A 72,089-nucleotide genomic window follows, 5' to 3' on the forward strand; every position below is an offset into this window, starting at 1 on the left:
CTCTCTGGTTTTATATGGGGTGGATGTCTAACTCTTTGGTTTTTATATGGGGTGGATCTTTAACTTCGGTTTTAATATGGGGTGGATCTGTAGCTGTCTGGTTTTTATAAGGGGTGGATCTGTAACTATCTGGTTTTTATATGGGGTGGATCTGTAGCTCTCTGGTTTTATATGGGGTGGATCTGTAGCTTGCTGGTTTTTATAAGTGGTGGATGTGTAACACTCTGGTTTTTATAAGGGATGGATTTGTACCTTTCTGGTTTTATATGGGGTGGATCTGTAACTCTCTGGTTTTATATGGGGTGGATCTGTAACTCTCTGGTTTTATATGAGGTGGATCTGTAACTCTCTGGTTTTATATGGTGTGGATGTGTAACTCTCTGGTTTTTATAAGGGGTGGATCTGTATCTCTCTGGTTTTATATGGGGTGGATCTGTAACTCTCTGGATTTTATAAGGGGTTGATCTGTAACTCTCTGATTTTTATATGGGGTGGATCTGTATCTTTCTGGTTTTTAAAAGGGGTGGATCTGTAACTCTCTGGTTTTATATGGGGTGGATCTGTAACTCTCTGGTTTTATATGGGGTGGATCTGTAACTCTCTGGTTTTATATGGTGTGGATGTGTAACTCTCTGGTTTTTATAAGGGGTGGATCTGTATCTCTCTGTTTTTATATGGGGTGGATCTGTAACTCTCTGGTTTTATATGGTGTGGATCTGTAGCTGTCTGGTTTTATATGGGGTGGATCTGTAACTCTCTGGTTTTATATGGGGTGGATGTGTAACTCTCTGGTTTTTATAATGGGTGGATCTGCATCTCTCTGTTTTTATATGGGGTTGATCTGTACCTCTCTGGTTTTATATGGGGTGGATGTCTAACTCTTTGGTTTTTATATGGGGTGGATCTTTAACTTCGGTTTTAATATGGGGTGGATCTGTAGCTGTCTGGTTTTTATAAGGGGTGGATCTGTAACTATCTGGTTTTTATATGGGGTGGATCTGTAGCTCTCTGGTTTTATATGGGGTGGATCTGTAGCTTGCTGGTTTTTATAAGTGGTGGATGTGTAACACTCTGGTTTTTATAAGGGATGGATCTGTACCTTTCTGGTTTTATATGGGGTGGATCTGTAACTCTCTGGTTTTATATGGGGTGGATCTGTAACTCTCTGGTTTTATATGGGGTGAATCTGTAGCTGTTTGGTTTTATATGGGGTGGATCTTTTACTCTCTGGTTTTATATGTGGTGGATGTGTAACTCTCTGGTTTTAATATGGGGTGGATCTGTAGCTCTCTGGTTTTTATATGGTGTGGATGTGTAACTCTCTGGTTTTATATGGGGTGGATCTGTAACTCTCTGGTTTTATATGGTGTGGATCTGTAACTCTCTGATTTTATATGGGGTGGATCTGTAGCTGTCTGGTTTTATATGGGGTGGATTTGTAACTATCTGGTTTTTATAAGGGGTGAATCTGTAACTTTCTGGTTTTTACAGGGGTGGATCTGTATCTCTCTGGTTTTTATAAGAAGTGGATCTGTATCTCTCTGGTTTTTACAGGGGTGGATCTGTAGCTCTCTGGTTTTTATCAGGGGTGGATCTGTAGCTGTCTGGTTTTTACAATGGTGGATCTGTAGCTCTCTGTTTTATAAGGTGTGGATCTTTATCTCTCTGGTTTTTATAAGAAGTGGATCTGTATCTCTCTGATTTTTACAGGGGTGGATCTGTAGCTCTCTGGTTTTTATAAGGGGTGGATCTGTAACTCTCTGGTTTTTATAAGGGGTGAATCTGTAACTATCTAGATTTAATATGAGGTGGATCTGTAATTTTCTGGTTTTTATAAGGGGTGAATCTCTAACTATCTGGATTTAATATGAGATGGATCTATAACTCTCTGGTTTTCATAAGGGGTGGATCTGTATCTCTCTGGTTTTTATAAGGGGTGGATGTGTAACTCTCTGGTTTTTATAAGGGATGGATCTGTAACTCTCTGGTTTGAATATGGGGTGGATCTGTAACTGTCTGGTTGTTATAAGGGGGGATCTATAACTCTCTCGTTTTTATATGGGGTGGATCTGTAACTCTCTGGTTTTTATAAGGGGTGGATCTGTAACTCTCTGGTTTTATATGGGGTGGATGTGTAACTCTCTGGTTTTTATAAGGGGTGGATCTGTATCTCTCTGTTTTTATATGGGGTGGATCTGTAACTCTCTGGTTTTATATGGTGTGGATCTGTAGCTGTCTGGTTTTATATGGTGTGGATCTGTAACTCTCTGGTTTTATATGGGGTGGATGTGTAACTCTCTGGTTTTTATAAGGGGTGGATCTGCATCTCTCTGTTTTTATATGGGGTTGATCTGTACCTCTCTGGTTTTATATGGGGTGGATGTCTAACTCTCTGGTTTTTATATGGGGTGGATCTTTAACTTTGGTTTTAATATGGGGTGGATCTGTAGCTGTCTGGTTTTTATAAGGGGTGGATCTGTAACTATATGGTTTTTATATGGGGTGGATCTGTAGCTCTCTGGTTTTTATAAGGGGTGGATCTGTAGCTCTCTGGTTTTATATGGTGTGGATCTGTAACTCTCTGGTTTTATATGGGGTGGATCTGTAACTCTCTGGTTTTATATGGGGTGGATCTGTAACTGTCTGGTTGTTATAAGGGGGGATCTATAACTCTCTCGTTTTTATATGGGGTGGATCTGTAACTCTCTGGTTTTTATAAGGGGTGGATCTGTAACTCTCTGGTTTTATATAGGGTGGATGTGTAACTCTCTGTTTTTATATGGGGTGGATCTGTAGCTGTCTGGTTTTATATGGGGTGGATCTGTAGCTTGCTGGTTTTTATAAGTGGTGGATGTGTAACACTCTGGTTTTTATAAGGGATGGATCTGTACCTTTCTGGTTTTATATGGGGTGGATCTGTAACTCTCTGGTTTTATATGGGGTGGATCTGTAACTCTCTGGTTTTATATGAGGTGGATCTGTAACTCTCTGGTTTTATATGGTGTGGATGTGTAACTCTCTGGTTTTTATAAGGGGTGGATCTGTATCTCTCTGTTTTTAGATGGGGTGGATCTGTAACTCTCTGGTTTTATATGGGGTGGATCTGTAGCTGTCTGGTTTTATATGGGGTGGATCTGTTACTCTCTGGTTTTATATGGGCTGGATGTGTAACTCTCTGGTTTTAATATGGGGTGGATCTGTAGCTCTCTGGTTTTTATATGGTGTGGATGTGTAACTCTCTGGTTTTATATGGGGTGGATCTGTAACTCTCTGGTTTTATATGGTGTGGATCTGTAACTCTCTGATTTTATATGGGGTGGATCTGTAGCTGTCTTGTTTTATATGGGGTGGATTTGTAACTCTCTGGTTTTTATAAGGGGTGAATCTGTAACTCTCTGGTTTTTACAGGGGTGGATCTGTATCTCTCTGGTTTTTATAAGAAGTGGATCTGTATCTCTCTGGTTTTTACAGGGGTGGATCTGTAGCTCTCTGGTTTTTATAAGGGGTGGATCTGTAGCTGTCTGGATATAAGAAGTGGATCTGTATTTCTCTGGTTTTTACAGGGGTGGATCTGTAGCTCTCTGGTTTTTATAAGGGGTGGATCTGTAACTCTCTGGTTTTTATAAGCGGTGAATTTGTAACTATCTAGATTTAATATGAGGTGGATCTGTAATTTTCTGGTTTTTATAAGGGGTGAATCTCTAACTATCTGGATTTAATATGAGATGGATCTATAACTCTCTGGTTTTCATAAGGGGTGGATCTGTATCTCTCTGGTTTTTATAAGGGGTGGATGTGTAACTCTCTGGTTTTTATAAGGGATGGATCTGTAACTCTCTGGTTTTATATGGGGTGGATGTGTAACTCTCTGGTTTTTATAAGGGGTGGATCTGCATCTCTCTGTTTTTATATGGGGTGGATCTGTAACTCTCTGGTTTTACATGGGGTGGATCTGTAACTCTCTGGTTTTTATATGGGGTGGATCTATAACTTCGGTTTTAATATGGAGTGGATCTGTAGCTGTCTGGTTTTTATATGGGGTGGATCTGTAACTTTTTGGTTTTAATATGGGGTGGATCTGTAGCTGTCTGGTTTTATATGGTGTGTTTCTGTAACTCTTTGGTTTTATATGTGGTGGATCTGTAACTCTCTGGTTTTATATGGGGTGGATCTGTATCTCTCTGGTTTTATATGGGGTGGATCTGTAACTCTCTGGTTTTTATAAGGGGTTGATCTGTAACTCTCTGATTTTTATATGGGGTGGATCTGTATCTTTCTGGTTTTTAAAAGGGGTGGATCTGTAACTCTCTGGTTTTATATGGGGTGGATCTGTAACTCTCTGGTTTTATATGGGGTGGATCTGTAACTCTCTGGTTTTATATGGTGTGGATGTGTAACTCTCTGGTTTTTATAAGGGGTGGATCTGTATCTCTCTGTTTTTATATGGGGTGGATCTGTAACTCTCTGGTTTTATATGGTGTGGATCTGTAGCTGTCTGGTTTTATATGGGGTGGATCTGTAACTCTCTGGTTTTATATGGGGTGGATGTGTAACTCTCTGGTTTTTATAAGGGGTGGATCTGCATCTCTCTGTTTTTATATGGGGTTGATCTGTACCTCTCTGGTTTTATATGGGGTGGATGTCTAACTCTTTGGTTTTTATATGGGGTGGATCTTTAACTTCGGTTTTAATATGGGGTGGATCTGTAGCTGTCTGGTTTTTATAAGGGGTGGATCTGTATCTCTCTGTTTTTATATGGGGTGGATCTGTAGCTGTCTGGTTTTATATGGGGTGGATCTGTAGCTTGCTGGTTTTTATAAGTGGTGGATGTGTAACACTCTGGTTTTTATGAGGGATGGATCTGTACCTTTCTGGTTTTATATGGGGTGGATCTGTAACTCTCTGGTTTTATATGGGGTGGATCTGTAACTCTCTGGTTTTATATGAGGTGGATCTGTAACTCTCTGGTTTTATATGGTGTGGATGTGTAACTCTCTGGTTTTTATAAGGGGTGGATCTGTATCTCTCTGTTTTTAGATGGGGTGGATCTGTAACTCTCTGGTTTTATATGGGGTGGATCTGTAGCTGTCTGGTTTTATATGGGGTGGATCTGTTACTCTCTGGTTTTATATGGGCTGGATGTGTAACTCTCTGGTTTTAATATGGGGTGGATCTGTAGCTCTCTGGTTTTTATATGGTGTGGATGTGTAACTCTCTGGTTTTATATGGGGTGGATCTGTAACTCTCTGGTTTTATATGGTGTGGATCTGTAACTCTCTGATTTTATATGGGGTGGATCTGTAGCTGTCTGGTTTTATATGGGGTGGATTTGTAACTCTCTGGTTTTTATAAGGGGTGAATCTGTAACTCTCTGGTTTTTACAGGGGTGGATCTGTATCTCTCTGGTTTTTATAAGAAGTGGATCTGTATTTCTCTGGTTTTTACAGGGGTGGATCTGTAGCTCTCTGGTTTTTATAAGGGGTGGATCTGTAACTCTCTGGTTTTTATAAGCGGTGAATCTGTAACTATCTAGATTTAATATGAGGTGGATCTGTAATTTTCTGGTTTTTATAAGGGGTGAATCTCTAACTATCTGGATTTAATATGAGATGGATCTATAACTCTCTGGTTTTCATAAGGGGTGGATCTGTATCTCTCTGGTTTTTATAAGGGGTGGATGTGTAACTCTCTGGTTTTTATAAGGGATGGATCTGTAACTCTCTGGTTTTATATGGGGTGGATGTGTAACTCTCTGGTTTTTATAAGGGGTGGATCTGCATCTCTCTGTTTTTATATGGGGTGGATCTGTAACTCTCTGGTTTTACATGGGGTGGATCTGTAACTCTCTGGTTTTTATATGGGGTGGATCTATAACTTCGGTTTTAATATGGAGTGGATCTGTAGCTGTCTGGTTTTTATATGGGGTGGATCTGTAACTTTTTGATTTTAATATGGGGTGGATCTGTAGCTGTCTGGTTTTATATGGTGTGGATCTGTAACTCTTTGGTTTTATATGTGGTGGATCTGTAACTCTCTGGTTTTATATGGGGTGGATCTGTATCTCTCTGGTTTTATATGGGGTGGATCTGTAACTCTCTGGTTTTTATAAAGGGTTGATCTGTAACTCTCTGATTTTTATATGGGGTGGATCTGTATCTTTCTGGTTTTTAAAAGGGGTGGATCTGTAACTCTCTGGTTTTATATGGGGTGGATCTGTAACTCTCTGGTTTTATATGGGGTGGATCTGTAACTCTCTGGTTTTATATGGTGTGGATGTGTAACTCTCTGGTTTTTATAAGGGGTGGATCTGTATCTCTCTGTTTTTATATGGGGTGGATCTGTAACTCTCTGGTTTTATATGGTGTGGATCTGTAGCTGTCTGGTTTTATATGGGGTGGATCTGTAACTCTCTGGTTTTATATGGGGTGGATGTGTAACTCTCTGGTTTTTATAAGGGGTGGATCTGCATCTCTCTGTTTTTATATGGGGTGGATCTGTACCTCTCTGGTTTTATATGGGGTGGATGTCTAACTCTTTGGTTTTTATATGGGGTGGATCTTTAACTTCGGTTTTAATATGGGGTGGATCTGTAGTTCTCTGGTTTTTATAAGGGGTGGATCTTTAACTATCTGGTTTTTATATGGGGTGGATCTGTATCTCTCTGGTTTTTATAAGGGGTGGATCTGTAGCTCTCTGGTTTTATATGGGGTGGATCTGTAACTCTCTGGTTTTATATGGGGTGGATCTGTATCTCTCTGGTTTTATATGGGGTGGATCTGTAACTCTCTGGTTTTTATATGGGGTGGATCTGTAACTCTCTGGTTTTATATAGGGTGGATCTCTAACTCTCTGGTTTTATATGGGGTGGATCTGTAACTCTCTGGTTTTTATATGGGGTGGATCTGTAGCTCTCTGTTTTTATATGGGGTGGATCTGTAAATCTCTGGTTTTTATATGGGGTGGATCTGTAACTCTTTGGTTTTGATATGGGGTGGATCTGTAGCTGTCTGGTTTTTATAAGGGGCGGATCTGTAACTCTCTGGTTTTTATATGGGGTGGATCTGTAGCTCTCTGGTTTTATATGGGATGGATCTGTAACTCTCTGGTTTTTATATGGGGTGGATCAGTAACTCTCTGGTTTTATATAGGGTGGATCTGTAACTCTTTGGTTTTATATGGGGTGGATCTGTAACTCTCTGGTTTTTATATGGGGTGGATCTGTAACTCTTTGGTTTTAATATGGGGTGGATCTGTAGCTGTCTTGTTTTTATATGGTGTGGATTTGTAACTCTCTTGTTTTTATATGGAGTGGATCTGTATCTCTCTGGTTTTTATAAGGGGTGGATGTGTAACTCTCTGGTTTTATTTGTTTTAGATCTAGATCACCCCCCCCCCACCACACACACACACAATGCAGTGAAAATTTCAGGTTTCCTTCTAATCAACACAACAGGAGTATGTTTTATCCAAGATTATTGTAATCACAAAAACATCCCAACAATGAATGTCAACATCCCAACAATGAATGTGAACATCTCAACAATGAATGTGAACAAAAACATCTCAACAATAAATGTGAACATCTCAACAATGAATGTGAACATCTCAACAATGAATGTGAACATCTCAACAATGAATGAGAACATCTCAACAATGAATGTGAACATCTCAACAATGAATGTGAACAAAAACATCTCAACAATGAATGTGAACATCTCAACAATGAATGTCAATATTTCAACAATGAATGTGAACATCACAACAATGAATGTGAACATCTCAACAATGAATATGAACATCCCAACAATGAATGTCAACATCCCAACAATGAATGTGAACTTCTCAACAATGAATATGAACATCTCAACAATGAATGTCAACATCCCAACAATGAATGTCAACATCCCAACAATGAATGTGAACATCCCAACAATGAATGTCAACATCCCAACAGTGAATGTCAACATCCCAACAATGAATGTGAACATCTCAACAATGAATGTGAACATCCCAACAATGAATGTGAACATCTCAACAATGAATGTGAACATCTCAACAATGAATGTGAACATCTCAACAATGAATGTGAACAAAAACATCCCAACAATGAATGTGAACAAAAACATCTCAACAATGAATGTGAACATCTCAACAATGAATGTCAACATCTCAACAATGAATGTGAACATCTCAACAATGAATGTGAACATCCCAACAATGAATGTCAACATCCCAACAATGAATGTCAACATCCCAACAATGAATGTCAACATCCCAACAATGAATGTCAACATCCCAACAATGAATGTGAACAAAAACATCCCAACAATGAATGTCAACATCTCAACAATGAATGTGAACAAAAACATCCCAACAATGAATGTCAACATCTCAACAATGAATGTGAACATCTCAACAATGAATGTGAACATCCCAACAATGAATGTCAACATCCCAACAATGAATGTGAACATCCCAATAATGAATGTCAACATCCCAACAATGAATGTCAACATCCCAACAATGAATGTCAACATCCCAACAATGATTGTCAACATCCCAACAATGAATGTCAGCATCTCAACAATGAATGTGAACATCCGAACAATGAATGTGAACATCCCAACAATGAATGTGAACATCCGAACAATGAATGTCAAGATCCCAACAATGAATGTCAACATCTCAACAATGAATGTGAACATCCCAACAATGAATGTGAACATCTCAACAATGAATGTCAACATCCGAACAATGAATGTCAACATCCCAACAATGAATGTCAACATCCCAACAATGAATGTCAACATCCCAACAATGAATGTCAACATCCCAACAATGAATGTCAACATCCCAACAATGAATGTCAACATCCCAACAATGAATGTCAACATCCCGACAATGAATGTGAACATCCCAACAATGAATGTGAACATCTCAACAATGAATGTGAACATCCCAACAATAAATGTCAACATCCCAACAATGAATGTGAACAAAAACATCCCAACAATGAATGTCAACATCTCAACAATGAATGTGAACATCCCAACAATGAATGTCAACATCCCGACAATGAATGTGAACATCCCAACAATGAATGTGAACATCTCAACAATGAATGTGTACAAAAACATCCCAACAATGAATGTCAATATCTCAACAATGAATGTGAACATCCCAACAATAAATGTCAACATCTCAACAATGAATGTGAACAAAAACATCTCAACAATGAATGTCAACATCTCAACAATGAATGTGAACATCTCAACAATGAGTGTGAACATCTCAACAATGAATGTCAACATCCCAACAATGAATATCAACATCCCAACAATGAATGTCAACATCTCAACAATGAATGTGAACATCCCAAGAATGAATGTCAACATTCCAACAATGAATTTGAACAAAACCATCTCAATAATGAATGTGAACATCTCAATAATGAATGTGAACAAAAACATCTCAACAATGAATGTCAACATCCCAACAATGAATGAGAACAAAAACATCTCAACAATGAATTTGAACATCTCAACAATGAATGTGAACATCTCAACAATGAATGTCAACATCCCAACAATGAATGTGAACAAAAACATCTCAACAATGAATGTCAACATCTCAACAATGAATATGAACATCCCAACAATGAATGTGAACATCCCAACAATGAATGTCAACATCTCAACAATGAATGTGAACATCCCAAGAATGAATATCAACATCTCAACAATGAATGTGAACATCTCAACAATGAATGTGAACATCCCAACAATGAATGTGAACATCCCAACAATGAATGTGAACATCCCAACAATGAATGTCAACATCTCAACAATGAATGTGAACATCCCAAGAATGAATATCAACATCTCAACAATGAATGTGAACATCCCAACAATGAATATCAACATCCCAACAATGAATGTGAACATCCCAACAATGAATGTCAACATCTCAACAATGAATGTGAACATCCCAAGAATGATTGTCAACATTCCAACAATGAATTTGAACAAAACCATCTCAATAATGAATGTGAACATCTCAATAATGAATGTGAACAAAAACATCTCAACAATGAATGTCAACATCCCAACAATGAATGAGAACAAAAACATCTCAACAATGAATTTGAACATCTCAACAATGAATGTGAACATCTCAACAATGAATGTCAACATCCCAACAATGAATGTGAACAAAAACATCTCAATAATGAATGTGAACATCTCAACAATGAATGTCAACATCTCAACAATGAATGTGAACATCTCAACAATGAATGTCAACATCCCAACAATGAATGTCAACATCTCAACAATGAATGTCAACATCCCAACAATGAATGTCAACATCCCAACAATGAATGTGAACATCTCAACAATGAATGTGAACATCTCAACAATGAATGTCAACATTCCAACAATGAATGTGAACAAAAACATCTGAACAATGAATGTCAACATCTCAACAATGAATGTCAACATCTCAACAATGAATGTCAACATCTCAACAATGAACGTGAACATCCCAACAATGAATGTGAACATCCCAACAATGAATGTGAACATCTCAACAATGAATGTCAACATCCCAACAATGAATGTCAACATCCCAACAATGAATGTCAACATCTCAACAATGAATGTCAACATCCCAACAATGAATGTCAACATCCCAACAATGAATGTGAACATCTCAACAATGAATGTGAACATCTCAACAATGAATGTCAACATTCCAACAATGAATGTGAACAAAAACATCTGAACAATGAATGTCAACATCTCAACAATGAATGTCAACATCTCAACAATGAATGTCAACATCTCAACAATGAATGTGAACAAAAACATATCAACAATGAATGTGAACATCTCAACAATGAATGTGAACATCTCAACAATGAATGTCAACATCCCAACAATGAATGTGAACAAAAACATATCAACAATGAATGTGAACATCTCAACAATGAATGTGAACATCTCAACAATGAATGTGAACATCTCAACAATGAATGTCAACATCCCAACAGTGAATGTCAACATCCCAACAATGAATGTCAACATCTCAACAATGAATGTCAACATCCCAACAATGAATGTCAACATCCCAACAATGAATGTGAATATCTCAACAATGAATGTGAACATCTCAACAATGAATGTCAACATTCCAACAATGAATGTGAACAAAAACATCTCAACAATGAATGTGAACATCTCAACAATGAATGTGAACATCTCAACAATGAATGTGAACAAACACATCCCAAGAATGAATGTGAACATCCCAACAATGACCGTCAACATCCCAACAATGAATGTCAACATCTCAACAATGAATGTGAACAAAAACATCTCAACAATGAATGTCAACATCTCAACAATGAATGTGAACATCCCAACAATGAATGTGAACATCTCAACAATGAATGTCAACATCCCAACAATGAATGTGAACATCCCAACAATGAATGTCAACATCCCAACAATGAATGTGAACATCCCAACAATGAATGTGAACATCTCAACAATGAATGTGAACATCTCAACAATGAATGTGAACATCCCAACAATGAATGTCAACATCCCAACAATGAATGTGAACATCTCAACAATGAATGTGAACATCTCAACAATGAATGTCAACATTCCAACAATGAATGTGAACAAAAACATCTCAACAATGAATGTGAACATCTCAACAATGAATGTGAACATCTCAACAATGAATGTGAACAAACACATCCCAACAATGAATGTGAACATCCCAACAATGAATGTCAACATCCCAACAATGAATGTCAACATCCCAACAATGAATGTGAACAAACACATCTCAACAATGAATGTGAACATCTCAACAAATTATATATACAGTCCAACCTTGTTATCTGGAACTCGATGGGACTGAGATAAAACTTCGAGATATCCAAGGAATCGAGATATCGAGGGTAAGAATACTTTTAAAAAAATAAGTGGATGGGACTTCAAAATCACATTGACATACCCTTGGTATTCGATTGATTGATTGATTGATGTTTTCCGCCACATTCATCAATTTTCAGTTATATGGTGCCGCCCAGTTTTTATAGATGGAAGAGAGAACCCAGATACAATGTACCTAGAAAGTAAACTGGGAAACTTTCTCACTTACGGGCGCGACCGGGATTCGAACCCGCGCCGACAGAGGTGAGAGGCCGTGTGATACTGAGCGTGATGCTCTAACCACTCGGTCACGGAATCCCGTTCGAGACACCGAAGTTCAACGGTATGTTTTATTTTCATATTTGATCTGCAAGTACTCTAAAAACTCCACCAGTCAACGATATTCGTATAGCTTCATATTTATTAATACGGCTATCTATACACGCATGACCCGAAAGTCTGTAACTTTCATTTTCTTCTCATCAATTTTAAAATTTAATTAAATCAAATTGTAGATCAGCGTTTCATACTGAAATTTAAAAAAAAAGAAAAATTATGAAGTATCCTTCATTTACTATATACTGAACGTGTTTATTAAACTAAATCCTTTCTGAATTTCAGATCGTCAAACGTCATGTTGACTTTAATGCACATCATACACAAACACGTAGTAGACGAATTTAGGATATTCTTTGTTATCAGTAACATTTACCAGATATACTTGTTAGTCGTAAACAACGAAAATCAGTGGACTACACAATTAATAAAACACATGTAAAGTCAAACCAGGTACATACGGGGAGTCGGCATTATATAATCAGGGTCAGGATATAGGGCTCACGGCGGGTGTGACCGGTCAACAGGGGATGCTTACTAGCTCCTCCTAGGCACCCGATCCCACCTCTGGTGTGTCCAGGGGTCCGTGTTTGCCCAACTATCTATTTAGTATTGCTTATAGGAGTTATGAGATTGATCACTGTTCGTTATCTTCACCTTGCATAAAACACTTTAGAAAGTAATTTTGTGCACTATGTTTGTTTTGGAAATTGACAAAGAGCTATCTTTATGTGTACAAACAATAAGTTTAAAAATTTTATTTGTGAAACCAAGGATCTTCCTGGAAATTCATCTCCTGCCCCCCCCCCCCGCCCCCCCAGGACTTTGCCCTGGACCCACTGGGGGTCTCAAGGTGGCCCCAGGCTCCCTGCCGTACTTTGTCTACATTTTATATTTTTTCTTGCTTCGCGTCTGCCTACACGAATATCTTAAATAGCGCAACTTCATTTGTGTTTTTAAAATTCGTATCAAAAGGGAAATGGGGATTTAATTACAGTTTTCAGACATATCTTACTACGATTAATCCTAAATGAAATATACACAAATTCATGCGGCTTTTTATTAGCATAATCGTTAGAGGCTCTGGACCTTCATCCGTAAACCCTCTAGATCATACACTACTGAGGAGTTCTGGACCTTCATCCGTAAACCCTCTAGATCATACACTACTGGGGAGCTCTGGACCTTCATCCGTAAACCCTCTAGATCATACACTACTGGGGAGCTCTGGACCTTCATCCGTAAACCCTCTAGATCATACACTACTGGGGAGCTCTGGACCTTCATCCGTAAACCCTCTAGAGCATACACTACCGGGGAGCTCTGGACCTTCATCCGTAAACCCTCTAGATCATATACTACTGGGGAGCTCTGGACCTTCATCCGTAAACCCTCTAGATCATACACTACTGAGGAGCTCTGGACCTTCATCCGTAAACCCTCTAGATCATACATTACTGGGGAGCCGTTCTTCGCTTGCCGTGCATTATTCCTGACTGGCTCAAACTGATATGGCTGTAACACGAAATCAGTCAGTTCGTCAGAAAATAGAAATTCGTCCATGTTGTCGGAATTCACATGGGCACGAATTGTTCTCCTTTGTTAACTGACCTGTTTTTATATTCCTATGAAGCAGAATTTATTCAGAAACTTCTAGACGAGAAGAAAAAAATCTCTTGTTGTGGCCTTCAGTTCGACATTTAGATATATCGATGACGTTTTATCTATTAACAATAAAAGCTACTGACAAACAAGTGGATGGTACAGGGGTTTCAACAGTCTCGATTGAAGTCAGCATTTCGCAAATTCTATGGTCGTTATAACGATCTAGTTTGCCAGTACAACCTAGCATTGGGTCAAATGCTGTCTGACGTGTTTCATACCGATTGTTAAGCCGTTCTTGGCAGACTGATATTGACTACAGATAACTCCGTTTACCTGATCAGGATACAGGGCCCACGGCAGGTGTGACCGGTCGACAGAGGATGCTTACTCCTCCTAGGCACCTTACGCCACCTCTAGTGTGTCCAGGGGTCCGTGTTTGCCCAACTATATATTTTGTATTGCTTATGGGAGTTATGAGATTGATTACTGTTCGTTATCTTCACGTTTCATCCATATGAGAGATTCCTTTTTACAAAACGGTGTACAGTCACTCGGATGTTCTCGGTCGATTCCATCTATATGCAGAGTACCGGAGGCTACCGGAATCGGCCGTTGTTTGCCGGATGGATGTAGAGTTACACTATTTTCATTGCGTTGTTTGTGACGTATGAGAGTATGGTTTTTGCATCCTTAAAGCAATACTGGGTAGAAAACACTTTTACACCTTCTTTTAGTTCAGAAGAATTTTTAAAGTATAAATCCGAATGTAATAATTTTATCCTCTCTTGTGGCTAAACCCTACCCCAGGAGCCCCATCTACTGTATAGCAATAAACTTTCATGTAAATTTCAACTTCTCTGGCCTTGCGATTTTTGATGACCAAACTCTGTATTTGCCTTCTTTTTTTTATAAGTATGATATCCTCCTTGAACAGGGTAAGACCCTTCATTTGAGCAAACTTGAATCCCCTTCACTGAATAATGGTATGTACCAAGTTTGATTGCAATTGGTACAGTGGGCATAGAGATGAAGATGAAAACTGGAAAAATTTACGAATAGACAGACGGCAGACAGAAGGTGATCCGAGAAGTTCACCCTGAGCTAAAAACTAAGACAACGCAGTATCGCGACTTCCCATACCTGAATATTGTTGAATACAATACTCAAATAAAAGGGAACAGTCTCCATACATCGTAAGTACAGAACCAGTTTTTACACTACATAACCAGTTTTTACACTACAGAACCAGTTTTTACACACCCGCAGGGCTAGGCTGCGTTCAAGATCGTATTGAACGCACTGCATGAATTAACGCTTGTTATCCCTACGTAGAGCTAGCCTAACACATTGTTCACCCTGCTTTCAGGATCTCAGCGGCTAGCCTAGGGGCTAGGTATATGATAGCTGATTTATGCCAATTTACACATTATTATCTTTTTGTTAATTCGAGGCGTGAAGACAAAATGATATTTAGCGACTTTTCGTTCTAAAAAAACGAAAAAAAAAAAACCCCCCCGATAAATCATAATATTAGCTGCTTTTCACATCAAAATAACGAAAAGACAACACATTGTAAAATGGCACAAATCAGTCACCATACCTAGACACAAGGCTAGTCGCTACGATCTTCAACGTAGCCTAGCTAGATACCTGAGTCATGTGTCTAAAAGTACATATATGTTTTTATAAATGCTTTACTAACATAGATAAATATACACATAACACAAAGCACATCGGGTCACTGCATTGAGAACCAGTCCATTCGATTTTTGAATCTGAAAAAAAAAGAGAACAGAGAATTTAAAAGTTTTGTTTGAGTTGTAACAGGAAGGGAGAAAATGCTACAAATCTCTAGTCCTCCATTAACTGACTCATCACTGGCAATCCAACCCTTCTGACTATACTACATTCCTCCCTCCTTAAATGTATTCACACCCTAAAGACATCAACCCAGGATATTTATCCCCTGGCAGGCATTTTCACTTGTCAGTTCCAGGGGCTGGTCTACGGCACCAAATGTAACAGGAAAGGAGAACATGCAATGGACCAGACTGGGATTCGAACCCGGGCCCCCAGATTCTCCAGGCAGTTACTCCGAGCTATCCAACCACCAGTGATCGAACCCGGCTGACCGCTACACAGTTTAGCCCACCCTAAGTTCAAATTCGGAACAGACCACACGAATTTCAAATCCAGGACTCCACTGACTGATCATGATGTCCGGATCTTAAACATGACTGTAGAACATTTATTCGGATTGATACACTCATTAATAATATGGAAATTGTATTGGTTGAGAAATATGCCAGACATTTTTTTTTTCTCTTTACAAAACATAACTCATTGTAGAATTGTATGCAGTACAAACTATATACTCAGTGGCGGATTTAGGGGGAGGGGGGCGCAGTCGGCGAGTGCCCCCTCTAAAATTTTCAAATTTAAGGTAAATTGTGGTATCTTGTTTAGAAAAATGTACTAAACAAAAAAAGAAGCAATAATTTCTTCCACTCTCGGAGAAATAAATGACAAAATATTTTGATTTCTTGAATTACTTTATTGGGAGAAATAATTTTTTTTCTAAAAACCCTTAAAATTTGCGTCATTTTACTAGTTTTACCTTATTCAGAATGATAGAAAATAGTACAAATGACTTCAATAGGAAACATTTTTCAAGCCCTATCAAATCTGTAAAACCCAGGAGCTTCCGGGGGCATCGCCCCCTTGACCCCCACTAGGGCTTCGCCCTCTACCCACTGGGGGACTCAAGGCGGCCCCCAGACCCCCTGCCTCATAAAGTGCCCCCCCCCCCCCGTAGCCGCAATTTCTGGATCCACCCCTGATACTGTTATAGACGTTTGCGCTGTATAAAATATATTCTGTTGTATACAAATGATATACTGTTTAAGAGTTTATCGGAATCATTAGCGCAGCGTTTATTTCAAAGTTCAAGAGTAATTCTTAATTCTTATAAATATATCTGACATGATTTGACAGGACCGTACTATAAATACCCTGTGCCATTAGTTTTGGATCCAGAAATTTCGGAACGGAGGGATACAGCCTCATATTATGTTTCAGCAGATTTCGTTCCGTTTCAATTTCGTTTCGCATTTTACAGGTACCCAATGATTTGGACTTTCAAAACTTTCTGTGTGTTTTTGAATTTTTTTTATTTTGGATGGACTATGTAAAACTTATACGGTACCAATTTTGATGCACCAGATGCGCATTTCGACAAATAATGTCTCTTCAGTGATGCTCAACCGAAATGTTTGAAATCCGAAATAACTAGGAAGTTTTAGATCTAAATATAGCCAAAAACAGCGTGCCAAACAAGTGGACTATGTATTGATTACTTATACTGTTGACCAGAAAATACATTGTAAGTCAAAAGTAACATCTCAGATTGACATCATGTGTAAAACAATAGGAATATCTCAGACTGATATCATGTGTAAAACAATAAGAATATCTCAGATTGATATCATGTGTAAAACAATAGGAATATCTCAGATTGATATCATGTGTAAAACAATAGGAATATCTCAGATTGATATCATGTGTAAAACAATAGGAATATCTCAGATTGATATCATGTGTAAAACAATAGGAATATCTCAGATTGATATCATGTGTAAAACAATAGGAATATCGATACATTGTAAGTCAATAGGAATATCGATAATTGTAAGTCAATAGGAATATCAATAATTGTAAGTCAAAAGGAATATCAATAATTGTAAGTCAAGAGGAATATCTATACATTGTAAGTCAATAGGAATATCGATACATTGTAAGTCAATAGGAATATCGATACATTGTAAGTCAATAGGAATAACGATAGAACTTACCGTGATCAGTAGTAGTTCTTTTTATAGCCACGCCCATACATTCCGCCCCCGTACATTCCGCCCCCGTAAGATGGATATCCGCCGATTCCGCCACCATACATCCCGCCTCCGTACATTCCGCCTCCGTACATTCCGCCCCCGTACATTCCGCCCCCGGGATATCCGCCCCCGGGATATCCGCCTCCGTACATTCCGCCCCCGGGATATCCGCCGATTCCGCCACCAGACATACCGCCCCCGTAATAAGGCGTGGGATAGCCTCCCCCCATGCCTCCCATTCCGTAGCGATATCCGCCGATGGCGCCCTGAGGTCCACGTATATAGCCCGCCTGGATACCGCCATAGCGACCGCCTCCTCCGTAGAACGTGCAGGTCACACAGGAAAGCGCCAAGGCGACGCTGATGAATGAAAGAAACGTCCTCATTGTGTTTTATCTGAAGAACAAAACAACAGTGATCAATCTCATAATTCCCAGGCGCGGATCCAGAAAATTTTTCATGGGGGGGGGGGGGGGGTCGAACCTTTTCACAAAATCGAACCCGAGAAATATTCATAATATAATAACAGTCAACTCATTTTTCTTATAAATCGTTATATTGTAATTTTTTTATTATTGAAAATTCCAGGGGGGGGGGGGGGGGGGGCGTCCGGACCCCCACCCCCACCCCCACCCCCGATCCCCCCCCCTCTAGATACGCGCATGATTCCCATAAAGAATGTAAAATTAAGAGTTGGGCAAACACGGATCCCTGGATATACCAGAGGTGGAATCTGGGCTGCGTTCAAGATCGTGGCGGTTAGCCTAGCTGTTAGATATCTAGGTCTATTGATCGCACTGCATGAATTAACGCTTGATATCCCTACGTAGGGTTAGCCTAGCACATCGTTAAAGATCGTAGCCCGGGTGCCTAGGAGGAGTAAGCATTCCCTGTCGACCGGTCACACCCACCATGAGCCTTATATATTGATCAGTAGTAGCAGAAAAACTATTCTAAGTGAGCAGTGAATGAAACAGATAAATCCGGCAATGATTGTGGTGTTAAACGTATCCCCCAAGCTGTATATGTAAGTGTAAGGAACGATAACTCTGGGTAGAGGAAATCTGTATCCCTCTATCCGTATCTCCCAAACTGTATATGTAAGTGTAAGTGAATTATTTAAATCTTATTAATTTCCTTAACCCTTTCTCTACCGTGTCGGTCAATATGACCGATAGCGCGTAAAAACAAGGCTACGCAAAAGGAGTGTCTATAAATCTTTGAAACTACGGACGTAATATATATGTTTTATATATCATATTTTTGGAAATTTTCTATATTTTTTAACTATGTAAAAATCAATTGAATAAATAAAGCCATTAAATTAAAAAAAGCATTTAAAATGAAAGATGACTTCGTCTAAATATTACGCAACGCTTTGTCGCAAGGCCATTTCCCCCCTCGCTATGATTTTTTTTATTTTCCCTATGAATGCAATATTTTTTATATTTTTGAGAAGCATATATTCCCTGCTTTCAGTACATATAAAAAATATTTTTAATGCCTGGCAAAGTTATAAGAAAATAGCAATTTTTTGCACATATACGTTGTTTTACGATTTTATTTCTCAATGTTTAAACAGATCGGCGTTTTATCTATATTTATATATATATATCGTCTGTTTATGGTTTGAACTTATTGCATTGTATTTCATGCATTCGAATAGTTATTGCATCTGAACGAAACATTACACCTGTACAGGTTGAAATGCAGTGATAAATATTTTTCATGACGTTTTTATTCATATCTTTGACATTTTTTTTTTTAAATTTTAAAATTTAAGGCTATTTCCTTAAATTTCAAAGATTGTTTGCACGCTTTTTCTGATATCGAGAAATCTATTCAGTGTATTCATTTAAAGTCACCGGTATAATTCTGTCCACTAAATCGCCCTGGCTATAAATTCCAGCGTGCGTGCAATAATCAAGAAACAAGATCGTGATATGTGTTGAATCGTTTTGTTCGAAAGCGCTTTGGGATAAATGTGAAATCTTCATCTAACCCCCCCCCCCTCTCTCTCTCTCTCTCTCTCTCTCTCTCTCTCTCTCTCTCTCTCTATATATATATATATATATATATATAATGAAATGGTGAAGATAAAAAAAACTGACGAATTTCATAACTCCTATAAGGAATACAAATTCTCGTTATGCCTTTGAATTTTAACTTAGTAAGAATCAATGCTATGATATCATACATGTACTAATTTTAACTTAGTAAGAATCAATGCTATGATATCATACATGTACTAATTTTAACTTAGTAAGAATCAATGCTATGATATCATACATGTACTAATTTTAACTTAGTAAGAATCAATGTTATGATATAATACATGTACTAATTTTAACTTAGTAAGAATCAATGCTATGATATCATACATTTAACAAAGCTATAAATCGAAATATATACATTAGCAGAGGTTTCTAGTCTTAATTACAGATAATATCTACCTTGGCGTGTCTGTGTACTCCGCCGCGCTCGTGTCGATAAACGCGGCAATTCTCCCTTATATAGCTCGGATGAAATGATTCTCTTGTAAACGGTGGGAAGTTTTTTTCTAATTAATTCCTTGTTCTAATTAATCAAAGACGGTAATTTACAAGGGCCGAACAATCACACTGACCAACAGTACATGGGGTCATTCAAGGTCAACGCCAGGGTCTGCAGAACAAAGGCCGGGCCAAGATTTTTATTGGTTTATGGTATCGTCGTTTTATGGCCGTCATTATGACAGAGTACTTATTTATACACTAGTATTCCTCTAACTGTCGTATTATTTAAAATACAGATTACAAAACTGAATGGAAGAGAGACAATAGAAAATGAACGAGGAAGACGGGGAAAGAGCGAAATATAGAAAAGGAGAGAGAGAGAGAGAGAGAGAGAGAGAGAGAGAGAGAGAGAGAGAGAGAGAGATTTTACGTAGGTATATGATTGTATGTATTTTATCACAAGACTGATTGGACAATCATCACACAACCCTATAAGAGAGAGAGAGAGAGAGAGAGAGAGAGAGAGAGAGAGAGAGAGAGAGAGAGAGAGAGAGAGAGAGAGAGAGAATATGTCTGTAACTTTGGGCCCTGCTGACATTAAGGATGTAATTTTGCGGATTAATACGTGAAGCGGATATCCCGTGTGGCTTGGCCTTATCTTTTGATCTGAGTCAAACGACTGTAGAACAGTAATCAACGTTATTAAGACTGTTTATCATGTAAAAAAAAATATTTCATCAATCAATGGGGGTCTGTTAGAGAGATTACTCACCGGGGTCCACAAACTTAGAAATTGATTTAGTCGTGTGTCTTTGTGAGGGATTTTGACAGATGGAAAAAAACTGTCATTAAATGACACAATTCTGTTTGATTTCTTCATGTTTTTAATTCCGGCCTCTTTTCATGTTCTCCCATTCTCAACTTTGTTTCTTCATCCCGGTACAGTTGAAGGAAAATCGTTTACAGACCCCCCCCCCCCCCCTCCTTAAAACCACAATCTGCAGGTTTAAATAACGGGGGAAGTAGTTCCCATGATCTGTCAACTGGCAGACCACGTGTTTCCTGAAAATAAGAACACATCACCCATATGTCTATTCATGTTTGCTATTTATTTATTTTTTTGTTTACTTGTGCTGTTCATCTACTTATTTTTTTTTTTTGTTTACTTGTGCTGTTCATCAATTTATTTACCAATTTAATTTCTATTCTACTGACATTAATTTTTAGCTCTTCTGAGCCGAAGGCTCAAAGAGCTAATGCTATGGCCATTTGTGCGGTGTGCGGTGTGCGGTGTGCATAAACTTTTTAGAAAAAGGGCTGTAACTCAAGAACCCCTTGGCCAATTTTTCTCAAAATTGTCACAGGGTATCATTGGCCCAAGGGCTTTAATACATACTAAATAGACGGATGTGACCCTTTAACAAGGGGAGATAATCAGGAAAATACAAACAAAAGTAGTGGTTGCTAAAAAATCTTCTTCTCAAGAACCACTGGGCAGATTATCACCAAACTTACACATAAGGATGAGGATATGTTGTAGATTAAAAATTGTTCAAGGCATTACCCTGGGGCAAAGGGCGTGGTCTCAAGGTCACTTCAAAGTTGACCTAAATTTATATTTCCTTAAATCTGTGATATTTTAGTCATTATAAGGACTAGGATCATCAAATTTTGACAGTTAATGCATCTTGGAACCTTGTGTCAAGTTGTCTAAAAAGTCAGTTGATGGGTCTTGCATGTTCACAGTTCGCTGACCAAAAAGTAGGTCACCATGACCTACAATTGGAATTTGACAGCTATATTTCAATATTCAGATACTAATTGGCTTAAAATCACCAAACTTTGTCAGTTGATATTTCTTAGGTTCTCAAAATGTGTAAACCAAAAAGTAGGTCACATTGACCTACTTTTTTTTAATTCTTAGGATTTAACTAAAGATTTAGAATACTAAGAGGCTAAGAATAGAAATGGTGGGGTTGTACAACTTATCAGAAGAGCGATTCTAGGCCCTTGGGCCTCTTGTTTAACATCTGTATACTGTTAATCTCTGATGCTAGATATCAGATTGGAAATGAACGAAGACCAAAATCCGTAAGATTGAAATTGCGTGTTAAAAATAGGAGTAAACTGCACGTGAGTGACAAGGCCTTTCCCCAGAACTTCAGATCAAACTTTTAAAAATGGGGGACATAAAAAAAAAATAATTACTGACCCCAAAAGATGTTCACAATTTGGGGTAACTCAATGTTAATGTTTTTAAGTGACATTGTCTCTTTGAAAAAAAAATGAAAAAAGAAAATAGATACATTGATTCACAACATTAGTTCTACTTCACTACAAGAGGGTTTGAGTTAAGGATCATCAATTTAAAAAAAAAAAAAGAAGAAAAGTGACGACGAAAGAGATACAATATAAACGGTGAAATCGTGCCAGATTTAAGCTGACCTTGATTAAGCAAACCTTCCGCCACAAAATTCAGTCCTCCCCCGTCTTTTTCAACATTTTAATCGATACCCCCCCCCTTTTTTAAAAACTTTTTTATAAGTTTAAAGTAATAAATGCCTGATATATCTGGGTCAATGATATAAGTATATACAATGATATAAGTATTGATATAAGTATATACAATGATATAAGTATTGATATAAGTATATACAATGATATAAGTATTCATATAAGTATATACAATGATATAAGTATTAATATAAGTATATACAATGATGTAAGTATTGATATAAGTATATACAATGATATAAGTAATGATATAAGTATACACAATGATATAATTATTGATATAAGTATATACAATGATATAAGTATTGATATAAGTATATACAATGATATAAGTATATACAATGATATAAGTATTGATATAAATATATACAATGATATAAGTATTGATATAAGTATATACAATGATATAAGTATTGATATAAGTATATACAATGATATAAGTATATACAATGATATAAGTATTAATATAAGTATATACAATGATGTAAGTATTGATATAAGTATATACAATGATATAAGTAATGATATAAGTATACACAATGATATAAGTATTGATATAAGTATATACAATGATATAAGTATTGATATAAGTATATACAATGATATAAGTATATACAATGATATAAGTATTGATATAAATATATACAATGATATAAGTATTGATATAAGTATATACAATGATATAAGTATTGATATAAGTATATACAATGATATAAGTATATACAATGATATAAGTATTAATATAAGTATATACAATGATATAAGTATTAATATAAGTATATACAATGATATAAGTATATACAATGATATAAGTATATACAATGATATAAGTATTGATATAAGTATATACAATGATATAAGTATATACAATGATATAAGTATTCATATAAGTATATACAATGATATAAGTATATACAATGATATAAGTATTAATATAAGTATACACAATGATATAAGTATATACAATGATATAAGTATTGATATAAGTATATACAATGATATAAGTATTGATGTAAGTATATACAATGATATAGGTATATACAATGATATAAGTATTAATATAAGTATATAGAATGATATAAGTATATACAATGATATAAGTATTGATATAAGTATATACAATGATAGAAGTATTGATATAAGTATATACAATGATATAAGTATATACAATGATATAAGTATTGATATAAGTGTATACAATGATATAAGTATTGATATAAGTATATACAATGATATAAGTATTGACATAAGTATATACAATGATATAAGTATTGATATAAGTATATACAATGACATAAGTATATACAATGATATAAGTATTGATATAAGTATATACAATGATATAAGTATATACAATGATATAAGTATTGATATAAGTATATACAATGATATAAGTATATACAATGATATAAGTATATACAATGATATAAGTATTGATATAAGTATATACAATGATATAAGTATATACAATGATATAAGTATATAAAATGATATAAGTATATACAATGATATAAGTATTGATATAAGTATATACAATGATATAAGTATATACAATGATATGAGTATTGATATAAGTATATACAATGATATAAGTATTGATATAAGTATATACAATGATATAAGTATATACAATGATATAAGTATTGATATAAGTATATACAATGATATAATTATATACAATGATATAAGTATATACAATGATATAAGTATATACAATGATATAAGTATAATCAATGATATAAGTATATACAATGATGTAAGTATTGATATAAGTATATACAATGATATAAGTATATACGATGATGTAAGTATTAATATAAGTATATACAATGATATAAGTATATATAATGATATAAGTATATACAATGATATAAGTATATACAATGATATAAGCATATACAATGATATAAGTATATACAATGATATAAGTATTGATATAAGTATATACAATGATATAAGTATTAATATAAGTATATACAATGATATAAGTATATACAATGATATAAGTAATGATATAAGTATATACAATGATATAAGTATTCATATAAGTATATACAATGATATAAGTATTGATATAAGTATATACAATGATATAAGTATTGATATAAGTATATACAATGATATAAGTATTGATATAAGTATATACAATGATATAAGTATATACAATGATATAAGTAATGATATAAGTATATACAATGATATAAGTATTAATATAAGTATATACAATGATATAAGTATATACAATGATGTAAGTATTGATATAAGTATATACAATAATATAAGTATATACAATGATATAAGTATTGATATAAGTATATACAATGATATAAGTATTAATATAAGTGTATACAATGATATAAGTATTAATATAAGTATATACAATGATATAAGTATTGATGTAAGTATATACAATGATATAAGTATTGATATAAGTATATACAATTATATAAGTATTAATATAAGTGTATACAATGATATAAGTATTGATATAAGTATATACAATGATATAAGTATTAATATAAGTATATACAATGATATAAGTATTGATATAAGTATATACAATGATATAAGTATATACAATGATATAAGTATTGATATAAGTATATACAATGATATAAGTATATACAATGATATAAGTATTGATGTAAGTATATACAATGATATAAGTATTGATATAAGTATATACAATTATATAAGTATATACAATGATATAAGTATTGATATAAGTATATACAATGATATAAGTATTAATATAAGTGTATACAATGATATAAGTATTGATATAAGTATATACAATGATATAAGTATTAATATAAGTATATACAATGATATAAGTATTGATATAAGTATATACAATGATATAAGTATATACAATGATATAAGTATTGATATAAGTATATACAATGATATAAGTATATACAATGATATAAGTATTGATGTAAGTATATACAATGATATAAGTATTGATATAAGTATATACAATGATATAAGTATATACAATGATATAAGTATTGATATAAGTATATACAATGATATAAATATATACAATGATATAAGTATTAATATAAGTATATACAATGATATAAGTATATACAATGATATAAGTATTGATATAAGTATATACAATGATATAAGTATATACAATGATATAAGTATATACAATGATATAAGTATATACAATGATATAAGTATTGATATAAGTATATACAATGATATAAGTATTAATATAAGTATATACAATGATATAAGTATTGATATAAGTATAAAAAATGATATAAGTATGAATATAAGTATATACAATGATATAAGTATTGATATAAGTATATACAATGATATAAGTATTGATATAAGTATGTACAATGATATAAGTATATACAATGATATAAGTATTAATATAAGTATATACAATGATATAAGTATATACAATGATATAAGTATATACAATGATATAAGTATTGATATAAGTATATACAATGATATAAGTATTGATATAAGTATATACAATGATATAAGTATTGATATAAGTGTATACAATGATATAAGTATTAATATAAGTATATACAATGATATAAGTATTAATATAAGTATATACAATGATATAAGTATATACAATGATATAAGTATATACAATGATATAAGTATATACAATGATATAAGTATATACAATGATATAAGTATTAATATAAGTATATACAATGATATAAGTATATACAATGATATAAGTATTAATATAAGTATATACAATGATATATGTATTGATATAAGTATATACAATGATATAAGTATTGATATAAGTATATACAATGATATAAGTATTGACAATGATATAAATATTAATATAAGTAGATACAATGATATAAGTATTAATATAAGTATATACAATGATATAAGTATTAATATAAGTATATACAATGATATAAGTATATACAATGATATAAATATTAATATAAGTAGATACAATGATATAAGTATATACAATGATATAAGTATTGATATAAGTATATACAATGATATATGTATTGATATAAGTATATACAATGATATAAGTATTGATATAAGTATATACAATGATATAAGTATTGACAATGATATAAGTATATACAATGATATAAGTATTGATATAAGTATATACAATGATATAAGTATTAATATAAGTATATACAATGATATAAGTATTAATATAAGTATATACAATGATATAAGTATTGACATAAGTATATACAATGATATAAGTATTGTAATAAGTATATACAATGATATAAGTATATACAATGATATAAGTATTAATATAAGTAGATACAATGATACAAGTATTGATATAAGTATATACAATGATATAAGTATTGATATAAGTATATACAATAATATAAGTATATACAATGATATAAGTATTGATATAAGTATATACAATGATATAAGTATTAATATAAGTATATACAATGATATAAGTAATGATATAAGTATATACAATGATATAAGTATTGATGTAAGTATATACAATTATATAAGTATTAATATAAGTATATACAATGATATAAGTAATGATATAAGTATATACAATGATATAAGTATTGATGTAAGTATATACAATGATATAAGTATTGATATAAGTATATACAATGATATAAGTAATGATATAAGTATATACAATGATATAAATATTGATATAAGTATATACAATGATATAAGTATATACAATGATACAAGTATTGATATAAGTATATACAATGATGTAAGTGTTGATATAAGTATATACAATGATGTAAGTATTGATATAAGTATATACAATAATATAAGTATATACAATGATATAAGTATTGATATAAGTATATACAATGATATAAGTATATACAATGATATAAGTATTAATATAAGTAGATACAATGATACAAGTATTGATATAAGTATATACAATGATATAAGTATTGATATAAGTATATACAATAATATAAGTATATACAATGATATAAGTATTGATATAAGTATATACAATGATATAAGTATATACAATGATATAAGTATTGATATAAGTATATACAATGATATAAGTATATACAATGATATAAGTATTGATATAAGTATATACAATGATATAAGTATTGATATAAGTATATACAATGATATGAGATAGTACACTGTTCATTATCTTCACCTTCTATAGATCAGTTTTATATACAGAAAATTATGGGATACCTAGTTTAGGGCTGGGACAATCTTTACCCAGAGTTGTCGTTCTTTGCTTTCGCATACACCTCTGTCAACGTCTCGAGCGTTTTACATTATTTTCTTAAAATGGCATATATGTTGAAATAAAGTATGGTTTCGACTTCAGTTACAAAAATATACGTAAATAAAAAAATACTGAGCAGATGTCAAGTCTTTTTGTGACACAAGAAACATTGATTTGGGTCGAAACGCGGATATTGGGTTGTTCTATTCCACCAAGACTATACATAGGTACATGGAGAATGCATAGTAATGGGGGGAAAACTACAAATAATTGCTTGTCCTAGATTTATTTTCCTGATATTTTATAAAGTAGTTCTTAGTTTTATTAGCCGTATAAAGGTGTATTTACATGTGGAATAACATTGCTTATTTTGAGACGTTGACAGTGGTATATGTGAATATAAGGATGCAGAATTATGGGATACCTAGTTTAGGGCAGGAGAAGATTGTGGGATAGCAGGCTCTAAACCTGTGATATACATTTGTTCACTGGTCCTCTATTAAACGTTTTCTATTAGTTTACATTCATAGAACAGTAAGAGAGAGTTGCGTCATTAGTGTAGTTCTTGTGATGTAAACATTCCAGTACATGCAATAGGAGTTATATACCATACCTTACACTACTGCCCAGGTACATGTTCTCTCAAACGCTTTATCTAGGTCAGATTACGGGATCTGTTCAGTGACACGCTAGGGGTGAAGGAGATGCGGCGGACGTCCTTGACATTACTACACGACAAAGGCCCCACATCGCTAGATAGTGACCTGACTTTGAATCCCATGGAAATATACAGTTTCAAGGTCAAATGGTGAATGTTTATAATGTTAGTGATAATGGGAGTGATTTTTAAATTGTTTTATGTGATAAACGGCCATATAGACTGAAGATACTGTGAAACTGGGTGTGATAAAAGGCTGTATAGACATGAGATCCTGTGAAATGCATTGTGTTAAGACTGTAGAAATTTCAATTGCTGTGAAATTGAGCATGCTAGTGAGATTTATAGACTTGAGATAATTTGCTATTGAGTGTGATAAAAACTGTACAACCATGATATCCCGTGAAATTGAGTGTGATGAAAATTGTATAGACTTGTGATCCTGTGAAATTGAGTGTGATAAGAGTTGTACAAATTTGTTTTCCAGTGAAATTGAGTGTGAAGTAAACTGTACACATGTACATACTTTTTATGCTGTGAAATTGAGTGTGATAAAATATGTATATTCTTGAGATCTTGTGAAAGTGAGTTTCAACTTTTTATTGGACAGAAAGCTGCACTATCTGAGTAGGACTGTATCAGACAGTGTTTAGATGTGATCTTCATTATCCGACCATGTCATGTAAATGAGCTTACACCAGGTCAGGATGTCTCGAAAAGAACTGAAGTCGAAACTTGGACTAAAGTCTGAGAATTTACTCAAATATTGACTGCTTAAATAAAGGAAAACTCAAACTTAAGTTTGAGATTTTTTCACGAAATCCAAACCAGATTTTGGACTGAATTTAACACAGGAAACAACTAGTGTGAGAGTGAGAACGAGATAGAAAGTGGGCTCGTTCAATATTTTGTATTTGCTGAAACCAACTCTTTAGGAATGTTTGCAACACCACATTTGGATGTATGTAATTTTCATATGAAAATATGGTGCACATGTATCTGTTTGATTTTTTTTTTTAGGTTTTCGTGAGTTTTGTAGCACATTGCAAAATTCTAAGTTGAAGTTATCTCAGAGACAGTCTCAACAAATGGCCAAAAAAACTAGAGGAGATATTTACTCTTGAAAGGTTTTAATTTGTGAATGGGATTCCATGTGAAGTCTGCGTTGATGATTGATATGGATTAAGAGTCCTCGATGAAGCAGATATGTATTAAATATTGTCAACCTTTCTGTCCCTGGTAACAAGAGACGGAGTTTCAATGACAAGAGGTTTTAAGATCCCGCTAACTAAAACATTCTTTCATTTTTGTTAATCTCAAATTCAGGAAATACTTGCTACTGACTTATCTCCTCGTAAAATAGGAAATGTGCTTAGATGTCGTGACTAGAGGTTAAGGCTAAACATTGATGTGTTATCATAATAACCCGTCTATTACGAGAAAGTAATCTGTCTAATAAGTGGCTCCACACTTACTATCTTTAATCTCAAGTTAATGAAATTACTGCATTGGATTTGTCTCCTTGTGGAGTAGGAAGAGTGTTTAGATTGTTTTACCGATGTTTTATTGATAATTCGCTTATTATAATAGACTACATACTGCAATTTAACAATTAACATATCACAATGATATAATTCTATTACACTGGAGGTTGAAGAGAAACACATTATTTTTTTGTGGAACGCAAATATATATATTATGATTGCCAACTTATCAAGAAAATAATTTGATAAACATTTTATAAATTCCTGACATATCATTAACTTGGTGTCTTATAAACCAGAATTGAGCAATGATCAAGTGATTAGATAATGTTAGTTTTCTCTCAAACCTCCCAAAGCCAGCAGGACAGTGATGTGACTGATATTGTCAGATATCTATATTTTATGATGACGTTTTGCTGACCTTATGTTGTTTTTATGGAATTATATTGATTCCAATTCAGGATTGATATTTCAATTCTGTGATTTTTTAAATAAACAGGTGCGTGTTTCATGGATTGCCTGATTTCCTATTCATCCTTCAGTTTTTGAAATCCTGACCTCGTGGGCTGTTCTCTGCGAGAATCGTGCCTATGCATACAAAATTGTAATGGTATCATTAGTGGATGTGGGAATATTTTGTGTGTCACAAACATGTCACCACAGCCATCAAATATTTCTGTGTATTGTTTGGATGTTGACTTATAAAAAAAACTCAGGAATGATATTCAAATCCCTACAGAATATCGGATGTGAAAGAATACTGTCGCTGTGTGTGTGATGTTTTATGTATTTAAATGACATGTATTATTTTATTTTATTGGTGATATGAATGTGGATCAGTGATGTATAATGCTATATATATTGTGATACACGTAAAAATGTCCCATTATATCTGAAGTATGAAAAATGATTCATTACGTATCATGTATGGATGCCCATTATGCGTGAAACATAAATGAATATAGTTTTTATTGGATACATGTACGAATGTATGATAATTCCTGACTTCCCGATTGTCTAGAATCTTTAACCTCATTAGTATATGACGTTTAGAGGTTATCTTGATGTCATGTTCACATGACCTTTCGTGGTTATTGTGACGACATATGTGATGCTTAGAGGTTATTATAAAGACGTCCATGTGATGTTTAACGGTTATTGTAACGTCGTATTCACGTGATAAACGTTGTGTAGGATCGTCCTATTTAACATCTGCTGATAACAGTCGTCCTTGTTTTATGTCGAGTGTAACCAGTGATAACATAACAAATACATTCCATACTCTCATCGCTGTTTGCTAATAAATCTTCTATCATGTTACTGTGTATTGTGTATTGATTTCGTGATGAAAACTGTGATGCTTATTCCGTTCGGAGAAACCGGAATTTCGGGTCAAGATCCAGTAATAGACGATGTTGCTTTCTGGAGATTTCATCTACGCCACCGAACTTTTGGACCAACTGTTTCAATCGTTAGAATTGATATACACCGTAGTTAAGAATCAGGTGGCATAGGATCGAGATAGCTAGATCGAAACTTTGATTATGATAGAGCTGATCCAGAGGTTCGATGAAGGATAACCATAGACAAAGACGTTGCTTTGACAGATCTGGTAACAAGTGAACTTACACTGACTTATTCTTGTGTTATTTCTGTATTTTATTTACTACATCAGATATAAATTCTGGTAACATCTGTATATCCACTCCCTTATGTATCGTTGATACCCCCTACGTCTGTTTCAGCAGTGTTTATCTTGCAAAAAAATGTCTGCAGTTGTACAAACTTCATTGCTGTCACTGATGAAATGGAATGAACGTTACATTTTACTGTAACATTTCCTTTAGTGAATCAAGCCGATTAATGAGGACGTCTGTAAACTAGTAGTGTGGTCAATTGTAGATAGTGTAAAGTTCACATGTTTATAAGCAACGCTTTATAACACACATCACGCATATCAAGTACTGTATGTAAGGGAAAGTAACATTGAATTTTCCAACCCTCAGAAAAAGTCATTGCCAACATGACTTCCCCCAAGTCAGATATGATTTTCGCGGGTTTACAAGTGAAAATCATTTCGCGTTTGCACTTCGTCCAAAACATCAGGTTGTTTTTTTGTGTACCCTTCATAATCAACTTCCTTTAGAATGCCAATTTCTCATCATGATCAATGTTTAGCTGACAAATTCAATTCCTAGCTGAGAGATAATTACAACTGATCTTTGACATTAACAAACCAATTAAGACCCAGGTTGTGACATTTTCAGGGAGTAACCAGGTGGTGGGAATCGTGTTTTCTTTCTTTGAAAACGTGGCATTAAAATAATACAATGATTTAGTCGTTGACAAGCCTTTATTAAATATACCATGCTAAATATTCGACATTTTTAAAAAAATAAATTTTGATTTAATATAATGATTATAAAAACAAAATGATATTAGATACAATAAAAATAATTAAACATGAACTAATTATAATACCAATACTATAATATCAATAAGGATAGTGATTATAACTACAATAGGAAATATTAAAACATGCAACAATCATAATAGAAACAATATAATAGTAAAAATCAATAATAATCATAATAATACGAATACTAAATGGAAAATAAAAATGCAACAATATTAATAACATCGTATATATTAATAGCAATAATAATAATAATAATAATAATAATAAATGCAATAAAAATACTCAAACATGCAATAATCATAATAGAAACAACATAGTATAACAATCAATGATAATAATGATTATAATAAAAATAACAGCAATGGGAAAAAACAACATGCAATGATGATAATAATAACCTTGGTAATAAGGGTAGTGATAATATTAGTAATGATGATAAAGATAGCAGTGATAATACTACATTCATATAACAACAATGATAATAGTAGTGTAATGTAGTAGAAGTAGTTGTAAAAGTAGTAATAATAATAACACTAGTAGTAGTATTATTATTGATAGTAGTAGTAGTTGTAACTGTAGTAGTAGTAGTGGTAGTAGTAGTAGTAGTGGTAGTAGTAGTAGTAATAATAGTAGTCGTAATTGCAGTAGTAGTAGTAGTAGTAGTCATTATACTTTCAAGAAGAAAAGTGAAATATTATCTGTGATCCATATTGCTCAACTGAACTATTTTTATGTGAAACATTAATTCTCGATATTGATCTAAGTCATGTAACCCCCACTATAATCCCAGTTGAAATGATTTGGGTGCTATTGAATTTGCCGTGCAATAGGATGTTTGCATATTTATTTATTTTTTTTTGGAAAAGTAGCCTTCTGGTTATTAAAAATACATGCTTTAGCGAACTTTCCTATAAATGTCCATGTAAAACTTCAAACCATTCTTTTGAATACAGAAACCTGGGGATAAAAATCTTTGAATCTAAATACTACATGGTTATATATCTAATCAGAAACTTGTGTATTAAATATCATTTCTTTAACGAGTAGTAATACATATTCACAGTGGCTGACATCCTTTTTAAACATGATTATGAAACTATATATATCAGAAGCACATACATATATGTATATACAGCAGAAAAAACACAAAGTTGCATAGATTATTACATGTAAATAATAAAAACAAGGGAGGACAACAAACAGTGAATATACAGACAGGTCTTTAAAGCAAACTACATGTATAATGTACTGTTAGATCAATAGGAGATAATTGCTTAGGTTGCCATCTTAAGAATTCCAACACAAAAACCCAAAGCCAAACGTTCACAAAAGCAAAAGCTTTGTTGGTATATTGAGCATATGTCTTTTACAGAATGATAGTATAATAACAAAGTCATCTCCCATCTTTAATGAATGTTTCCTTTCTTCTTTTTTGGGGGGTGGGGGTGGGGTAGTTATGGAGACAATACGATGTTCATCCATACCAACGACAGAAGTCTGCATCAATACATATAGCTCAACACAAATACGCATAAAATGAAATCAATATATCCAGTGAAAAATATGTGCAGATTGTATAACAGCAATAAACATGTGTCGACAGATTGTACAATTATGTCTTAATACAAGTATTTACAGTAAACAAATCAAACGTTGATATCGTGTCAGAAAAGGTACATCAATGAATTGTAAAAATCAAATGCATTTTTTTTTCAACGAAAACTTCTAGTTTTCAGTAAATTTCCAAATCAAAACCCTACATTCGGTGTGTGAATAAGTACGTTTTTCTAATTAGAAAAATACCCACACATAAAAGTGTGCTGTTGATACCCAAGACACAAGAAGTACAAAATCAAACAAACATGTGATAATGATATAGAATTTCCATAAAGCATACTGAATTGTTCAATATATGTCTGTGTCATTTATGTAGCCTTTACTAAACGTTGATTGTCATTTTTGTATACCAAGCCTTAGCTGGTTCTTTCTACACTACGTTTTGGCTGATTCTCTGTATACAAAGTCTAAGCTGGTTCTCTGCATACCATGTCTTTTGCTGGATATCTTCATAAAATTCGCTAGATGGTTCTCTTTATACCCGGCCATTAGGATGCCATCTCTAAAATGAATCATTAGTAGATATCTAAGTTTCAAGTTTTGTGTGGTTTTCTATATGCCGAATAACTCGGTAAATAGTCAAGAAATCATATTATAATTCTTACACATAGAACTCAATGCAGAGAGGAAGAATAAACTCTTTATCACAGGTCAAAAGCGAATGGCATTTACCTGTGATCACTCAGAAATAGTGTCAGAGTCATCGCTATGGTTGACGTCGACGTCGATCTTAATTTCGTCGTAATGACTTTCATGTGATTTTTCCGATGCTGTCTCTTCCACTGTCTCAGATTCTAAGAGCAGTTGTTCAAAATTTTGCAGTTCTGCAAAACAAACATTGAGTCCTGTATCAGCAGACATGACTGTTGTTTCTTCCCTGTGCTTTTCCTCCGGTGCATTCATGACGATCTCTGTAGACCTCCTCAATCGTTCGTATTCTTTGCTTGAGGAATACCCGATGTCTAATATAGATTCTTCCATATATTCAACTTCTGACAAAATATCTTGGAAGTTGTTCAGATCTGCCAAACAAATATTGAAACCAGCATCTTCACCTTGAATGGAATATTCATTGACGGTCTCAATGTTGGGAATGTTAACCATGGTGTCGGTGCCATTTTGCAATGTTTCGTATGTTTCAATGTCGGTTTTCTCGTCTTGCAGTGTGTGTGTTCCAGAATCTAATTCAATTGGCTCTAGGTAGTCTGATGAATCAGATACCTTTTCTGTGTTTTCAATGTCAAAATTTATCTCTGCAATACATAGTCCGGTAGAGAACGTGATTGACATGCTATCTTCCTTGTTGTCTCTGTCCGACATTGGCTGTGTATTGTTTGGTGATACATAGAGTGCTTCGATGTTTTGAACATCAAAGTTGACCTCAGCAATACATAGTCCAGCGATGTCAGTGATTTGTTTTTCATTTGAACCGTTTTCTTTGCCATATTGCTCTGATTCTGAGTCTCCCTCGTTATCTTCAACATCAAAATTTACTTCTGCAAGGCAAAACTCAGTTGTTACACTGGTTTGCTTTTCGCTTGAATTATCTCCCGTGTTTTTGTGTGGCATTGGTTTTAAGTAGTCTGATGAATTCGATTCGCCGCCGCTGTTTCCTACATCAAAATTCACCTCTGCAATGCAAACTCCTTTTGTAGGTACCACATTGTTTTCTTCTGCTTTGCTTTTTATATTCGAACTAGAAAACAACTCGTTAGGTGCATCGTTGGTGGTTTTAGTTGTTCCGGCATACGATATTGTTTCATTCTTGAAACTGGGTTTCTCTTTCTCAGTATAATTGGCATCGATGGCATCATCTACTTCTTGTATTTCTAATTCTAAAAAGCTAAATTCCGAAAGGGCGATGGATTCTTTTGCCTCTTCTCGTCTATAATTAGGCAATGTTTTTGGTATTTTGAATGGGCTGATACCGGGTAAAACATCAGTGATAGGTTCTCTCTTCACATCGGATAGCAATTGCGATATGAACTCCGCATATTCAGCTTCTTCTTGTCTTTGCTTAATCCGCTCCAGTTCTATCCAATTACCATTAATGCCGTCATCATCATAATCGTTAAGTCCGGATTTTCTTCCATGGCGCATTCTTCTTCGGGATAGACGCCGTTCTGTGGATTGGGAGTGATCATTATGGATCAGTGCTCTTGTTTTGCCGCTTAGCGAGTAAACATCAGGCGGGTTATTGAGAAGAGAATACTGCGAATGCTTTTCTGAAGTAGTTCTGTCAAGGAAGGGTTTCTCTGCGAAAATTCCTTGCAGACTGTCATATGCTCTTGCTGTACCATGCGCTCCATCTACTTCTGGTAAATTGTTTGGGGGATGATTGGTAGCTTGGTCCAAGCAATATCTACAAAAACAGCCTTGTTTGGGAGTTTCGTATGGAGCAACATATTGGTATTCTGTTTCTGCTAATGTTGCAGATTTTCGAAGAGGAGGTTCATATGGATCGTTCACAATCGGGGTCAATTCATAGTGATCCTCTGCAATAGATTGGTATCTGGTTGACCTTTGTCGAAGGCTTCGTCGAACCATACGCTGTAACTCTCGATGCAACAACATGCAAGTTATATTTAACAGTTCACGCTGGATCCGTGCTTCTATCTGTTTGATCTCGACATCTAACCTTTTCGTCATCCTGCGTTAAACAATGTTGTCATTCATTCATTACTATTTTGTATTTACTATTTTTTCAAATACAATATCCATCTAATCATCAGATGAAATAATCTTACCGGTTTATTCTGACGGCGATAACGATGACAATCGCCAACATAAGATATATTCCAACCACAACTGAAAAATAGATATACCGTTACATGTGCATCCTTATCTGACTGATGAAAAGGTGAAGATAAAAAAACAGTGATCAATCCCGTAACTCTCAAAAGGAATACAAAGTTGTGTAAACACGAATCCCTGAACGCAAAAGCGGTGAAAGCATGTGGCTGGGAGGAACACGCATTCCCTGTTGACCACCTAAACCCGTCATGAGCCATAGATGCAAGGCGAAGATAATGAACAGTGATCAATCTCATAACTCCTATAAGCAATACAAAATAGATAGTTGGGCAAACACATACCCTTGAACACACCAGAGGTTGGATCAGGTGCTTAGGAGGAGTAAGCATCCCCTGTTGACCGGTCACACCCGCCATGAGCCCTATATCCTGATCAGGTAAACGGAGTTATCCGCAGTCAAAATCAGTGTGCCAAGAACGGCTTCACAATCGGTATGAAACACACCAGACAACATTTGACCCAGTGACAGGTTGTATTGACGAAATAGATCGTTATAACGACCATAGCATTTGCGAAATGCTGACTTCAATCGAGACTGTTGAAACCCCTGTACCATCAACTTGTTTGTCAGTAGATTACCTCGATTTAAAAACTGACTATATGCAGAACAAGCTCTTGCATATCGAATCAGTTGAGATATGTCAACACCATATGGAGGTGATAATAGGATATTGCTACACAAATATGGCAAGTTGATGATGGAGAAGCTGAAATCATCCTATTTGTCATATAATTGAGTGGTCAGTTTGCTGTTAATGTCTACTTTCAATTAAATATCTAAATATGAAGCAAAAGTGGACGACTCTGTGGTGTCCTTTATTTCAAGCTCGCATGGATATATATAAAATCGACATATGAATGAAAGCTAGTATCATTAATGGACAAAACGTCATCGATAATTCTAAATGTCGAATTGAAGGCCGCAAGGAGATATTTTTGTCTTCTCACGTAGAAGTTTTTGAATAAATTCTGCTTCATATGAATATACAAACATATCAGCTAACAAAGGCACACAATACGTGCCCATGGAAATCCAACAGACGGTAAGGAGACCGGATCATCAAACACCGCGGAGATATTGTCAATGAGGAACTCTAGCATATTTTTTTATTTCAACTTCAGAGTACTTGTGCTTGAATTAGAGTGGTGTTTAACAAAGTAAGTTTTTGAATGACTGATTACTAGATATGGATATTTCCGTTTTCCGTTTTTGTTGAAGAAGCAATTGTCTATGATGTCAAAAAACCTAGTCTTTAATTTATCGTGCGGAATGAACGTGTATAATGTTGAAAAGGCATAAGTTTTAATGTTATTGATTTGGGAAAAATTCTCCGATTTAAAGTATTGACAAGGTAAATGGATGAATCGGTAGTCCACAGATGAAAAACTTCAGATAGGATTATACCTAAAGCAAGGTTGTATTTGGAAATGACAACGTTATCACTATGAAATCTGCGAAATTGTGAATGCTGACTCCAACGGAGACCATTGAAATTAGTTAACAATATTTTGTCACTATCCTGATTCGATTTAAAACTGATCAAGTCCTGCGTATCAAAACAGTTTAGAGACATGATTACCATATGCCAATGATAATGGAATACAGTTATAGTGTATATAAGAATGGAAAATTGAAAATGAAGAAGCTGAAATCAGCCTTAATTGTCATCAAGTTGAGTTATTGGTTTAAGGTTAACATCTATGTTCAATAACATATCTAAGTATGAAGCATGTGTGGAGTAAGTTATGACGTTTTAGTTCCAGTTCATTTGGACGTAAAACTTATATGGTGCCGGATTTGATGCACCAGATGCGCATTCGACACATACTGTCTCTTCAATGATGTTCAAGTCGATATTTTGGAAATTCGAAATAACGATGAATTTGTAAGAGCTAAAAGGATAACTAGAGTGCCAAAAATCTGGAGTCAAATTCGTCCAAGGACAGAGCTATGCATGATATATTCCTTAACTTTGAAATGAATTTATAAATCTTATCCTAGGAATTAAATATACATCCGTATGTTCAAGCTAGTAACGAATTACTTAGCTGCCGGACTGTAGATAACCTTTAGGACCAACAGTCCACCAGCAGAGGCCTTGATCCAGGGGTCATAATGTAAAACATACGGTACCGATTTTGATACACCAGATGCGCATTTCGACAAATGATGTCTCTTCAGTGATGTTCAAGCCACCATTTTGGAAATTCGAAGTAACGATAAGCTAAAAGGAAAACTAGAGTGCCAAAACCTGGAGCCAAAATCGTCCAAGGATAAAGCTATGCATAAGCGAGATAATCCTTAAATTAGAAAGGAATTTCAAATTTTTATCTCAGTAATTAAATATTCATCCGTATTTCCAAACTAGTAACGAAGTTCTTAGCTACTGTGCTGTAAAGACCCTCGGGGATCAACAGTCCACCAGCAGAGGCCTCGACCCAGGGGTCGTAATGTAAAACATACAATATTTGGAATAGAGGTATGGATGGAAATGGACATATTAATAGCTAAAACTTCGCCGGTATATCTAACTTTTAAATTGAAGGCCACAACAATAGCCTTATCCTGCTCTTAGAGAAACTGTTGAATCATTTCTTTCTCGTGAGAATTCGAAGATATTTCAGGTAATAAAGGACCATTAAATAACCAAAGAGTATGTATACATTGTCATTGGGAAACTTAAACATATGTTCAATATATATGTTCAACATTGAATTCAATGTACCTCTGAGTAGAACGAAAGCTGGGTTTAGCAAAGGAATATTGACAAGATGTACATATTTTTTGTTCTATTTTCATTGCAAATACAGCTCTTTTTGATGTCAAAAAGTTAACCTTATCGTGAACAGTGATAATGTGAAATCTTGAATAGTGATACGTTTTGTTACTGTGAACGATGAAGATAACCAACAATGATCAATCACATGACTCCTATAAGCAATACAAAGAGTAGTTGGATAAAGACGGACCATTGGGTATACCAGTGGTGGGATCAGGTTCCCAAGAGGAGTCAGCATCCCTTGTCTCCCGGCCACACCCGCCATGAGTCTTATGTCTTGATCAGGTAAACGGAGTTATCCGTAGTAAAAATCAGTGTGCAATAAACGGCCTAAGAATCGGCATTAAAGACGTGATACAGCATTTTACCCAATGATAGGTTGTATTAGCAATAGTTGGGAAGAGTTGTATGATTCAAAATTCAAATTTCGTTATTTTGAAATTTGATTTATACTCTTTCCGCAGATGTTGAGACAGTACATTTGAAGTTATCCCTACATAGCAGTGAATATGTCCATGAGGCGAAAAAAAACCCACCGAAAAATTGGCAGCACTTTTGCTAGATCTAAGAACCGGTTTCTAAAATATTTTTTTTCGCAAAGTCTTGGAATCCAGTATAAGTACGATAACTCATATTTACTTTTTCCATTTTGTGGGATAGTCAATGTATTTGAATATGAAGTATTTATGTGTAAAATTCAATCTTGGATTTCAAGTAGCATTACTAATGTGGAATTTGTTTGATTGATTCATTGATTGAATAATGTTTAATGCCCCTCTCGACAATATCTCACTCATATGGAGACGGTACAACTACCGATGAAGTGCTGCAAAATATCGGCCTATACTCGGAGCTTTTGACCTTTGAGCAGGGAGGGATCTTTATTGTTCCACACATGCTGTGGCACAGGACCTCGGTTTTTGCCGTCTCATCCGAAGGACCGTAAATTTAATCGCCCCTTACGACAAGCAAGGGGTACTGAGGACCTATTCTAACCCAGATCCCCACGGGGTCAATTTGTTTGAAATACAGTTGTAGTAAGTGAACCTATACAAACAAAACCAATTGTGTGACTAGCTTTGTCTCCTGGAACCATTACATATTGCTCAAGTAACAATCCGAGTTTTGATCAAATCTAGTATAGAAACACTCAAGGACACATGGTCCGCATTGTTGTGATAATTATATTGTACTTTTTACCCCTCCTAACACAGTATCAAATTATTTAACCAACCGTATAACTGAAATGTTTCTTACATATTTTAAATACTTCTATTTGCTATGAATTATATGAAAATGAATTATATTGTATATTTGATTACTGGAATAAAATGTAGAATTTCATTTCAAAATCAAAAATTATCTCGCTTACTCATAGCTCTTATCCTTGCACGAATACGGCTCGTGTTTTTGGCACTCTAGTTTTCATTTTAGATCTTACAAGTTCATTGCTATTTCGAATTTCCACCATTTCGGCTTTAGGATCACAGAAGAAACATTATTAGTCGAATTGCTCATCTGGTGCTGTATTAGTTTTACATTACTACAGTTGTGTTTTCACCATCCACGTCTCATAGCTGTGTATCAATATCCCGTATCACCTGCATATGGTGTGCATGTCCTTCAATTGATCCCAAAATGAGAGCATGTTGTGCGTATGATCAGTTTTTAAACTGAGGTAAGCTACTAACAATGAAGTTAACTTGTTACTTGAGGTTTCAATAGTTTTGTTTAAAGTCAGCGTTTTCATAGTCGCACTATGGTTTAATTAGTAAATACAAGTACACACTGAAGGTTGTCGAATGATATTTGTTATATGTGAATTGTTCGGTAATTTCTGTATACTGAATTCATTTCTACACATCCTGCCTTTAACCTGAACAAGATGTATAGTTTAAGGCGGGTTCAACCTGTGACAGGGTAATTTATCTCTCATTTAGACACCAGGCTTTATCTCCGGCGTGTACGTGTCTACCCTTCATTTATTTTCTTAAGTTGACCACTGTTCGTTATATTCATTTTTTCATATTCAAACTGATTGTAAATCTTGTAAGGTGAGCTCAGAGTCCCTGTAACAAATTATATATACAACTTTTAAAGATGTATTAAAATTGAAGATTGATTAGATTTAGTTATTTACTGAGTATTTCCTTGTTCCACTGAACGCCTGGGTCTTGATTTTCTGGGGTAATGCAATCTGAAATGTCAAGAAAAAATCAACTGTGAGGAGTAAGTGCCGTTTTCTATCCTAACTCAAGTTTCATGAAATTCCATTCAAATGTGTCAACTGAAATCGTTCTTTTTAAAAAGTTTACACCATATGACATTAATCTATATATAAAAGAAAACTATTTATTTGTGACACAATAACACATCAAGTAAAATATTGAAAGACGCATGTTTTGAATTTACTGCAAAATGGTGTCATCAGTGGGAAAATCAGTGCACTACAACATACGTATTGCTTTGACTGAAAAAATAAATTCGGGCTTTGAAATGTTTTAAAGACCATGATTATTTGGTAAAACTTACCATCTTTATTGCCGTCAAATATTGAGATGGAGCCTGAAAATGATTCAATAAAGTATATACAATATAACCCAAATCGATCTTGCCTGTTTATGCCACATTATGTCAGGTATAATAATGACAGTTAGAAAATAATAATGGTAGCAATTTTAAGCGGAAGTGCATTCAATTTATGTGAGAATTTACCCCCGCGAGCAAAAAAAAAATTAGTTTGTTGACAATCAAGGCCTAATAATACGGATCAGGGGAGTCAAGAACCGAATCTTAAATGCACTTTCTACTGTCAATACATAGTGAAATACTTACGTGGAAGAAACCAACACATGTTAAAATCAACGTGATATAAATACTGGTGTCATAGTGGGAAGTCATATGGAAAGGGATACATTGACTACAGGAATACATTTACATTGGAAACATACAAGCTAAGGTATCTTACAATCGTGCATGCCTTCATGTTAATCTAGATTATTACACAAACGTAAATTTACATACACATCCATGGTGTATAGGTGCCCCTTTGAAGAAGCTGCTCGTGTTTACGAACTATTTTCTTCTTGTCCCGAATTCCACATGTACGTCCATTTTGCAGATTTCTTTTTGTTATTGCGTCATTTATAGTTGTTCTAATCCAGCTGAAATCGTAAAGGTTTTAATACGGACAATTTGATGCCAACGGTAAAAGTTGTTTGTGAAAGATACAGAAATATCAAAAATTAATACCCAATTGAAAATGAGTCCCCATAATAAGATGTGTTTTTCACGAATCACATTGTTTCTGTATCTACTTCTGTTTCCTATGAATTTGTTTTCGATGCTCATGTTAATTCAGTTTATAAATATTAATAGCCTACTTCAAATAGTTTCCGTAATATAGTTAACCACATCGTGCGTCTACCCTCATAATGTTTGTCTTACTTGCAGTAGGATCCACAACTTCTTTCGTTCTTCAGTTCAGATATATCCAATTCATCGATAGACACACATGAGGAAGAATTCGCTGGAAACAAAACAAAACCAGTGTATCTTATGCGTTTTCATCTGATGCAAATTTAATGCTCGGAATTTTCAAACAAATAATTTCATTTGAAAATTGATTGAAAGCAGTGTCTGTGCATTATTAATATCTTAAAGTATGTATTTCGGGTTCGTATTTATGTGTCCCTCTAAATGTATTTTGTTTAGTGTCCTAATTGAGAATTTTTGCACTATATTGAATCATCCACACATCCAAGTTGCTGTAAAATGCTGTAAAATTTGACCTATGCACGTCGTAACAGTGATTTTATTTCTATTGAACCTGTTTAAGGTCATATCTACTACAACTAACAACTCAACTGTATGACAAACGGGATGATTTCAGCTTCTCCATCGTCAACTTCCCACATTTATGTAGCAATATTCCATGATCACCTGCATATGGTGTTTATATATCTCAACTGATTCGATATGCAAGAGCTTGTTCTGGGTATAGTCAGTTTTTAAATCGAGGTAAGCTACTGACAAACAAGTTGATGGTACAGGGATTTCAACAGTCTCGATTGAAGTCAGCATTTCGCAAATTCTATGGTCGTTATAACGATCTAGTTCGTCAATACAACCTCACATTGGGTCAAATGCTGTCTGACGTGTTTCATACCGATTGTTAAGCCGTTCTTGGCACACTGATTTTGAGTGCGGATAACTCCGTTTACCTGATCAGGATATGGGGCTCACGGCGGGTGTGACCGGTCAACACGGGATGCTTACTCCTCCTAGGCACCTGTTCCCACCTCTGGTGTGTCCAGGGGTCCGTGTTTGCCCAACTATCTATTTTGTATTGCTTGTAGGAGTTATGAGATTGATCACTGTTCGTTATCTTCACCTTGCATATTTAGTATTAGTGTGATATGCTTATCAAAGAGCGACCATCACCTACATCAGATTGTTAGGTTTAGATCGACTCGACAATTTGACCTTGATTTCCTAATTGAAATACAAAAGCCTTCACCATAAGGATAGTGTGAATTGTTTTATTGTTAATAACAATACAAGTATTGATTGTACGATTAGTTAATTGTAAGAACTGATAAGATTTGAACAATATAAAGATGATTGTTAATACTACCGCCGTTATGTTGTAGAAGCAAAATGACACTCCGATTACAATAATTTCTGAATGATACTATCTAACATACCTATCACATTTACCCCACAAGAAGGCACTATGCACCGATCCCAGACCACTTTTTTGTTCGTTGTCAAGCACCACGGTTCGTCAGAATCAAAATCTCTGCAATAATTCTCACGAGCCCCGGGGTAGGATCCGTAGCTGTGTCTGTGTGGGTACTGTTTGTCCCACGCCTGACACTCAAACCCTCGCTCTGTTACGTTTTGTGTTCCAAGATAACTAACTTCAGGGATTTTACAATCTGAAATTTACAGCAAAACTGATTCTTAAGATTCTTTACAACAACCAAGAATATCGTTATATGAATATTTTCTAAGATATTGGTGTTTCTCTCTTCCCCCATATCACATATTTACCTGCTGTTTAATATCAATGTGCGATGTCAATGTGAACATATAATTATAACTGTGCGGTACCTGTCTGATTGTATTGTTACTAATTGTGTGATGTCATTGTCCATACACTATTAATAAATATGCATGATTTGTTTGGTTTAATCGTTAATTACTGTGTGAGGTCCTTATTCTTTTACAATAATTTGCATTGTGCCATCGCGTAAATACACTTACTAGTTTGTGTCATTTTAAATCTAACGTATATTTATTCTGTAGATTAAGTGTGAATTTATAGCCATTTCTTTGGAACATTCATTTTTTTTCTGTTCGTTTGCTTACCTGTCTGTCTGTCTGTTTGTTTGTGTGCTTGTATGCAAAAGTTTTAAACTTGGTAATGTTATGTGAAGGCACTCTCATGTTTCAATGATATATTCCTTGTTTGAAAACACTGCTTGAAAGATATTTTGCACCGGAGATTTGGGGTGGTGTCAATTTTGAAAACCTTGCATGGAAGATGTGTGCACCTGAGATATGGGGTATTATCAATCTTTTAGGAAGTGTATTTTTGATTTGTATATTTAAAGATGATTAGGGAATAAAAAAAGAACAAAACTTGGGTTGCAATGCCTGTTATTGATGTACAGTGTTCGAATCATTACTTTTTGTACTCATAATTTATTCATGATTTATTCAATTGTACTTGATATGCCTTTTGATGTCACTTACTAGCATGTGTCATTCTAAGTTTAACGTTATTTATTCTGTTGATTAAGTGTGAATTTATAGCCATTTATTTGGAGATTCAGGGACATTGATTTCTTTTCTGTTCGTTTACTTACCTGCCTGTCTGTCTGTTCGTTTGTGTGCTTTTATGCAAAAGTTTTAAAGTTGGTAATGTTATGTGTAGGCCCTACCATGTTTCAATATCTTCCTTGATTGAAAACACTGCTTGAACGATTGCATAAAACAGATACATAATCATGTCTGCTAACAAAATATATCTAAAAATGTTTAATGCGAGTAATGAAAATAAATAATGACCTTTACTCACTTGATATGCAACAACATTTAATGAAATCAAATTTGAGAGTTTAAAAGGACGTATTAGAAATGATGTCTATTTCCAGAACTTCACAGAATTTTCAAGGTCATGTCTAAGAAATTAAAATAGAAATAAATTAAGTTGAAATTTAGGATCACATTTTTAAATCATTGACCAACATATTTAGTTTCAAGTAAATTAAGCAAACTTTTTTTTTCTTAATCACGGTTCTGTTTTGAAAAAAAATATATCAATGTAAAACTTATACGGTACCAATTTTGATGCACCAGATGCGTATTTCGACAAATAATGTCTCTTCAGTGATGCTGAACCAAAATGTTTGAAGTCAAATCAAATTAAAAAAATTATTTAAAATGCTATTTCAACTACTTCCAAATCTCAACTACTTGCATCATCAATTATAAACTGAAATACACGCATCTGGGCATATAAAAAGAAATCACTTCGTATGAAACAGCAACTGTAGTGTAACGCATATTTAGAACGTTTTGATTATTCAATCCTTCTGTCAAAAAATGTAGTTCCTCTCCTACCATTTCGAAATTTGAATGAAGACAAAATGCTTCGACTAGATAAGGTAAAGCTATAGATGTGTGGTATGTTTGCACCAGTGAGACTTAGTTGTAGCATTATGTGCAGTTGTGCTCAGAGGTTCTGGAGTTAATATCCTTAAGTAGGGGATTTTTAACATTATGAGTTTGACCTTGGAAAGTGATATACTTTAAAATAAATACTTTGGTCGCATGGGTGGTGGTATGTCTTTTCCATATGCATATTTCCCGTGACAATGCCTTTCATAACTTATCCTTTTTACCGTACGCCCGTATATTTTGACATGATGATGAAAAATATTCACCTAAGCCATCGCATTGGGTTGCATAAGTGCTATGAATTTTATATTTCATATGTACACTCATTATAACAGGACCCATCATTTAGTATCTAAATTGTTTTACAGCCATTTTGGACATCTTTGTTTCACAAATACATATTGTACTCGCATGCAACGCTTGTCAATGGTGTGGTTTAATAGGTACTTAAGTATGGTTCCACGTAAAAATCAGGCAAAATCGCATTTTCATGATAAGTCCATGTTCACGAAATGAACCCAAACTTAGCATACTAACTCACCGTAATATGTTTGGCAAATATACAAAGTAGTTTTGATTTATTTCGCCTTGTTCCAAAATTATGGACAGATAATTATGAACATGGAGAATTCACACTTAGTGCAAATCTATACAAAACACTACTTGTAATCCCTTTGAAATCTAAAAACAGCAAAGCATGTATGAAAATATATCATTATATAACATTAAACAAATAAAAAAGGCATGCTCTGAAATAAATATTTTTTTTTGAAAGTTTCAATATAACATTTTAAAACCTCTCTGAATGTTTCGATTTTAATGCAATTTCGGTTATCGTTCTTGAATTTAACCTCGATGATCGCTAGGGGCGCTGCTTTATCAACACACTAAGTGAGCGGAATATGGCGGATCCAAAACTGAATGCCGTGTAGGACAATATTCCGACAGAGTGTGAACTACCCTCAAGCCTCCTCTAAAGGAAACGAATATATTTACCTTCGGAGAGTGTCAGAAATACATTGATGTATATGGCGTCACTGAAGATAGAACGTGTGTGGAGCAGCCGACAATGAAGACCGAGCAACATATCTTATATGACATGTCACCAAGTCGGCGCATTCCGGTAATTTCAAATGGTGTGATTTACATATTTAATAAGTCAAAATTCGCAATATTTATTATTCATGTTATTACTAGCATAAAAAACATAACGAATGTTGTATTATACAATGTAGCATTGTATGAGACGACTGTGTGCAGATGACACCCACTCCCTTGTTTCAAAAAGTCATACTTTCAACAGTTACGCTATGATATGTTTTAGGCCTGGCCTAGGCTAGTCGACGGCATGTTTCATTTTAATCCGAGATTCCTCTGACTCTTACCCCCGCTTTTATATTTGACATGTGCGGGGGAGAGTCAGAGCGAACTCCATATTGAAAAGTGGGAGTCGCTGCTTTACCTACCTCTTACAACTTTATTTCGTGGATCTATCTTCCAAGACGCGAGGATTCAGTTATCGGAAGATTATTCTACAAATACATCATGATTAATACGATGCTATCGCCGTTTAAACGATGGAATTTTGTGTTTACATGTGCTGACGTCATGCGCAAAGAAATCAAATGGCGAGGCGGCGACCTAATTCAAGTGATGCTCCATTTGTCGGTGTTAGGGCCGTTTAAACGGCGATAGCATCGTATTAATCATGATCTATTTATAGATTTATCTTCCGTTAACTGAATTCTCACGTCTTGGAAGATAGATCCGCGAAATAATGTTGTAAGAGGTAGGTAAAGCAGCGACACCAGCTGGTGTCGCTGAATTCCCACTTTTCAATATGGAGTCCGCTCTGACTCTCCCCCGCAGAAGTCACAAAATAAAAGCGGGGTTAAGAGTCAGAGGAATCTCGGATTAGTTTCATTTGTAATGGTCTGCAATAATAGCAGACATCTACGTATCCTCCACACAAACGCCCCTTGTCTCAGATAGAAATGTAGATTATGCCTAACTGAGGATCAGTAGGAGTAGGTATCATCTCAAAAGAGTGTGGTTTTATGTACTACATGTAGATTTCAGTCGAATTTGCATATAAAAATTTAAGACATGATATAACTTTGTGAGATGCAATGTTAAGTATATAATGTGATCATACCCTTTACAAGTCACAGATAGCCAAGTGGTTAGGTATCCGGATTAGCATGCCGGAGGTACCGGGTTCAAATCTCAGAATGGAAGGGATTTTTTTCTTCAATTTTATTTTATATACACATCATTGTTTTTTCCTTCAAGATGTTCTATATAAACACACTCAATTTTTTTAAATATTATTTCATATGCACAAAATCATTTCTTTTAGTGGTCACCATTCAGCTCTTGACAAATCGGAATTCATATTTTAAAAACATATGCATACTATTAGACATATCAAAGAAAATATTTAGGGTCTGTAGTTTTTTAAAGAATTCCATTTTATTGTAAAACAATTCATAATGTTAATTATATCTTGACATTTGTATTAGATATCTATTATATTACTATTTAAAGTCTGCCTCAATCTGATATGGTCATGGGGACTGGTTAATGTATGGGTTCTTGAATTTATATTTCTAATAATGATATATGAATATAACAAAGATCAAGTCATTTAGCTAATGTATATTTCTTTAAAGTTTTCATACCAGCATCATGGAGTGTCATTACCATCACTACATGCATTGGAAACCTCTGTGGTAAATACATGTAGCACATATGTACCAATGAATCTAAAGTGTAAATGTTTTATAAACCTTAAACTTGGTAGAGCAGTATAATATTATATAATAATCCTGATATACAAGCACTATATGACCCCTTCTGATAATGAGGTCAAAGTCAACCAACCCCCAACCTAGCTACAGAACTGTAGCTCTCTGAAAAAATATATTTTTTCAGAGAGCTACAGTTCTGCAGCTACCCCCAACCCACCATTATAGGAAAATATTGGTCACTCAGAAACCAGACTCAAAACCTGATACAGTTGTTGCCCTGATTAGTACCCGAACCTACTTGTCACTGATTTAGAATATTTGGAACACCTTCTCAATGCCATATACAAGTTTCTTTAAGCATTTCTTGTTTTCAAAAGTTTTATATGCTGTTTTAGTATTTTATTCTTTCTAACTACATGTATAATTTAAAAATCAATGTGTACTATGATTACTAGGCTCCGAGTCGTGTACTTTATTGAAAGTTTTAAGATATAAAATGTTCAAACATTCTCAAAAACTAGAGAAATATATATTATATACATGTATATTGAGGAGAGAAAAATAAGTAAATTCTTGTGTCCTGAAAATCAGTGTCTATCTTATTGTATTGTAGGTCTCTGCAAAACCCAAGGATATATTTAAAGTGGTAACAGGAGGAAAATCAATCAAACCAAGTGAAAGTACAAGACACTATTACAAAAGGAAAGCAAAGGAGTCCATAAATTCAATGTTGAACATTAAGACAGTCTAAAATATTGAATCCAAACAAAATATCAAAACTCTTTGAAGAAATAAATGACAAATTGTCAAATAAACATGAAAGCATTCTTATATATAGTGTTTTATTCAAATTATTTCAACTGAAATTCCTAATGTACCTAAATTCGAAAGGGAAACAACTTATGAAAAAATTAAACACCAATGGGTTGAATTGTGTAATGAAGTTGTGTTGACATGCAAAAATACATGTATAATGTGATGCATCATAGAATAGCTCAAATGGTCTATTTTATGCAATAAATATTGGGCTCTTCACCCACCCCTTTCTGGATGGAGATGGTAAATACACGAGTCACAAAACCTCCATTCCCACCCTTATAATTTTTTCTGGATCTGCCTCCGTTTTGTAAATATGTTCGTAACAAATATATTGCTGTGCTCATTTGTTCCTTTATCATGTTTATGCCTTGTTTGGGGTTACACTTTTAAAAAAGTATGATTTTGAAATAAAATGTTTAAGCTTCAAAGAACTCTTCCGCGTACATCTTTCAGTATACAGTTTATAAAGGATCTAAACTTACAAGTTGCAACTGTTAAAAAATCTTATAGATAATGGAATGTATTGATGAAATAATTAAGAATTCATTTTCAATTCACTTTACAGACACTAATATCTACATGGATTATGTAAAACAGTTGTTTTGTCATCTGAAAGCGACCTGTAATCATACTTGGTAAAAGATAGTGCCATATACATGATAAATGAGTCAACTTACATTTTTTAAACTACATTATTGAATTTTAAAACAATCCCACTTCTACATTACATGTATTTTCATAAAATTATATAAAGTCAATATAAACTGTCCAAATTTTACAATATTAATGACACAAATGTCTGCAGTTTCTGTTCTGATTTTTATTTTTTCGTGAACAAACATATATATTATACGACTGTAAAAACGTACATTTCACTAAAAATTTTTGTTCCACTCTTACAAAGGATTCATAAGGAAATCAAGTGCTAAAAAGTTTTATTTTAAAATTTGAGCCATATCATGTTTCTAGAATTGTTAGTTAAAGTTTAAAATGTCCAGATGCTTTGTAATAAATGTATTAAATTTCATATTACACAGAGCAAAAATGAATTCAAAATGATTTTTCAAATAAAAGATATTTTCAATGAATTATTTAGGGTAAAACACAAAAGTTGATAAATTATGTCTTAATGTTTTATCATAGGATTCCCTTGAACATGTTCAATGTATTTTCAGTTTTGTTTTTCTAAAGATATACGTTTTTAAAGAACATGGACATTCATTCTCTTTATACTTGGGACTAAAATGCCAATCTCTTGTTATTCGAGCAACCTACAACGTACGTCGTTGACCAGCCTCACAAGAGTTGTTGATAGGTGAATTTCAAAATGAAAAACAATTGCCAACCAAGCATTTTTTCTTTAATCTGTTAATTACCCACAAACTCACAACTATCCATCCAAAAATACTTGCAAGTTAAACTCTCCATTCAGTGCAAAATATCCTATAAAGACCAGTCTAATAAGTTGTTTACAAAAACCTGAGGAAATCTGAAAGAAATGGGTTAATAATAAACGGACTTTCGATCCCGACCTAAAATTCTATGCATCGTTTTTTGCATTTACATCTATAGACATATCATTATCGTATGTAAACACATAAAGAATATCATTTTAGATATTTATAAATATGATAATTACTAGAACATGACAAAAAAGTGTGCTTGTTGAATAGTTTGTAAGTAGAAGAAAATTTAAAAACATGAAAATATATTATTTTCCCGCCATTTTTCACAATCTTCATATATTTTTTTCCGAGTACAGTAAAAACTTTCAAAAAAAATATTGAGTAAAAATTATTCAATAGCATGTAATTCATCCGTCTAATTATAAAACTTTTTTGAAAGTGTTTGCTGTTTCGAGAAAAATGGTCTTAAAGTTGGAATGTTTTTCTGTTAGAAAATCCTTTCGTTAACTACAGGAACGGTTACCATGGTAACACATAACAAATACTCACTATGACAACAGAAATTCGTAAACAGTAGCCTTCTTCTTCATTTTATATAAGCCATTTGAAAATATATGATCTTTTCATTTAACAAAACCTTTAAGAATATATAGCATTTTTATGAGTCAATTTTGGTCAAAACATGGGTATTCTATTTTTAGTAACACAGCTCTGTGAAGGTGCGTCATATGAAAAAAATATTATCACCGAATGATTTCCTATAAACAATGTTACTATATATATAAGTATCGGCTCGATCCCTGACGGTCGACTTATCACCCTCTGCCTGATTTTTACATGGAGCCATACTTAATGCGTAATGCAGGCGTGAGTATACCGTTACTTAACTTTTGGCTTTTATGATGTATTATTGATGTGTGTTATCAGCATGGTTTTATCTTTACTTAATCCGTGGTGTGATATCTCATTACTCTGTGATATCTCATTACTCTGTGATATCTCATTACTGTGTGATATCTCATTACTCTGTGATATTTCATTACTCTGTGATATCTCATTACTCTGTGATATCTCATTACTGTGTGATATCTCATTACTCTGTGATATCTCATTACTCTGTGATATCTCATTACTCTGAGTTATCTCATTACTGTGACATATCATTACTCTATTATATCTCATTACTCTGTGATTTATCATTAATCTGTGATATCTCATTACTTTGTGATATCTCATTACTCTATTATATCTCATTACTCTATTATATCTCATTACTCTGTGATATCTCATTACTCTGTGATTTATCATTAATCTGTGATATCTCATTACTCTGTGATTTATCATTAATCTGTGATATCTCATTACTCTGTGATGTCTCATTACTCTGTGATATTAGTGTGGTATCCATGTTGTGTTGTTACATTGTAGTATGAGTTTAGTTTTATCTTTACTGACGTTTTGGTGTTCGATATATTTTTATTAATGCGTGATATCATTTTGGTTTTATTGCTACTTAATCTGTGATGTCCGTGATGTTTCAACACCGTGTTATGTTCCTATCTGTGTGATGCCAGTTTGGGTCTATTGCTATTGTTTGTGAAATTCATCAAATGTACGCCTTTAATATGTGATTATACGTCAGTTACCTTAACTTTAGTGTCTGTGTGCTTCACATTTTGACTGATGCCAGATAACATTAACTTTAGTGGGTGTGCTTCACATTTTGACTAATGACGGATAACCTTGTCTTTATTGCCTGTATTTCACATTGGGAATTCAATTGATGCCGGGTAACCTTGGCTTTACTGTCGTGTTTCACACTGTTTTGCCTGCAGGTGATGACGTATCACATTGACTGCATTGCTTTTCCTCACATCGAATTTGTATTATAACGTGTTGCCTTAACATTTTTGTAGGGGGTGTCTGGTATGCACAAGGATCCCTGTTTACCATACTCTTATATTTGTATTTTGTTAAAGTTGTGACATCCATCACAGTTCGTTATCCTCGACTATCCATGCTGTTATTAGCTGATATTGCAGTATTGTCGGGAAACCTTACTTATGCTGTGGTCTAGCGTGTTGAAGTACTTACCGACAAGATAAGTAATTGGGAGACTTCTATTGTTGTCCAAATACGGGGAAGTGTTCCTTGGTGCATTTTCTGAACAAAAAGAAAAAAAGAAAGAAAACGAATTAAGAAAATATTGCAATCGTGTTATGTGTTCGATTGATTAAGATTCATTTAACGAACGAGTAAAACTTTCAAAGTCATGGCATTTTGTATAAATTACATTATATTGTAAATCTAATGATGTACTAACCGCTCTGTCTTGTATGTGATGGGTTGCTGCCTATTTGTCATGTCGAAACAAAGTAAAAAGCATCATTGATGAAAAAAGTATCTTTTATATTGATTAAAACATTGTGAAGAGAAGTTAGGGTTGTGGAAGAAAATTTGAATTTAAAAAAACTGATAAATATGCCTCACAGTTGTACTGTTCAATCCCGATGTGCTGGATCTCTCTCTGTAGTCGTCTGACAACAAAGCTCTTGTCATATTCTGTGATTGTTTCATCGGTGACCTCCATCAATTTTGACATCTTGCAGTTTGCAAACACGGACATTGACCTAGGTTTCAAAACATTTTTAAATAACATGAATATGTCGTAGCTTTTTTCATATTTCCAGAAACATATAACATACGTTTGCTTACATTCAAAACTTCTAATTACTATGTAAGTACAATCTTCTCGAGAGGGACTTTAAGCAATATGTATGTTAGTCCCCGAGGGTCCCTACAGTCCAGTACCTAAGTCTTCGTTACTAGCTTGAAAATACGGATGGATATTTTATTGCTGTTATAAAATTTAGAAATTCATTTCAAAATTAAGGATTATCTCCCTCATGCATAGCTCTGATCCTTGGACGAATTTGTCATCAGTCTTTGGTACTCTGGATTTCCTTTTAGTTCTTACAAGTTTATTGTTATTTCGAATTTCCAACATTTCGACTTATGCATAATTGAAGAGACATTATTTGTCGAAATGCTCATCTAGTGAATCAAAATCGTTACCGTATCAGTTTTACATATACAATATTTCCAAGAGGTCAATCCATCTTTCAAACTCAGTAATGTACAGCTACGGACAACGGCGTAAAACCTCCATGTGTTTCTTTCTGTTGATAATATTTGTGTGGATTGTAACGAATAGGATAAGCTATATCTCTTAATATCATTCAACGAAGCACCTATTACTTCACATCTGTGGCTTTAAATGATGTCCCCTGTTGTTTAAGTCTTATTTATTCACTTCTCACCTATATAGAGATACGTCACTCGGTGTAGTTGAAGTATCATCAATTTATAAACAACGGAAGATTCACACTTAGAATAGTAGCATTGAAAGTTTACCGATCTTGATACAGTGAAGGTTTACCGATTTTGATGCAGTGAGACTTTACCGATGTTGATACAGTGAAAGTTTACCGATCTTGATACAGTGAAAGTTTACCGATGTTGATACAGTGAAGGTTTACCGATCTTGATACAGTGAAAGTTTACCGATCTTGATACAGTGAAAGTTTACCGATGTTGATACAGTGAAAGTTTACCGATGTTGATACAGTGAAAGTTTACCGATGTTGATACAGTGAAAGTTTACCGATGTTGACACAGTGAAAGTTGGTCGAAGTCACATCATGTCCAATACTCTGAATTTTAATGCTAAGTGCATACAAACAATTTTTGTAAAAATATCGCGAAAGTCAACATTTAAATGTTATCCACTAAAACACTGTGTGTCTTAGTATGCCAACACACTAAAAGCATATGTCGGACCATATGTTATGTCTGTCTAAAAAAATATTTGTTGAATTATGTATGTTTCATCAGAAATGTTATACCTGCAGAACTGTTCCTTTGTTTCAGACAAAAATATGTTTTTCAGATATTTCAGACAATATTGGTCCCTTTGTATTCTTTTCGTCAAGAATTCACGCTGATTGTTCTCAAGAAGGTAACCTAAAATGAAATAAATATTTAAGGAACTGCAAGGTAAATCACTTTCAACCATTAAATAGGAAAATAAAAACTCACATTTCTCAAACATTTGTTTGGAGTCGTCTGTGTGCAATGTCAGAGCTCTGGTCATGGTTCTGTAGTCTGGGCATTGTATGTTCTTGAGCTGTATTGTCTTCACAAGGCTTTGTGCTAGTCTGTTAGGAAGTAGTATATGTTTCACTTTGATTCACGTATCACATTGACATTATCAGACCAAAACACTTAGACTATATAACTCTATATACACGTAACCACCCACGACACCTCTACCACGCTAGTGAAGACATACCATGATTTACGTCATCGATATTCCATTCATGCTAATTTATTACCATACATGACGTAGGGGTCACAGTATATACGGCCAATTAAAATTAAAAGGTATATTATGCATGCCTACTACTGCTAGTCACTTGAACAAATCACGTGTGTGTCCCTAGTTCCGTTTGCGCATTCTTGTTGATTTTATATTCTTTATGGGATTGATGATATTGATCGTTATTCGTTTTATTTACCTTTTAATCCAACATTTCGTTATCTTTTACTTTTTCATTGATCTCTGTTCGTTATCATACATTTTCCATACACAACTTCCTTACCCACAGTGAAGCAGCGATGATGGCAGCAATGAACTTAAATCTCTGTACATACACTGTAACCGATTGTGCAAGGGCAAGAATTGGTACCTCTTTTGCAGAAAATCATCATTTACACAGAGATTGTCACCTACAATGATAAATGAAATGTCCATGTTACATAATTGTATTACAAGTGTGCTGTCACTGCTGTGTGTATTTACTGTGATAACGATGGCGATACTATTGGACACGTTCGACGTATCATTGCTGTGACAATATGTATTGCAATGAAATAATGATTGATTGATTTATTGCTTTACACATCCCGTTTAGACTTTTTCACTGATTTCGAGACCCCGACCAGCTGTAGATGAAGCACAACAAATGGAGACCTGTCATTAGCACTCGGAATCATAACTAAGTTATTCATATAATTTGCTAAAACAAACCACGACACCGTATGCGAAAAAGCCGTTATTCTATATGCAAGGTGAAGATAACGAACAGTGATCAATCTCATAACTCCTACAAGCAATACAAAATAGATAGTTGGGCAAACACGGACATATGTCGAATTGAACATATGTCGAATGATGAAGCACTATATATATTTCCTATTAGCTTTGACTGCGAATGGTTATGAGAAGTGCTCGAAGTCACGACCTGTTTCTTGCGAAACGAATTATTTACAACTGAACTATCGAGACCGATCTGAAATAATAGCCATGCTGATGCTGATAATACTGATTGTAATACAAATTATAATATAACATATATTACTTAAAGAGCAATAGTTATGTTGAACGTCAATTACTTCCATTCTATCTGGTTTTTAAATAAGAATTCATTGTCGTTACATTCCCACGTTTCCATCTTTAGTCCAATTGACATGTTGTAACTGCTTTAATGGAACTTACTGCAAATGGGAACACCACACGAGGTCCAATCCAACTGCTTTCTGGGAACACATACAGGTTCATCTGTATAAAGGTTTTTGCAATAGTTTTTATCTGTTTTCACCATTTCACCATACTCTGATTCATCTGAGGTTTCCTTTCTCCATTCGTTGCACACTTTCCCGTCTTTTGTCTCGTTCCGGTTTCCTTTGTAAATCTTCCCAGGAATTCGACAATCTGTACATTACATGAAATACGCACTTTATTAAACATTTCTGTTATCAGTTATTCATAATTAAATGCAACGTTAGTGATCAATTTGAACATATGTAGCAAAATAAGATATTTTTTGTTATCTGATTACAAAATTGCATTTTCTTCTTTTTTTAATTGAAAGAATCTCAGAACTCCTATACAAAATACAAAATTTAGTGATAGACAAAGACGAACCTCTGTGCATATCGGAATTGGAATCCCATGTTTATGAGGAGTAAGCAGTTATTGTCCATAGTTTTTTCATTTCAATGAGAAACAAATATATAACTTTTATTAGATTATTTTTATTGTGTTTGGAGAGTGGTGTCAGTTCTGAGGAGAGAACGAAGAAATTCAGATAGGATATCACCAATACAGTCATTGTCGATCACGAGGATCAACCAATTCTCTTTTATGTGTTTAAAAGTTCCCACAACCTGGCTCCAAGATATCTAACGGAACTCATTATTCCATACAACCCGACAAGAGCCCTGCGTTCAGAAACTGCCAATTTATTTAACTGTACCATAAGTCAGAACTAAGACCTACGGTGAACGCAGATTCGACAAGGCTGCATCCACACTCTGGAACAATCTGCCTAGCCAGCTCAGAAACGCCAAAAATCTTGAATGTTTTAATTGTCTGTTAAAAATTCATCTTTTCTGTCAATCCTATAACCTTTAAATAGCTATGTACTGTTGGATTTAATGAATTTTGGGCACATTTGTGTTTTAGATTCCTTTGAGTGGTTTTACTTGTTTGTTTTTCATATATTTAGGACGTTGTATGCCTGCATCATATTTTATACTTTAAATTGTCTTGATTTGTACTTTTTATCCATTATGACATAATGTTGCATTCATGCTTATATGTGTAAGGATTATTTCGTTGGGTATAGTCAGTTTTTAAATCGAGGTAAGCTACTGACAAACAAGTTGATGGTACAGAGATTTCAACAGTCTCGATTGAAGTCAGCATTTCGCAAATTCTATGGTCGTTATAACGATCTAGTTCGTCAATACAACCTCGCATTGGGTCAAATGCTGTCTGACGTGTTTCATACCGATTGTTAAGCTGTTCTTGGCACACTGATTTTGAGTGCGGATAACTCCGTTTACCTGATCAGGATATGGGGCTCACGGCGGGTGTGACCGGTCAACAGGGGATGCTTACTCCTCCTAGGCACCTGATCCCACCTCTGGTGTGTCCAGGGGTCCGTGTTTGCCCAACTATCTATTTTGTATTGCTTGTAGGAGTTATGAGATTGATCACTGTTCGTTATCTTCACCTTGCATTCTATGGTTTTTCTTTTAATTATCAATTGTAAATTTTAGTATGTTGTACAGCGCTTTGGAGTATTTTTTAGATAAGGCGCTATATAAGTGTACTTTTATTATCATTATTTTATTATTATTATTACAGGGGTGAGAAGCTAGTGTTTACAAATATGTCATTGATTTAGGATGCATAATTGAAGTTCCCATTATATATATAAAATAAAAAGTGGATATGGGCGTTCTGCTTCTCATTAGACGTATCAAACAAATCCATCACAATGTATTGTAACGATACAGGTATAGTCAATTTTGATACTAGTAGATTGGGGAAAAACCTTTTTTTGTACTTGATATTCTGAATGACCATGATATTTAATCAGATAGTTCAAAGCAGCATATTAGGAAGACTGTGAGTTTCTTTACTTGCGCATTAACTGTGAGGTCTTAAACATTAAAATGCAAATTTAAAAAATGTAGGGTTATCATATCATTTTTGAAATTATTCATTCCTCATGTCAAATTCTGATTAAATCAATGTAAACTTTCAAAAAATGGTGTTTTGTTTGCAAAAATCTAACAACCAAATTAAAGAAACATGTGACTGTGTTCCTAGTATCTACTACTTGTATCATACACCTCAATATTGAATTACTTGTAAGAAATGTGAAGACAACGAACACTGATCAATTTCATAACTCCTATAAGGAATACAAAATAGAGGTGGGATCAAATTCCTAGGATGAGTGAGCATTCCCTATCGAGCGGTCACACCCGCCGTGAGCCTTAAAGGTTTAGATAGTTACGGAAATATAAATGAAACAAAACAGATCAATAGTGCACAGTGTCGGAGTAGTTACCAACGGAAGACCTTCTAGTGATTGTACTGTTTATTAGGGTCTTCCGTCTTCAGCGGAAGACCCTTCTATTATTCTATTGTTGATTTTTCACTTTTCTTATTATTAGGGTCTTCCGTCTTCAGCGGAAGACCCTTCTATTATTCTATTGTTGATTTTTCACTTTTCTTATTAGGGTCTTCCGTCTTCAGTGGAAGACCCTTCTATTGTTGATTTTTCACTTTTCTTCTTCTTATTATGTCTCCGAACACAAAGTGTCGGAGACATATTGTTTTTGCTCCGTTTCTTATTATTAGGGTCTTCCGTCTTCAGCGGAAGACCCTTCTATTATTCTATTGTTGATATTTCACTTTTCTTTTTATTAAGATCTTCCGTCTCCTGCGGAAGACCTTACTATTATTGTTCGCGTTCTTCTTCTTCATTATTATTATTATTATTATTTTCCTTGGTAGTACACGCGTTTTTCTCAGCCATTTCTGGATCGATTTTCACGAAATTTTCAGGAAAGATGTCTTTTGGTGACGAGACTTTGCTTGCGAAATTTCGTGCTTGACGTCACTTCCAGTCAGGAGTTATCTCTCTTTTAGTGACTTTTTGAAGGGCCTTGTTGTCCACGCATCTCCTCCGTTAGTTTTGAAGCTAGAGTCTTGAAATTTCTACACAAGATAGAGTAAACATTTTAGAAGATTTGTGGGGGATTCTATTTTACCGGAGGCGATTTGCCTAAACGCTCGCCTGGACCTGAAAAAATGGATGCCAAAATTTTTCGCCGATTTCGGCGATTTTTGACCTTTGATCTCCAATATCTTTTTTCTTGCAAATATTTTGTTAAGACATGTAGAACAAAAGTTGTGCACATTTACGAGATCTTTTCGAAAATATCAAGATTTAGGGGCTAGCCCCTTAAATTAGGGATCTAGAAGGGCTCAAAATCTAGATCAAATATCTCAAAAATCGTTAATATTTTGGTATAAGTCAAAGAACAAAAAATGTTCATCTCAACAATCCAAATCTATTCATATAAAAATTTAGGTCATATGTTACGTAATAAGGGATTTTAAGGGCCAAAACCATAAATTTTTTACCCCTTGTATCTCGAAAACGACAAATATTTTGAAAAGCAATAAAGAACAAAAGTTGTTCAGAATGATGATCTGAACAATATGCATATTTCGTTTTTACCCTATGTGGCCCCGTTAGGGAGCTACAGTTTGGCCCCTAAAAATTACTTCTAGAAATAACTCGAGAACGGTAAAGAATTTCTAAATACTTGTTGAACAAAAAATGTTTGAAATGTCATGACCTTTCTTACGATATCAAGCAAAAGGGGCTGACCCTTTAAATTAGGGGCCCAGAAGGGTCCAAAGGTTTATGAGAATATCTCAGAAACTAGTAATATTTTGTAATAAGTCATTGAAGCGGAAATGTTCATCTAAACGAGCTTGTTCTTATCAAATCAAAAAGTAGGTCATATGTTACATAATAAGGGATTTTAAGGGCCAAAATCATAAATAATTGACGCCTCATATCTTGAAAACGACAAATATTTTGAAAAGCATTATTGAACAAAAGTTGTTCAGAATGATAATCTAAACAATATGTACATTTCGTTTTTTCCCTATGTGGCCCCGTTAGGGAGCTACAGTTTGGCCCCTAAATATTTCTTGTAGAGATAACTCGAGAACGGTAAAGAATTTATAAATACTTGTTGAGCAAAAAATGTTTAAAATGACAAGGTCTTTCTTACGATATCAAGCAAAACGGGCTGGCCCTTTAAATTAGGGGTTCAGAAGGGTCCAAATGTTTTTGAGAATATCTCAGACACTATTAATATTTTATAATAAGTTGTAGAAGCGGAAATGTTCATCTCAACGAGCTTGATCTTATCAAATCAAAAAGTAGGTCATATGTTACGTAATAAGGGATTTTAAGGGCCAAAATCATAAATAATTGACGCCTCATATCTTGAAAACGACAAATATTTTGAAAAGCATTATTGAACAAAAGTTGTCCAGAATGATAATCTAAACAATATGTACATTTCGTTTTTTCCCTATGTGGCCCCGTTAGGGAGCTACAGTTTGGCCCCTAAATATTTCTTGTAGAGATAACTCGAGAACGGTAAAGAATTTATAAATACTTGTTGAGCAAAAAATGTTTAAAATGACAAGGTCTTTCTTACGATATCAAGCAAAACGGGCTGGCCCTTTAAATTAGGGGTTCAGAAGGGTCCAAATGTTTTTGAGAATATCTCAGAAACTATTAATATTTTATAATAAGTTGTAGAAGCGGAAATGTTCATCTCAACGAGCTTGATCTTATCAAATCAAAAAGTAGGTCATATGTTACGTAATTAGAGATTTTAAGGGCCAAAATCGTAAATATTTGACGCCTCATATCTTGAAAACGACATATTTTTTGAAAAGCATTATTGAACAAAAGTTGTTCAGTGTGTCATAACCTATCGATCAATATCCAAAAATGGGTCTGTGGGCCTCATGGCTCGCCTGTAGAGTCGATTTTTGTCGATATCAGTCGATTTCAAAAACTTGTAACTGGTAAATATTTTGTAAGGACATATTGAACAAAAGTTATTCAGTTTATCGAGATCTATCGATTGATATCAAGAAATAGGCCTATGGTCCTAATGGCTCGCCTGTAGAGTCGATTTTTTGTCGATATCGGTCGATCTCAATAACTTTTTACAGGTAAATATTTTGTAAAGACATATAGAACTAAAGTTGTTGAGTCTATAGAGGGCTAACAAATGACATCAAGAAATAGGCCCACGGGCCTTATGGCTCGCCTGGAGAGTCGAATTTCAAACGAATTTCACCGCAACTTTGCTTCAGAAGCTTATGATATGAAAAATTGATTATATCTAAAGTGTCTTAAAGTCGGAAACTAAATTGGGACTCATTTGTCTTCTTTTTTTTTTTTAACTCCGAGTGCATCAACAAATCGGACGGAAGACCTACTCGTTGCTCGCAACGAGATCGTGTCTAGTTATTAGGGTCTTCCGTCTTCAGCGGAAGACCCTTCTATTATTCTATTGTTGATTTTTCACTTTTCTTATTATTAGGGTCTTCCGTCTTCAGCGGAAGACCCTTCTATTATTCTATTGTTGATTTTTCACTTTTCTTATTATTATTATTCTTTTTTTTTCTCCTTACCGATTTTTGTGCAGAAGATTTCTCGGAGATGGCTGGATCGATTTGCTTCAAATTTTCAGGATTGATGCGTTGCCATTTGAAGTTTGTACCGCCGTTTGAATTTTTGAAAAATCACTTCCGGTTGGTAGTTATCCCCCTTTTATCGATTTTCAGATGACCATTTTGTCCAGACAAAAACTCAAAAACGATAAAAGCTAGAGTGCTGAAATTTTCAGTGATGTTAGACGACATGTTGTAGTTGTGCACCTGGGTTTTCAAAATTTCCGGAAGTGCCTAGTATGGAAGCTCGGTAGGGGTTGAAAATGGAGTTTAAAAAAGTGTCCAATTTTTTTCCACGTTTTAAATCAGAACTTTTTACTCGTAAATATTTTGATTAGATATATATAACAAAAGTTGTACAGTTTATTGAGATCTTTCGTGTCATATCAAGAAATAGGCCCATGGGCCTCATGGCTCGCCTGAACCATTGAATTTCTGTTACAATGATTAACTTTTTTCTCACGAAACTTTTGGTAAGACATGTAGAATAAAAGTTGTTCAGTTTTGCGAGATCTATTTAATGATATCTTAAAAAAGGCTCCCGGGCATCATAGCTCGCCTGAACAGTAAAATTTGTATCGCAATTAATAACATTGATAACTCTTTTCTCGAGAAACTTTTGACAAGACATGTAGAACAAAAGTTGTTCAGTTTCGCAAGCGTTAACTAACGATGTTAAGAAATAGGACTGCGGGTCTCATGGCTCACCTGAACAGTTGGGTTATTATTGCAATCTATAACATTTTTGTCAAGAAACTTTTAATAAGACATCTATAACAAAAGTTGTTCAGTTTTGCAAGATCTTTCGAACAACATCATCAAAAAGGCGAACGGGCCTCATGGCTCGCCTGAACAGTTTGATTAGTGTCACAATCAATAACTATTTTCTGGAGAAACTTTTGATAAGACATGTAGAACAAAAGTTGGTCAGTTTCGCACGCGTTAACTAACGATGTTAAGAAATAGGCCTGTGGGTCTTATGGCTTACCTGAACAGTTGGGTTATTGTTGCAATCTATAACATTTTTGTCAAGAAACTTTAAATAAGACATCTAGAACAAAAGTTGTTCAGTTTTGCAAGATCTTTCAAACAACATCATGAAAAAGGCGAACGGGCTTCATGGCTCGCCTGAACAGTTTGATTAGTGTCACAATCAATAACTTTTTTCTTGAGAAACTTTTGATAAGACATGTAGAACAAAAGTTGTTCACTTTCGCAAGCGTTAACTAACAATGTTAAGAAATAGGCCTGCGGGACTCATGGCTCATCTGTACAGTTGGGTTATTGTTGCAATCTAAAACATTTTTGTCAAAAAACTTTTAATAAGACATCCTGAACAACTTTTGCAAGATCTTTCGGACAACATCATGAAAAATGCAAATGGGTCTCATGGCTCACCTTAACAGTTTGATTAGTGTCACAATTCCTAACTTTTCTCTCGAGTATCTTTTGATTAGACAGAACGAAAATCTCAGTCAAAATCTTATCTCATCTCATCTAAAATTGGACGGAAGACCCACTCGTTGCTCGCAACGAGATCGCATCTAGTTATTATTATTATTCTTTTTTTTTCTCCTTACCGATTTTTGTGCAGAAGATTTCTCGGAGATGGCTGGATCGATTTGCTTCAAATTTTCAGGATTGATGCGTTGCCATTTGAAGTTTGTACCGCCGTTTCAATTTTTGAAAAATCACTTCCGGTTGGAAGTTATCCCCCTTTTATCGATTTTCAGATGACCATTTTGTCCAGACAAAAACTCAAAAACGATAAAAGCTAGAGTGCTGAAATTTTCAGTGATGTTAGACGACATGTTGTAGTTGTGCACCTGGGTTTTCAAAATTTCCGGAAGTGCCTAGTATGGAAGCTCGGTAGGGGTCGAAAATGGAGTTTAGAAAAGTGCCCAATTTTTTTCCACGTTTTAAATCAGAACTTTTTACTCGTAAATATTTTGTTTAGACATATATAACAAAAGTTGTACAGTTTATTGAGATCTTTCGTGCCATATCAAGAAATGGGCCCATGGGCCTCATGGCTCGCCTGAACCATTGAAGTTCTGTTACAATGATTAACTTTTTTCTCACGAAACTTTTGATAAGACATGTAGAATAAAAGTTGTTCAGTTTTGCAAGTTCTATCTATTGATATCTAAAAATAGGCCTGCGGGCGTCATGGCTCGCCTGAACAGTCGAATTTGTATCGCAATTAATAAAATTAATAACTTTTTCCTCGAGAAACTTTTGAGAAGACATGTAGAACAAAAGTTGTTCAGTTTCGCAAGCGTTAACTAACGATGTTAAGAAATAGGCCTTCGGGTCTCATGGCTCACCTGAACAGTTGGGTTATTGTTGCAATCTATAACATTTTTGTCAAGAAACTTTTAATAAGATATCTATAACAAAAGTTGTTGAGATTTGCAAGATCTTTCGAACAACATTATGAAAAAGGCCAACGGGCCTCATAGCTCGCCTGAAGAGTTTGATTAGTGTCACAATCAATAACTTTTTTCTGGAGAAACTTTTGATAAGACATGTAGAACAAAAGTTGTTCAGTTTCGCAAGCGTTAACTAACAATGTTAAGAAATAGGCCTGCGGGTATCATGGCTCACCTGAACAGTTGGGTTATTGTTGCAATCTATAACATTTTTGTCGAGAAACTTTTAATAAGACATCTAGAACAAAAGTTGTTCAGTTTTGCAAGATCTTTCCAACAACATCATGAAAAAGGCCAACGGACCTCATGGCTCGCCTGAACAGTTTGTTAGTGTCACAATTACTAACTTTTTTCTCGAGAATCTTTTGATAAGACATGTGGAACAAAAGTTGTTCAGTTTTGCAAGATCTTTCAAACGATATCAAGAAAAGGGCCCACGGGCCTTATGACTCGCCTTAACAGTCTGATAAATGTCGCATAACTTTATACTCGTAAATATTTTGTTTAGAGATATATAACAAAAGTTGTATAGTTTATTGAGGTCTTCCGTGCCGTATCCAGAAATGGGCCTATGGGTCTCATGGCTCGCCTGAACCATTGAATTTCTGTTACAATGATTAACTTTTTCCTCACGAAACTTTGATAAAACATGTAGAATAAAAGTTGTTCAGTTTTGCAAGTTCTATCTATAGATATAAAAAAAGGCCTCCGTGCGTCATGGCTCGCCTGAACAGTGGAATTTGTATCACAATTAATAACATTAATAACTTTTTTCTCGAGAAACTTTTGACAAGACATGTAGAACAAAAGTTTCGCAAGCGTTAACTAACGATGTTAAGAAATAGGCCTGCGGGTCTCATGGCTCACCTGAACAGTTGGGTTATTGTTGCAATCTATAACATTTTAGTCAAGAAACTTTTAATGAGACATCAAGAAAAAGGCCCACGGGCCTTATGACTCGCCTTAACAATCTGATAAATGTCGCAATCAATAACTTTTTTCTCAAGAGAATTTTGATAGGACATGTAGAGCAAAATTTGTTCAGTTTTGCGAGATATATCTAGCATTATATATAAAAAAAAGATAGGCCTCCGGGCGACATGACTCGCCTGATCAGTCGAATTTGTATCGCAGTAAATAACATTATTAACTTTTTTCTCGAAAAAAGGCTGACCTCTCTAATTAGTGCCCGAGAGGGGCAGAGAGTCTTTAATTTATAACACTTAAATGATTAATATTTGTAAAACATTACTGAAGCTAAATTCTACGTTTAGACAATATATTTGTATCATTATTTATGAACGAAAATCTCAGTCAAATTCTTATCTCATCACATCTAAAATTGGATGGAAGACCCACTCGTTGCTCGCAACGAGATCGCATCTAGTTATTATTCTTTTTTTTTCTCCTCACCGATTTTGTGCAGAAGATTTCTCGGAGATGGCTGGATCGATTTACTTCAAAATTTCAGGGTTGATGCGTTGCCATTTGAAGTTTGTACCGCCGTTTCAATTTTTGAAAAATCACTTCAGGTTAGAAGTTATCCCCCTTTTATCGATTTTCAGATGACCATTTTGTCCAGACAAAAACTCAAAAACGACATAAGTTAGAGTGCTGAAATTTTCAGTGATGTTAGACGACATGTTGTAGTTGTGCACCTGGGTTTTCAAAATTTCCGGAAGTGCCTAGTATGGAAGCTCGGTAGGGGTCGAAAATGGAGTTTAGAAAAGTGCCCAATTTTTTTCCACGTTTTAAATCAGAACTTTTTACTCGTAAATATTTTGTTTAGACATATATAACAAAAGTTGTACAGTTTATTGAGATCTTTCGTGCCATATCAAGAAATGGGCCCATGGGCCTCATGGCTCGCCTGAACCATTGAAGTTCTGTTACAATGATTAACTTTTTTCTCACGAAACTTTTGATAAGACATGTAGAATAAAAGTTGTTCAGGTTTGCATGATCTATCTAATGATATCAAAAAATAGGCCTGCGGGCGTCATGGCTCGCCTGAACAGTCGAATTTGTATCACAATTAATAACATTAATAACTTTTTTCTGGAGAAACTTTTGAGAAGACATGTAGAAGAAAAGTTGTTCAGTATCGCAAGCGTTAACTAACGATGTTAAGGAATAGGCCTGCGGGTCTCATGGCTCACCTGAACAGTTGGGTTATTGTTGCAGTCTATAACATTTTTGTCAAAAAACTTTTAATAAGACATCTAGAACAAAAGTTGTTCAGTTTTGAAAGATTTTTCGAACAACATCATGAAAAAGGCGAACGGGTCTCATGGCTCGCCTGTAGAGTTTGATTAGTTTCACAATCAATAACTTTTTTCTCGAGAAACTTTTGATAAGACATGTAGAACAAAAGTTGTTCAGTTTCGCAAGCGTTAACTAACGATGTTAAGAAATAGGCCTGCGAGTCTCATGGCTCACCTGAACAGTTGGGTTATTGTTGCAATCTATAACATTTTTGTCAAGAAACTTTTAATAAGACATATACAACAAAAGTTTTTCAGTTTTGCAAGATCTTTCGAACAACATCATGAAAAAGGCCAACGGGCCTCATGGCTCGCCTGAACAGTTTGATTAGTGTCACAATTACTAACTTTTTTCTCGAGAATCTTTTGATAAGACATGTAGAACAAAAGTTGTTCAGTTTTGCAAGATCTTTCAAACGATATCAAGAAAAAGCCCACGGGCCTTATGACACGCCTTAACAGTCTGATAAATGTCGCAATCAATAATTTTTTTCAAAAGAAAGTTTTGATAAGACATGTAGAACAAAATTTGTTCAGTTCTGCTAGATATATCTAGAATGACATAAAAAAATAGGCCTCCGGGCGACATGACTCGCCTGATTAGTCGAATTTGTATCGCAGTAAATAACATTATTAACTTTAAGGCTGACCCCTTTAATTAGTGGCCGAGAGGGGCAGAAAGTCTTTAATTTATAACACTTAAATGATCAATATTTGTAAAACATTACCGAAGCTAAATTGTACGTCTAGACAATATATTTGTATCATTATTTATGAACGAAAATCTCAGTCAAATTCTTATCTCATCACATCTAAAATTGGATGGAAGACCCACTCGTTGCTCGCAACGAGATCGCATCTAGTTCTTATTATTATTTTCTTATTTTTCCTCTTCTTTAGTGAGAAATTTGTCCGCTCGATTATATGAAAGTGCTTCGACAGATCCACTTCAAACTTTGTGAACTGATAGAGAGTCATTAGGAGGGGTGCAATCAACTTTTCAAATTTTCAAAATGGCCGTCGTTTCAAAATGGCGGCAAAAACACGTCAAAAACTCATGGTTGTCGGATTTCAATTAAATTCTATTTCTAGGGTAATTTAGTGACCCCAAGTCCATTTCCACCATCAACATTTTTTTTGAGCCGCCATTTTCAAAATGGCCGCCACATACCGAAATATTTGAAAGTGTTAAAATCTCTACAACATTAGGGTTCTGGGGTAAATGGAGGGTCCACAATTCATTTCTAGCATCAGTATTTCCTTCCAATCAATTTTCAAATCTTTCAAAATGGCCGCCATTGAAGAAAATGGCGGCCAAAAATCAGGTCCGTCGGATTTCAACGAAATTCAGTTTTTAGGGTTTTTTGAGATTCCTGAGTGCATATCTGGCATCAAAAACCATTTCTGACATGGGGAGGTGTTCGGAGACATTTGTGTTGGCATCCCAACACAGTTATAGCTCGTTATTTTCTTCTTCTTATTCTTATTATTCCTCTTCTTTGGTGAGAAATTTGTCCGACCGATTTTGTGAAAGTGTTTCGACAGATCCACTTCAAACTTTGTGAGCTGATAGGGGGTCACTAGGAGGGGTGCATTCAACTTTTCAAATTTTCAAAATGGCCGCCGTTTCAAAACGGCGGCCATAAAACGTCAAAAACTCAAGGTTGTCGGATTTCAACCAAATTCTATTTCTAGGGTAATTTTGTGACTCCAAGTCCATTTCCACCATCAACAATGGCCGCCATATACCGAAATATTTGAAAGTGTTAAAATCTCTACAACATTTGGGTTCTGGGGTAAATGGAGGGTCCACAATTCATTTCTAGCATCAGTATTTCCTTCCAATCAATTTTCAAATCTTTCAAAATGGCCGCCATTGAAGAAAATGGCGGCCAAAAAGCAAGTCCGTCGGATTTCAACCAAATTTAGTTTCTAGGGTTTATGGAAGATCCTGAGTGCATATCTGGCATCAAAAATCATTTCTGACATGGGGAGGTGTTCGGAGACATTTGTGTTGGCATCCCAACACAGTTATACCTCGTTATTATTATAATTTTTTTCCCTTTCGTCTCCGAGACCATTGGATGGATTTTCCTGAAACTTTCACAGATTATAGAGAACGATGGTACCTCGAGGTATTGTTTTCATTTTTTCAAAATTCACTTCCGGTCGTGAGATACGTCCGATTTTCCGGTTTTTGAAAGCAACTTTGTCCAGGGGTAAACTTGAAAACCACTAAAGATAATCAAATGAAACTTTCAGGGATGATAGATCTATTTTGCTATGGTGCATGCACGTATTATTTTTTGTCGCCGTCACTTCCGGTCGTCACCGGAAGTGATTAAATGAATCATGAATTTCAAACTTTTTTCTTTCAAATTGAAACCTATATCGGTTTACTAGGTCTCATTCTAATTCTCAAAAAATGTTGATCCCACCGGAAGTTGAATCTCTAACTTCTGGTTATATCAAAGAAAGACCAATCACTCTCTTATTTTTCAGTGCCATAAATCTCGGTCATGAAACAAGTTAAGGAGTTGAGTTTTACATATATTATAGACACTATAAATGTCTAGAGTAACGTTAATTATTTTTGTAAAATTCACTTCCGGTCGTTAGATATGGTGTTGACAAATTCAGACTTTATTTCCCTGAAATCTCCGGAACGAAGATAGATATACACTTGAAACTTGCAGGGCTTATATATTAGCGATAGTCCATTTTAAGCATATTTTGTATATGAGTGTACGTCACTTCCGGTTTCAACAGGAAGTGGTTGAAAAATTTACTATATTCAAATTTTTTTCGACACGATTTCTGAAAGATGTCTAAATGGATTTTCTTGCCAATTATGGAGATGATAGAGAATTGTAGTACCCTTAGACACGATCTTTCATTTTTATAAAATCTTTTTCCGTTCGTAAGATATGTCCGATTTGCATTTTTCAAAAAATCATCTTGTCCGGAGGTAATCTAAAAAACGACTTAAGAGGAACAAATGAAACTTTTAGGTATTATAGATCTCTCAATTGTATAGTGCATGCACATTAATATGTTTTTCGTTATCACTTCCGGTCGAAACCGGAAGTGATTGAAAGAATCACTAATTTCAAACTTTTTCTTTTAAATTGAAACCTACACTAGTTTATTAAGTCTCTTTCAGAGTATTCAAAGAATGTTGACCCCGTCGGTAGTCAAAACGGCTACTTCCGGTTTCTCGATAAAATACTCTTATTCCTCTCGTCTTGGTGTCCCCATAAATCTCGTTTATATTTCAAGTGTTTGATATGATTTTCAAATATCTTAAGAACAGTATCGACATCTAGAGTTAAGACAATTTTATTTTTCAAAATTCACTTCCGGTCGGTAGTAAGCCACTGCTTTTTCTTTTTTTACTCTGCTTCTTTTTCTTGAGAACTCTTTCAAATAGAGACGTGAAACTTTCAGGGAATATAAACAATAGAGAGTCGCTGTGGTTTATGGGAAAACATATCTGAATATTACTTCCGGCTGTCACCGGAAGTTACGAGAAATGGGTGAAAACTTCATTAACACACCTCTCATGTCTTGAAAAGGCATTCTCTGATATATTTGAATGATTCTCGTAAGAACAGAAAGCTGTGTACCGGAAGTGTTCAAACGGAAGACCTACTCATTACTAGTAATGAGTATCTAGTTATTATTATTTTTGGACAAATTTTGTGCAGGAGTTTTCTCGAAAACTATACAGTGGTTTTCAGTGAAACTTTCAGGAAAAATGCGTTCAATTATGAACTTTGTTTATCACAAAAACAATTGGAAAAATTCTATTTCGGTTCCAAGTTATGGAGAATTTCCTGATTTTCAAATGGAACTTTGTCCGCAAGTGATCTCAGGAACGGCTAAAGATATGAACTGGAGACTTATTAGAGATGATAAAACATGACTTATAGATTTGCAGAATCACTATTTCGTACGTCGTCATCACTTCCGGTCGCTACCGGAAGCAAATTTAAAAAATGGATTTTTTCAAATTTTTTGTTTTTTGATGTTTTTCTTTGATAAAGGTAAGTTAAATAGAGACTCTTTATAGAATGCTGAATATGATATTTGTCTTTAAATTGATCAAAGCAAAATCTAGATATTTGTAATTTTCATTTTGAAGCGAGGTCCTCGCTAGCCTAATGGTTAGCGTGGTGGATTTTCATGCAGGCGACCCGGGTTCAATCCCCGAGATTACTCGAATATTTTTTTCCCACTTTATAACAAATGAAGAATTTAAGGTTATCTACTGGACACAGAAAGAACGGAAGACCTTCTTGTTGCCATGGCAACAAGTTTCTAGTTCTTATTATTTTCTTATTTTTCTTCTTCTTTAGTGAAAAATTTGTCCATTCGATTATATGAAAGTGCTTCGACTGATCCACGTCAAACTTTGTGAGCTGATAGGGGGTCACTAGGAGGGGTGCAATCAACTTTTTAAGTTTTCAAAATGGCCGCTTTTTCAAGATGGGGGCCAAAAAGCGTTAAAAACTCAAGGTTGTCGGATTTCAACCAAATTCTATTTTTAGGGTAATTTTGTGACCCCGAGTCCATTTCCACCATCAACATTTTTTTGAGCCGCCATTTTCAAAATGGCCGCCATATACCGAAATATTTGAAAGTGTTACAATCTCTACAACATTAGGGTTCTGGGGTCAATTGAGGGTCCACAATTGATTTCTAGCATCAGTATTTCCTTCCAATTTTCAAATGTTTCAACATGGCCACCATTGAAGAAAATGAAGTCCGTCGGATTTCTGCCAAATTTAGTTTCTAGGGTTCTTTGAGG

The 72,089-nt window shown here is 34.6% G+C and overlaps 2 protein-coding genes across 2 annotated transcripts; one reads left to right on the forward strand and one right to left on the reverse strand.

The window, feature by feature from the left end:
• Positions 1-7,500: 7,500 nt before the first annotated feature.
• LOC130049793 (GATA zinc finger domain-containing protein 14-like) lies at positions 7,501-9,506 on the forward strand. The gene is made up of 2 exons (XM_056147803.1): positions 7,501-8,085; positions 8,577-9,506. Exons 1-2 carry the CDS (start codon positions 7,501-7,503, stop codon positions 9,504-9,506), a joined length of 1,515 nt encoding a protein of 504 aa, XP_056003778.1.
• Positions 9,507-41,919: 32,413 nt separating this feature from the next.
• LOC130049795 (apolipoprotein(a)-like) lies at positions 41,920-45,560 on the reverse strand. The gene is made up of 7 exons (XM_056147804.1): positions 45,548-45,560; positions 44,843-44,845; positions 44,494-44,727; positions 43,235-43,316; positions 42,812-42,951; positions 42,320-42,352; positions 41,920-41,984 (listed from the first exon to the last, which is right to left on the reverse strand). Exons 1-7 carry the CDS (start codon positions 45,558-45,560, stop codon positions 41,920-41,922), a joined length of 570 nt encoding a protein of 189 aa, XP_056003779.1.
• Between the last annotated feature and the right edge of the window lie 26,529 nt (positions 45,561-72,089).

This window comes from Ostrea edulis, chromosome 8 (genome assembly GCF_947568905.1).
Source record: "Ostrea edulis chromosome 8, xbOstEdul1.1, whole genome shotgun sequence".
Lineage (NCBI taxonomy): Eukaryota > Metazoa > Mollusca > Bivalvia > Ostreida > Ostreidae > Ostrea > Ostrea edulis.

Bases quoted from the DNA above. Each gene is read 5' to 3' on its own strand.
- LOC130049795 (XM_056147804.1), bottom strand. The intron at 42,353-42,811 runs GTATGTAAATTT...AATCATTTTCAG, and splicing joins CACCTATACACCATGGATGT to GCTCCATCTCAATATTTGAC. The intron at 41,985-42,319 runs GTAAGTTTTACC...TTGACATTTCAG, and splicing joins ATTTGACGGCAATAAAGATG to ATTGCATTACCCCAGAAAAT.
- LOC130049793 (XM_056147803.1), top strand. From the start codon at position 7,501: ATGAATGTCAACATCCCAACAATGAATGTGAACATCTCAACAATGAAT. The intron at 8,086-8,576 runs GTGAACAAAAAC...AATGAATGTCAG, and splicing joins TGAACATCTCAACAATGAAT to CATCTCAACAATGAATGTGA.